General features: G+C 31.4%; 5 protein-coding genes and 1 long non-coding RNA gene across 14 annotated transcripts; 4 read left to right on the top strand and 2 right to left on the bottom strand.

The window, feature by feature from the left end:
• Nucleotides 1-2,596: 2,596 nt before the first annotated feature.
• LOC105799632 (cytokinin riboside 5'-monophosphate phosphoribohydrolase LOG7) lies at nt 2,597-6,426 on the bottom strand. The gene is made up of 7 exons (XM_012630302.2): nt 6,231-6,426; nt 5,127-5,224; nt 4,437-4,467; nt 4,215-4,314; nt 4,015-4,085; nt 3,229-3,372; nt 2,597-3,058 (listed from the first exon to the last, which is right to left on the bottom strand). Exons 1-7 carry the CDS (start codon nt 6,336-6,338, stop codon nt 2,963-2,965), a joined length of 648 nt encoding a protein of 215 aa, XP_012485756.1. The 5' UTR covers nt 6,339-6,426; the 3' UTR covers nt 2,597-2,962.
• Nucleotides 6,427-18,314: 11,888 nt separating this feature from the next.
• On the top strand, nt 18,315-19,973 carry LOC105799631 (probable aspartyl protease At4g16563). Its single transcript, XM_012630301.2, has one exon. It carries the CDS (start codon nt 18,462-18,464, stop codon nt 19,866-19,868), a length of 1,407 nt encoding a protein of 468 aa, XP_012485755.1. The 5' UTR covers nt 18,315-18,461; the 3' UTR covers nt 19,869-19,973.
• A 15,910-nt stretch (nt 19,974-35,883) lies between these two features.
• LOC105799630 (protein TRANSPARENT TESTA 9) lies at nt 35,884-47,105 on the top strand. 9 transcript variants are annotated; one of them, XR_008188700.1, is made up of 22 exons: nt 35,891-36,143; nt 36,405-36,456; nt 36,769-36,845; nt 36,937-37,070; nt 37,296-37,392; nt 37,580-37,637; nt 38,617-38,725; nt 38,862-38,982; nt 39,080-39,269; nt 40,007-40,356; nt 40,933-41,021; nt 41,202-41,257; nt 41,808-41,870; nt 42,041-42,181; nt 42,442-42,547; nt 42,702-42,776; nt 42,922-42,971; nt 43,409-43,559; nt 43,651-43,817; nt 44,626-44,924; nt 45,330-45,489; nt 46,816-47,105. XR_008188700.1 is itself a non-coding variant. In XM_052620759.1 (21 exons), exons 1-20 carry the CDS (start codon nt 36,091-36,093, stop codon nt 44,902-44,904), a joined length of 2,418 nt encoding a protein of 805 aa, XP_052476719.1. In that variant the 5' UTR covers nt 35,891-36,090; the 3' UTR covers nt 44,905-44,924; nt 45,438-45,778. The 9 variants fall into 9 exon arrangements, 5 of the variants coding, with proteins under 5 accessions (XP_052476719.1, XP_052476718.1, XP_052476717.1 ...); XR_008188701.1 differs by having other exon boundaries at nt 45,438-45,489; nt 46,816-47,099; XM_052620759.1 differs by lacking the exon at nt 46,816-47,105 and having other exon boundaries at nt 45,438-45,778.
• Nucleotides 47,106-49,973: 2,868 nt separating this feature from the next.
• LOC105799629 (protein SMAX1-LIKE 3) lies at nt 49,974-53,284 on the top strand. Its single transcript, XM_012630296.2, has 3 exons — nt 49,974-51,500; nt 51,604-51,856; nt 51,976-53,284. The coding sequence occupies exons 1-3, from the start codon at nt 50,308-50,310 to the stop codon at nt 53,110-53,112; spliced, it is 2,583 nt and encodes an 860-aa protein (XP_012485750.2). The 5' UTR covers nt 49,974-50,307; the 3' UTR covers nt 53,113-53,284.
• Nucleotides 53,285-63,362: 10,078 nt separating this feature from the next.
• On the bottom strand, nt 63,363-65,168 carry LOC128032403 (uncharacterized). The gene is made up of 2 exons (XR_008188500.1): nt 64,692-65,168; nt 63,363-63,517 (listed from the first exon to the last, which is right to left on the bottom strand). It is a non-coding gene; the product is annotated as an uncharacterized LOC128032403 (long non-coding RNA).
• Nucleotides 65,169-70,111: 4,943 nt separating this feature from the next.
• LOC105799628 (uncharacterized) lies at nt 70,112-71,189 on the top strand. Its single transcript, XM_012630295.2, has one exon. It carries the CDS (start codon nt 70,404-70,406, stop codon nt 71,073-71,075), a length of 672 nt encoding a protein of 223 aa, XP_012485749.2. The 5' UTR covers nt 70,112-70,403; the 3' UTR covers nt 71,076-71,189.
• The last annotated feature ends 900 nt before the right edge of the window (nt 71,190-72,089 follow it).

Here is a 72,089-nt window from a genome sequence, read left to right as displayed (position 1 = left end):
GTAAAACTTATTCATCATCTTCCCAAAAATACCTCGCAAAGGTCCTCTTTATCGAGAACAACTGTTGACTCCGTGATGATTGACTCATCCACCGGTAAACCGAGTTTTCAAGCTACATCATTGAGTGTGGTTGTACACTTACCGCATGGAAGATGGAAAGTATGTGTCTTGGGCCTCCATCTTTCCACCAACACGTTGATTAATGTAGGATCAAGTTTGTAGCCCCCAGCATACGAGACGCATGCAAGAATTCTGTGTCTTGCAAGTAACAACGAATTTCGATATCTAGGCTCTTTGACATGTTATGTATAAACCCCTCCAAAACACGATCATTCGCATATTTATATTAACAACAAAAATTAATTTAAAATATTTTAAAAAATAAAAAAACTTGAAATTAAAGAAATTTAAAATTTTGTCTTACCATTATCACTTGAGCGGCGGAAATGTACTTGCCATCGAAATGAATTAGGGTGGGTTTGGATAGGCGATTGGGTGTGGTGCGGTGCGTTTAGCTTACTTTTTATCTCACGCTACAGTATCGTTACAGTATCTAATCTCACCGCCACCGCTGTTTTTACACTAACCGTAGGTAAACGCACCGCCCATCCAAACTCACCCTTAGAGAAGTTATCATTTGTGAAAATTTAATTGAAACGAATAATATACGAAATAATTAAATAAAACTATAATATTTTTAAACAAACGTATCGAAAAATTTAAAACAAAAATTGAGTAAAATTGAAAGAAATAAGAATTTAGAAAGAATTGAGTTTGAGCGAAAAGAATAAAAAAAAAGATGTTATACGAAAAAAAATAACCGTTGGGTTCCTAAACGTTTCCAACATTAAAAAGAAAACAGAATAAAAAACCAATTAAATAATAATAATAATAATAATAATAATAATAATAATAAACTACGTATATGCCTTGTTTAACCGCGTTTATTCCTAAATTTAAGTCATAGCGTCGAAAATTATAAAAAAAAAATTGGGAATTGGAAAATTACAGAATAGTGCGATAACAGGTGGGCCCAATTTCACATCTTGCTGTTATGACAGCTACCCAATAAACATACAAACTTTTTATTTATTCCCGAATTATTGAACTGTCCTACCTTTTCATGTACGAGGGAGTCTGGCTTGTATTCCTTCTCACAATAATGGCTCTTCTATTTCAGAATTACGCACACATTCTTCATCAGATACAAATGCCCCCTCCGCATTCATTATGAACTCATCGCAATAATCAATGACACGAAAAGTAAATCATCATTATGTCATCCTTTTTATTTCTCTTTGGTTTTTATTGTGTCAAAATCTACATATTTTATCTGGCTTTTAACTGAAAAAAAAAAAATTAAGTAACCACCATTAATCTCATGGCTTCGACCTGATGTTGTTTGGAGAAGACGTGGGTAGTAGGTGATGATGGGTTTTACCCGGCCGTCGACGACTTGAAAGAAAAGTTTCAACTGGTTGCTTCGCTAATTGGGGACTTGGCAGGACATTCTCGTGCCGTGCTATGAATAAGCAATCGAGGTTACAAGAGAGAGTCTCCTCTCGCACCCATGGAAAAAACAAATCTGACGTGGTTAAGAGCGATCGTTATTTGAACTAGCTATGTCTGTTCCTATTCTGTCGGTTTCGAGCTTAGTACCGCTGGCCTTCACTTGTATAATTAAGTTATTGCCTTGCCTTGTACCATGATATCTGCTGGTATTTTTTTTCTTAGGAAAAGAAATTTACGTCCAAATGAACTTCATCCAAAGATAGAATTTAATTCTAAAATGTACATTAAACTCTGTGAACAAAAACACCCCTGCATGTCTATTTGACACCCATTAAACTGAGATTAGGCTGCTTTCTTTTTGGTAATATTATTATTTCTTCACATATGACAATAAAATTATTTTAATTGATAATTTTTAGTCACTCACATGGCTTATTTTGAAATTTTATTATTTTTACAAGAATTTTTACCAATCTTTCTAATTTCAAGTTTAAATTTATATTGACTATTCTTTATTTTATGTCTAATTATTAAATAACATAATTAGTCGTACCCTCGGCCTCTTAAGCCCTTTCTCTTCCATCTCCACCGTGGGCAGCGGCATGGCAATCAATTCTTTCACTATCTCAGATCAGTAAATCAAGCTTGATATATATAACTTCAACGTGTGTTTTCTAAGGGTGAGTTTGGATGGGCGGTGCGTTTACGTGCGGTTAGTGTAAAAACAGCGGTGGCGGTGAGATTAGATACTGTAGCGATACAATAACGTGAGACAAAAAGTAAGCTAAACGTACCGCACCCAATCGCCCATCCAAACCCACCCTAAATCATCATTAGATCAATCCTTCCATTATTGCCATAACCATGAAAATGTCTGATGATACATTTGGATCCAATCTCATGTTAGCATGTAAATAAATGGGCATGCAGTAAGGGTAAAAGTGATGAAATAGTAGTAGTTTATGGAAAAATAACAGTGTCAATTTGCGAGTCAAGGAATAAATTAAGATTAAATACAAAGAATATTCCACTCATGTTACATCTTAATGACTAATATTATTTAATTTCATATATGGGAGCCAACTTAACCAAATACTACCATTTCTTTACTCATTTGTTTTGTATCGTAACATCCATCCTTTGCTTAGATCGACTAATACTGAGAACCTTAAAAGAATTTATAGCTATGAACAATACTAGAATTAGATAAAGATCTGAATGTGACGACTTCTTCACAAGCTTTCACAACTAGCTAGAGGGAAAGTGACACTACATCTTTTCTCCATGGACCTGCATATCAGACTTTTTTGAGACACTTGAGTTGGCTGGCCAAATTCCAAAAATTCCATCAAAATGTTCAATTACTGTCCTTTGGCTGGACAGTATTCTGACCGTATATACTTAGTAGGTAGAACCCCAAAACGAGAAAAATGTAGCTGATGTCGATGGATCACGTGGCAACTCTGGATCCCGGCACGAAATTAAGTTTATCAACTTCATCCCATACTAGCTTTGATGCTATTTCGTCGCACTCCGGAACATATTCCTGTTTTGTAAAGAAAACTACCACAGTCAAGTTAATTTTCATCAATCATTGCTTGAACAAGGAATGGTTTATGAAAGGGGAATTAAGGTACATATAATTCAAACATCCTATTCATGCTCATAAAACCGTTTGTATTTGCTCTTAATTGAACATATTTAGGCCAGCTTTACCTCTAGTTGTCTGACCAATTGCTTAGCAGTTGGGGCAGACAAGATAATGCGACGGGCAGTTGGCGAAATGAAGCCTTCATCAACGGCCTTATCAATGAAAGACAACAAAGAATTGTAATATCCATCCACATTCAATAGACCCACCTGCAAAAAGGGATAAATCTCTTTTTAAATTATTGGAGTAAAGTATAATATCCAAATGGATTTGTATCAACTTATAATATTAAATTATTGGGTTTCTCAAAGTGACCTAAGACGCAACAACAGATTGACCAACATTTTTGTATTGTTTTTTGTTTCTAGTTTTGAATAGTGGGTAAGAACCCCTTTCTCCCATTGGAAAGGAGATCTTGCAATCAATTCCCAAAATCTTATGCTATCTTTCCATGTGATGAATTCAATTGAAGCGCCACATGCATTGATTCTTAAGTTTTTCTTTCTAATCCATCATAATTTTTATCAGAAAATAAAACTAAATATCACGTCAACTTTTACCAAAAATACCTAACAAAACATTTACTACTCAAGGAACACGACAAATCAAACTCCTAGCATCTTGCTTGCAGACATGATACAAATATAAATGAACGTAAAACCAGTCAATCAAAGCTGAGTTCTACAAAATACAAAAACATGCATGACATCGAGAGAAAATAGGACTGGCTCACACTAATATATCTTAATCAAAGAGTTATCATTATTAGAGATCAAACTCTTATCTGTCTTCCACCAAATCATTAAATTCAATGATTGAGATAACTAAACAAACCGATTTGTATTTCGTACAGGCTTACGATGGATCCCAAGTTGCGCCCATGTAATTACTTCCAGTAGTTCTTCAAGGGTTCCATAGCCACCTGAAATTTAGTTATAGGAAAGATTACATATTTTCATGTAAGCATAAACTGCGGTTCTAATTGCATTTCTAACAAATTATACATATGTATGATGTCGAAATCGATGGATTAACCAATAACAAGTAATACCAGGAAGCGCAATGAAGGCGTCAGCCTGTCGTGCCATTTCGGCTTTTCTTTGGTGCATATCAGATACAGCTCTTACTTCTCCAACAGTCTCACCAATAATCTGCAGCAAACTTGTGTAAATAAATGAATGCTTTCATTGGAAATTGTTAACAGATACTCGGATATAATTGCAAACAACTCGGAACAAGTTGAAGATTAGATCCAAAGGCAAAAAAAACATACCACTGTGGGCATCAAAGTTCTTGGAATAACACTGCAAGCAAAATCCAACAACCATGGATGAGTATCATTCCAGAGACTATAATAGAGTAAATCTTACAACAAAAGTTAAATGTTTTTACAAGCGACACCAAAGTCGATTTTTTAACGTAAGAAATGCATTTTAGTTATGTAAAAGAAGCGGCTTTCCAATCTAGTGACTGCAAATTAAAAAAAGTTACAAAGACTGTAGAGTGTACAACTTTAAAACGAAATATAATTGAAAGTTGGTGTACAATTGTAAGGATCAAAAGAGATTCACTTTTCCCAAACCGCCAAAGCTTATGAAAAAGGCAGCCTTTGTAAGAACTTTAAGTAAAGGAACTTTTAGATTCTAGCAGGATGTACGAGATAGACCATGTTCCTTTCTGCACAAATCCATTTTGGCCACTTAAAACTTTTTTACTTTTTCAATAAAAAAATAGGATAAATCAATTCTTTTCTCTCTGCTCTGGACTGGACCAGCATTTGATCCCATGATGTCTGCCTTCGTTAAGAAACCCACTGCCGTAGAGAATTTAGAGAAAAATTTGCATGGTTCAAGGGGAAAAAGACTCTCTTAAAATATCAACACTGGAACCCCATTTCGAAATCCCAAAAAAACACAAATTTCATTACCAATGATGTTTAGTAAGAGAGATAAAGAAAACAAACCCTAGAACATGGCGCCCACCATCATGAACTGCCTGAGAAACAAGACCCATCAATCCCACGCTTCCACCTCCATATACCAAATCAATCCTTCTCTCCACCTTCATAATCCAAAACAACAACAATTTTCACTTAATAAATTGAAAAACAACCCCCCCATAAACACGTGTCACGATGACATAAACGTTAATTTTTTTTATTTATTTGTCCATACAAGAATTAAGGATGGGAACTAGGAAGCATTAAGACATTGAAAAAACAAATAGAAAAGGTTGAGTGGAAAGAGGGAATGATATATTTTCATGGAACCCCATAAACAAAAATCATGGAGGTTTTCTTGTAGAAATGCCAAAGAGAAGAACACGCTCAAGGAGTCATTATATCAAAGCAAGCACGTTTGTTTCTCTTGGGAAAAGCAGCAAACTATGATTATTTATTATTAATATTATTTTTTTCTTATGCTTATTAATGTTGCTGTACTATTTTCATCTTCATATGGTTCTTAAGAAAGTGAAATGAAAGAGAAGGATCATGCAAGAAGGCTGCTCAACTGACAGGCAGGTTACAGCGAGCAATGCCTATTTCTCTCTCTCTCTCTCTCTCTCTCATGCCAAACATAAACCCTAAACCTCCTCTCCTTGTACAGCTAATCCCCCATCTACAATCATAAGCGCACGTCGAAGGCTTGATTGTTTCAACTACTAACGGTCAAAGAAAGAGAATAGCAAACAATTCATATAAGAAAATTTCATTTTAGGCATCCAAAACGAATATTCTAGCTTAAGATATTTACAGTTTTCCACTAATGAAGAAGAAACCGGTATGTTAAAAGCAAAACTTCCATTGAATCAGATTTTGTAGTAAACAAAGAAATAATTCCATGTTGGAATTAACATCTAAGTTTGAGATGGAAAAATACTGGAATATAGTTTTTAAAAAAATGGTCCCAAATCGAAGTTGTGTTAAATTTTCAGGAAATGCACTTCCTCAGAAGCTGTTGAACTGTAGAAACGAAACTAAAAAAGAAGAAGAAGATAAGATTAAATATCCCAGAGGCAGAAAGAAGAGGAAAGAAAGTAAGAAATTTTTGATAGTTTTATAAATTACCAGTTCCTTGCCTAACTCCACAGCAGCTTCTTGGTAGCTAGCTTTCTTCCCTGAACTGCTTCCACAAAACACACAAATCCTTTTAAACCTGGACTTTGTCTCTTCCATCTTCCCTTCTTTCTCTTAACTCTCTTATTTTTTCTAACAATGAGAAGGATGTCCTTTGAAGAAGGTTGGGAAATGAGAACAAGGTGAGTATTTGTTTATATAGACGAGGGAGGAAAATGGAAATATGTTCCCAAAAATGCCGCATTGAATTCTATATTTTCAGTTTCTTCTAGAAAAATAGTACAAAAAAGTAATCTCAGTCATCACGTATAAACACCCTTTAATCAATTTCTGTTTACTTTAGGGGTTTCTTTTTTATTTCTTTGGAAGGTAGAAAATATTATTTTTATTATGGAGAGCGACAGGGATCATTATTGTATTAATGCAACAAAATAAACTCCAAGTGGGAACTTTATTACAAATTAGACATTACACTGTTACCCACTAGTTCTCAAAGAATGTCTTTTTTGTGGCTTGGTTTGGTTGATCAAACCAACAATATTATATGGAATAATGGATGATTTATATCACATTAACATACAATCATTCATTAGTTCCATAAAAATATGTTTACCTTTTTATTTAATTCTCATTCAAACAATACAATCAAATAAAAATAAATTTGTTGTAAATTAGGAATATAGGTTGAAATTTTGATTATTTAGAAAAATAGATCAATTTTTAGAGATGTAGTAAAAATACGTACTAGGAAAAACGCTTTTCTAAAATCTTAATTTCTCTAGTTAGATAGTTGAGTATTATTGTTTTCATCCTTAAGTCCCGAGTTAGATTACTATCTCAAGTTTTTTTGTTTTCATGTTGTTAGTTTCAAACTTTTTTTATTTTTAATTAATATTTTAATTAATAAATATTTTATTTATAAAATAAAATAATAATTGTGTAATTATATAATAAAATATATATTATATATATCATTATGTTTATAATTTTTTAATTAATAACTCCTTTATTTATATAAATAAATTAATAAATATGTAAGTATATGATATAATATATTTTTATATTTATCATTATGTTAAATATATTTATTTTTAAAAACACCGACTAATTTTTTATATTTTTATTTATATATAATTTTATATGTCAAATATTTATTTTCTCCACCTACATTATGGGTATGGTGATTTTAATATTATAAAATCAAATAATTATTTTTAATATCATTATTTTTCACCTACATTGTGAGTATGATAAATTATAATATTAGAAAATCAATTAATTATTTCAAATATCATTATTTTTAATAAATATATTTTTATTCAATCCATATCATGGGTGGTAAATTTTAGTATTATATATTTCGTATGTGTATTTGAAATAATTATTATTTTTATAATATTAGAATTTACCCACAATGTAGGTGAAAATATAATGATATTTGAAATAATTATTTGAATATTTTACATATAAAAATAATAATATTTGAAATAATTATGTAATTTTATAATATTAGAATTTATCATTCCCACAATGGAAAAATAAATATTTTAAATATAAAATATATATAAATTAGTTGATGTTTTAAAAAATAAAATATATTTAACATAATAATAAATATAAAATATATTTTTATTATATAATTAAAATTTATTAATTTATTTGTATAAATAAAAGAGTTATTAATTAAAAATATTTTTAACATAATAGTATATACATAAAATATATATTTTATTTTATAATTACATGTTTATTATTTTATTTATATAAGTAAAAGAGTTATTAATTAAAAGATGAATTAAAAATAAAATAACTTGAAAACATGCTTATTAGTTAAAAATATTAATTAAATATTGAAAATTAACAAAATAAAAATTGAAACAACATGAAATAAAAAATAGCTTGAGATAGAAATCAAACTTGGGACTTAAGCATGAAAATAATAATATTTGACCATCTAACTAAATGAGTAATATATTAATTGCAAAATGTGTTTTCAAAAAGTGCAAGATGCGTTTTGTTACATCTACTAAAAATCGATCTATTTCTCTAAATAATCAAAATTTTAACTTATATCTCTAATTTTTCTTGAAATCGGCAAATACTCTTAATTTTTCCCTTAATAAGATTTTTCTTTTTTTTAAATATCACTTGAAGTCTTACAAAGAAAATTGCGCTAAATTGAGTTCTCAATGGCTAAAAATAAGTAAAACATTTTATTAATGAAACCGTCATCGATCGTTTCATCATTAATGGAGGATGACGTGGCTGACAAAAGGGATAAAAAGTTACCATGTAAGATTACACATGGATAAGTATGTTAATATGGTATGCCATACCATTGTCTGTTAAAAAGTGCACATTTAGAATCAACTTGGATAAAAATAAAGGTCTGAGTTCATTTGAATGTCAGCATCTATTTGTCTAGATTCATTCTGCGATGTGATTCAAAAATTTATAAAATTTATTAAAAATGTAAAAAGAAAAATCAAAATACTCGATTACACAAAGAGGTATTATGGGATAAATGAAGCCCTATTCCAAAATATTTTTCTAAGCCCAAGCTCAATCTAGACCACCTAAATGACCCATTTCACAATTCAAAAGTAATAAAAATATTTTTATTTAAATTTAATTATAAAATATATAAATATTAATATAATAATTTTTTATCTTTTATTATTTTTAAACAATAAATTAGAAAATATCAAATTAAACTAGCTCGAGATAAAAAAACATAAACTTAAACTCGAATCGAAAATGAATCAGGCCACCAACTTATAAATACCTCTAATTATGCGATAAGATCAAAATATCATTTGTTTTAAGGACTACATATATAGTTTAAACACATATATGTATATTCAAAATTTTGTTGATATTTTGTTTTCTGAACATGCATGTGTGTCTGTAATACACATACATATAGGTTTGTCTTATATTTCATTTTAGCCTTCAATAACATATGATATATCATGATTCTATTATATGCATAATCAACTATTTCATTTTTTTTACATTTTAAATATTTTTATAGTTTTTATGATTTTTATAGTTATTATATTTATTATATTTTTAAAATATTTTATCATTTCAATATCTTTTATATTTTATAAAGTTCTGAACCATATTTTGTAATGATTTTTGGACAAATAGATATCCACTTTCAAATGAATTTTGACCTATGCCCAGATTCATTTTGGAACCTGCATTTCTTAGTAATTTTTACTATTTTTATAATTTTTAAAAAATTAAAAATATATTAATATAGCATGTCATGTGTTAACTTCTCGTTAATTCTGTCAGATATGTTGGCACTCGTTAATGGTCAAATTGGTATACTTTTTCAATTTTTCTTCAAGAGTTCAATTAATCTTTTTTATTCTTTATTAAGATTTTTAAATTCTTTTACCTAACTATGAGGTATAATGTGGTGATTGCTCACCTCATCCGTAATAACGTGGTTAGGGGTTTGATCATTGCTCATGGAAATAGAACAGATTACTTACCTCTTTGAAAAGCGTATTCGACTAAGAGATTAATTACTACTACTGCTGATGATGAATACCTTAATTCAGATATACTAAGGCATGAAATGAGAGCAAATCTCATGATATCATCATACAATCAAAATTAGAATATAAAATAAATAAGTTGCTGAATTATTTTAATGTTTTTGTTTCTAGAATAATGTATGTGTTCTTTAATTACAAAACCATGCAGATCACATGTAAAAAGTTCCGTAATATTTCAACTAATTAAATATCCCACATGAATTTGACAACTGTAATTAAGTTTTAATTCACATGTTAACTAAATATGTGAATAATTAGGTGCAAAGAAGGTGTTATTCATGCCAAGTATGAGTCTGTTGATGGTGTCGTTGAAAAATTATGAAGTCGTTTTGGTGGGCTGTAGCGGTGTTGACGGTCAAAAAATTGATTAAATCTCGTGGGCTGGTAGTATAGTGATATGCAAGCTTCATTTTCTTGCGTCAAAAGTCTTCAAACTCTTTTACTTTTTAAGAATAATTTACTTGGAAGTTGTACACTTGATTTGATGCACACCCTTTGAAAGTCAACCAACTTATCAAATTTTAACTCAATTTTCCTCTCCACCATTATATTTCTCAACTAAAACAATTAAAGATAATTCTTTTAAAAAGGAACCAATGAAATCCTTTAAAATTAAAAGAAGCAGTTTGTTTAATATAATTTCTTTATTAAAATAATAGGTGCCTTAATTAAAGTTTTTAAGGACCCTTGATTAGTGATGCTAATAATATTTTTATCCACACGATTCCCTTGCCTATTCGGGAGGATATGAAAGTTTGGGAGTTGTTGTCTGTGGATGGAAGGATTGCTAGCAGCTTCTGATGCTAACACAGTTTTTAAACTTCCAACTTCGATGCCGGATATATACCTATGTGTGGCATTATAGCTCGAACGTCAGCTTATGTTATTACTCAGTCTTTATATGCTTGTTATAACAACCATCTTGTAGAGGACGTGGAGGGGTATGATTTCCGTCGGGTTCCGCGGGCGTGGAAACATCTCCCACCCTGCGTGTAAGATTTTAACGCCGCCAAAAACGGAAAATAGAGCAAGCTAACTCTGCCGAAGGACCAAAGGTGCAAATGGAAATTGGCCCCCACGAGCCAACTTCAGTGTAGAGTGATTGCTGTCAAATGGACATTATAGATTCCATCCATGTGTTGTTCTCTGATTGATGTTTTTTTCTTTAGAAAAAATCTAATTGTCTTTGAAATTTATAATTTTGAGGAATTTAAAAACTCATTTTACATTAATATTGTTCTTTAATCAATTATTTTAGTATTAAAAGATTAATTAAAGCTCAACTTTTAATTCTTATCATTATAAAGATTTAGGATAAATTATGCTTCTAATCCTTGGACTTTTGTACATTTTAGAGCTTAATCTTTTACTTTTTCACATTTTAAAATTCAAGTTCAACCGTGTTAAACTTATTCTATTATATATATTAGTGTGATACTTTTAAATTAAAAATGACATTGTAATTAACTTAAACTTAACAAAATAATTTTAACTATATTAGCAATTAGACTTGAATTTTGAAATTTGAAAAATAGGAGACAAACCTCCTAGAAATAAAAGTAAATAGATTAAATTTCAAATCTACGAATAATATAGAGACTTGGAGCAAATTTTAACCAAAAATTAATTTGTTGTTGGAGTAACATTAATCTTTAATAAAAATGTTATGTTCTTGACGTAATAAATGAGTGAACTATTTACATTTACCTATTAACTAAGTTCTAATGTTACATGTGATTTTAAACTTCGGTCACATTAAAAATCTTGATACGTACAATCTTTAATAATGGGCTACTAAGTCTAAAAGTCCTCAAATATAAGCAATTAAAAGTTCTAAACAGTTTTAAATTAAATATGCCAACCAAATAAGGCAAATTGCAATGATACTTAAGTTACAATTGACATTCGGTCTAACCTTTGTAATTCACACTAACAAATATAAATTTATATATTATATTTATAATAAATCATGAAATACGATTGGATCATGAACCATAATTTATAAATCATAAGTATAGTAAATAAAATAATTATAATTTTAAAGTATGCCATCTATTGTTTTACTGTTAAGAGATTACATATCTTGCTTTTAATTAGACTTAAATTTATTTAGGAAAAAAGGCAAAACTGATTAAAATGATAAAAAAATAGTAATTTCTTTTCAAAATTTCATATTATGCCCATAATCTTAGATAATCTAAAGAATATGTGATCTTGAAATTACTCCTTATAATCCGATATCTTGATGCTATTTGAGAATGGAAGATTACATAAGGTACTCGAAATGTTTCAAATCCAAGCAAATTAGTCCTAATTCGAATGTGAATTTATAGATGTAATATGAGATAGCGTGAATAAAATGTAAACTCAATGCTTGTTTTTTTTTTTTTCCTTTCTGATTTTAGTTTGAAATAAAAAAAGATATTGATAAAATTGGAGCTTTAAACTTAATATTTTAGAAGTAATGGCACGAAGCAGCTAAACCATACATCAAGTAAGCCTGCGTGTTTATTAATTGATAATTATGACTAGAACCCTAGTATGTTGTTTTACATTTGTTAGTAGAACAATATGTTAAAATATATAGAGTGATAACCTTTAGGCGATTAATGCCGTTCAGAAGAGACTTATAAGAGGATCCAATTTAATCCAATTTTGATTAGAAGAATTCACCATTTATTGACATAATTTGATTATTGGAGTATTTCGTATATTTCTAAAACGGAGAATCAAGAGAGCTGGCACACGAGGGAAACATAATTTGCGAGTTTTTGAAACATTCCTGATCAGGGGGACTGGGCTAGCTTATATAGTCCAAAGCTATCTCTTCTTTCATTTTCACCAAATGTATATATTTTAGTCTTAATTTATTGATATCCCGTCTTAAAAAATATTTACTCTGATACTATATAACACCTGGTTAGTGGGAAACGGGGGATCTCAACTAAATTTAAGGAGGTATGGTGTTTCAAGTTGGAAATGGCAAACGGTTGACCAAATCTTTTTGAGTAGATGCTCAGTCAATCTATTTGCTTTCTGTACATTGTATTGAGGCAGGATTGAGTTCCTCTAAAATTGTGCATGAATATAATTTAATTCTCTCTTCCAAAAGCAGAAATTAAACATGATCTGCACAAAAAAAAGATCTTGTTTGGAGACGATTAGAATATCTTAGGTTTGCTTTAGTATCTTCCCAAAATCATCATCTATTTATTTATTTAAAATTATGGAGTTAAAAAGTTGATGAATATTCCCCAGATTTGGTGTTATCTGGACATGATCTTGAAGAAACTGTCAAAGCTTAAGTTGTGATTAAATTAAAATAGTTTTCTTCCTTAGATTCCTTGATAAATTATTGCAAAGGCAACAGAAGTTCTCATTTTTCCAGGAACATATGTAGGGCCTAGGCCCCAGTAATCTCCGAAGCAAGTGGGCTGTCATTTCTCATTACAACTCAATATTGATCCATTGATGAATATTATTTAGGAATGCCTAAATGATGGTCTTACAATGCTTTCAACATTAAAGGTTTAATTGATTTTGGACCTTAATTTGGCAATGGTTTTTATATTGGGTCTTAACTTCTTCTTTTTTTTATTCAAATTAGTCTTTAAATTTGATCATTGTTCTTACATCAGGTTTTTCCTTTGGGTTGAACTTTCTTTTTGTACAAGTTAGTTCATGAACTTGGCAATTGTTCCTATAGATGATAATATAATATTAAATTAATTAAATTAATTGAAAATATTATTCTTTTAAGTGATAAGTAACTCTTATCTAGTTATCATTTTCTACAGTTTTTGTAGAAAAACTTCATCAGATTAATTTTATTCTGGATTATCAAACATGTGTAAAAAATTAAATCATTCAAAACATTAATTTTTAATTGATTTGTTTTTTTTTAACAATTTATCAAACAATGCCTAACTTGGACCCACAAAAAGTTCAAGTTCCAATGTAGAAGCAATTGCCAAGTTCATGAATTAATTCGGACAATAGAGTTCAAGCCCCGATGTAGAAACATTTGTCTAGTTCAAACCACAAATTAGGGATGAGTAAAACCCGATTCAATTAAAAAATCGAAATTTGCTTTGAATTTCAAATTAATTGAATCGAATTATTCTAGTTATTAGGTTTTTTTTCAAATAACTCGTATAAGTAATTCAAATTTTCAAGTTTAAGTTGAGTTGAATTTGAATAACTCAAATGACAAATTGATGCCAATATCCCTTGGGTCCGTGATAGTTTTGAAAATGTGTAAATTAGTCCCTCTCAAAAAATTACAAAATATTCAAAATGTTTATAAAATATGTTTCCAAAATTTTATATATATATATATATATTATAAATTCTATAAAAATTATTGAAAATACTGAAAATTATATAATAATGCTAAATTATATATATTTTAAATTCCAAAATCATCAACTTGTGTCCTAAGGAAATTATCAAATCAAGGTTAATATTCTAATTTTTTTATCTTATTTTGTTTTTAAAATAGTTCTTAAATATATATATATATATATGATATTTATGTTTTAAAACTTCAAATTTAGTCATATTATCAACAAGATTTCAATATGGCTAATTTAAAAAAGAAATTATTTGACTTGAATAAATTTATTCGACTTAACTCAAATTTCATTTCACTTGATTCCACTAAAAAGATTTCAAATCAAGTTAGGATGACAAAACATAATTCTTCAATTCAACAAACTCAAAAAATTTTCACATGATTCGATCGAATGCTCACCCTACACCAAATAATACATTAACCCAAATAAAACCTATTTGTTTTTATCATTTCCTTGGTTTGAGAAGGAGAAAAAGAAATATTATTCCATGAACTTTTAAGGAAAAATGTCTAAATGACCCCCAAACCATTTAAAAAAAAAACAATTAAGCCCCTCATAACCTTCTACATTCAATTGAGCATTCGAATTGGCGAAATTCATCAAAAAAGCCCTTTGATCGCCATTGGCCGTTTACTCGTTGACGTGGCTGTTAACGACGCTAAGGTAGTAGCAATAGTTGCTGATGTGGAATTGAATAAAAATATTTAATTTTTTACTAGAATGAACTAGGACAAATGGTTGTCCAGCTTCATTTGGACCAAGACAACTATTTGTCCAAGTTCATTTCAAACATTATTTTTTTAAAATAAAAAAAATAAAAAAAACTATAAATTTAAAAAATATTATTAAAAGTTATCAGTTCTAATTATTTCAAAAAAAAAAAGAGTACAAGATTTATTAGTCCAATCCGGGCACCAAGTTAAGCCATTTTCCAGAAAGGCTGTTGGGCAAAAGCCTTCAAAAATGAGCTTCTCACCCGCTTTGGGGCTATTAGATATGTTTAGGGTCCAATAGTTAATTTAAGAACATTTATCTTTGACTTCACTGCCATGAGTTTTGGACATTGGTAGAGATGAAGAAGTTGATGAATCAATCATGATTTATTGAAAAAAGGAAAGAGGACATTTGTTTTGTTACACCGAGACATTTGTAGGCACAATATGACATAAAAGGTTGGGGTTGGGGGTTTCCGCTTTCACACTGACAAAATCATGAGTGTGACACCCCATTCACATGCATTCCCTTTTATCTTCCTATCTTCATCGCCTAGTCTACCCCCACCACCACATGCAACTCATGCCTCTCTATCAATTTTTATGACATTTGGGCGTGAAAAGGTAAAATTGTGTCATGGGTTTGTCGATGATTTTAAGGGTACATGTTTTTCACTGTGGAAATGGAAAATACCTTGAGTTGCCTTAAACTAATGGTTTGCATAACATTTATAAAATCTCAGTTGAGTTGTGGAAATGGATTTGTTGTAAAGAGAAAGGCATGTTTGATTTCGGTGTGAATTCCTACTCTTCAACCTTTGAAATTATCCAGTCCACTCCATGAAAGCTGCTGTGTCAACGCTTTCAACGGCTAATGAATTCTTTTCTTTTTCTTTTTACTTCACCACTAATTTAAATTTTTAATAAATTCATCTTGTTTTACAGTGTTAGCTTGTAGATCCGCAAAATTACGCCCATCATTTTATGTAAGAAAATAAATTTATTTATTTAAATATTTATAATCAAAATTTTATCTATACGTATACATCAAAATTTGATATTTATGTAAAAATGAAAATTAAAAGGGTGATTATTATGAATGGAAAAGGAGAAGTAGTGTTACTTAAGGATATCAAATAGTTTTTTATTTAATAAATGGATTGTCATGTTTGTTGGGGTGCTGCATTTCTTCTTTAATTCAATTTAAGAGACATTTAATTGACTTGTAGGTAGTTGAATTCCTAACCAAATATATATTGATATTCCGAAGCTAAGGCACTCATTAATTTTATTTTTTTCCTAAAAAATGCATTTCCAACTATAATTTTAATTAACTTAATACAGAAAATAGCATACTAAAAATTAGAATCTATTTTAGATTTAAATGATGTGAAATTTAAACCTAAAATAATTAGAAGAGAAACCCAAACAAATAAAAAAATATTGAAACAATTATAAATTTTAGAGAAAACAAATCTCGTCACACTAAAAACAAAAACTTATGATAATTTAGTAGTAATTGATTTCAGCTTTCATTTTATTTTCTCTTTATCAATCTGCTTCTGAAACAAATTAAGCCTGGCCTCCATAAGGTGTCACGTAATTTATTTTCTTTCATATAATAATTTGTATTTTTGGGGCCAAATTACTCTAAAATGGATGAAAAGTTAATATTTTTAACTTTGTTAATGTGACATAATGTGGATTGCTACGTGAAAAACATGTCAACATTTAATTAATTTTAAAAAATTTAAATATATTTTTAATATTTTAAAAATTTTAAAAAATAATTAAATACAATCCATGTGATAATTCATATATGTCACATCAATAAAGCTAATAAATGTTAACTTTTCATTCATTCTGAATTATTTGACAAAAAGCGCAAGTTTAAAATTAAAAGAGATAAAAAATTAAATGAATAGTTCACTTAGAGAGCCAAAGATGGTATGAAACTGTGATTTTACGTCATCATTATCTCTTTTCTAATAGAAGAATGACAAATCATATTTTTCTCCTGATTTTTAATTTTTAGTTGAATTTAAAAATTTTCATGAAAAAAAAGCTAAAATCAAAAGAAAAATTTAATTTACCATTCTCCTATTAAAAATAATAAAAATAATATGTAATCACAATATTATACAATCCTTCTCAAATTCATTATATATATTTTCGTTTTGGGGAAGTAAATGTAGGGCAAAAGGAAAGGAAAGAAAGAGGGAAAGAAGGAGATAGGGAAAGAATGATAGAGAAAAGTTATCCTTTTATATTTTAAATATTATATATGGAAATTTTATTTGATTTTAAATTATATATTTAAAGTAATTAATACGCATGTATACTAAATAACTTCTTCAATTTAAATAATAAGATTAAATTATAAAAAAGTCATTTAAAAAAACACGAAAATAGGTCGATTTTTGAAAATTTATAGGAATAGGCCAATTTTGGTATTTTTAGATAAAACTCATAAAAATGCTTCCTGAAAGTGTTTTTCTCTATATTAGTATTAAAAATAAGACATGTAACAAGATCTCAGTCCAATTTATGAAATAGAAAAATTTCACCACCTATATACTACCCATATTTAAAATTTTTAATCAATATATCCACTTCCAAATTAATTTAAGATGAACCACAATTTGCTAGTGAAAAGTTTATATATATACATATATTATTTTTACAAGATCATTTTAAATCTGTCTAATATCAATACCCAACCAACCCTAAATTATTATCATAAAATTAAATTTTTAATTAAAACTTTAATATATTAATAATGTTATAACAAATTTTAAAATAAACATTTTTATTTAATAAACCCTGTAAGTCTTTTTTTTAATAGTGATAATATAACTTACATTGGGTTAATTTCTGCATTAGCCTTTCTTCTCTGTAAGTTATGGATTTAGTATTTATACTTTAAATTAGTTTATTTTAGCCCATATACTTTTTTTGAATTTTGAAAATTAAGTCTTGACCCAACTATTAGCAATTAAATCAAGTGGTTAAATTATGCCACTAGTCTTGTAATATCGTAAATTTATAGATTTAGTCTATTCTCTCCAATTAAATCATTCTTAATCTTTATATTTTTTCAAATTTCTATCTCGATACAAAAGACAACCATTAAATCTATTAAATTGCCTTTGTGTAAATGGTATGTGAAAATAATAAATTGATATGACGTGACACATGTGGTAATATATATAAAGATCACAAATTACAGGTACAAAAAATGGTTTTGGACTAAATCCGTAACTTGCGCATGATAGATGAAGTGAGATAATGGATAATTCAGTGTTTTACAATGTCAAAATAGCATCACCGTAATCGAACATGATACCTTGGTCCAGTTGTGCTGTTTACCGTTGGTATAGTATTTCTACTCTCTCTCTATAAAGAGACAACGGGACAAACATCATCCCCACCGCTATGCCTATTCCCCCACTCAAATTCATTTCACTTTTAAATACCAATTAATATTACTTACACTTACTTCCCCTTTACAAATAGATAATCCAAAAGCAGAGCAAAAACAGAGATAACCATTCTTTTTCTTTTGTTGTTGTTGTCGTCGTCATGGCTTCTCTTCCTTTCATCTTCTTCTTATCTTTCTTTATAATCTCCACAACATTGACGTCAGCCGGCGCCGCCGCCGCCACCATCAAACTCTCCCTCTCTCCCTTCCCTCACCCTTCTTCCTCCCATCCTTACCAAATTCTCAACAACTTAGTCACTTCTTCTGTTGCAAGAGCCCACCACCTCAAACACCCCAAAGCCAAGGCCGATAATACTACCTCTTCTCTTCTCAGGGCTTCCCTATTTCCTCACAGTTATGGGGGCTACACTATCTCCCTCAAATTTGGAACTCCGCCTCAAACCCTTCCTTTCATTATGGACACTGGGAGCAGCCTCTCCTGGTTCCCTTGCACCTCTCGTTACCTTTGTTCCCAATGCGCTTTCCCCAATGTTGACCCTGCAAAAATCCCCACTTTTGCCCCTAAACGTTCATCTTCCAAGAAGCTCGTAGGTTGCAGAAACCCCAAGTGTAGTTGGCTTTTTGGCCCCGACGTTGCGTCTCGTTGCCAAGACTGTGAACCCACTTCCGAAAACTGCACTCAAACTTGCCCTCCTTACCTAATTCAATACGGTTTAGGTTCCACTGCTGGGCTTCTATTAGTAGAAAACCTTGTTTTCCCCCAGAAAACCTTCCAAGATTTCCTTGTCGGATGCTCCATCCTCTCCAACCGACAGCCCGCTGGAATAGCCGGGTTCGGTCGGAGCGCTGAGTCTTTACCCTCCCAATTAGGCCTCAAGAAATTCTCTTACTGTCTCGTTTCTCGCCGGTTCGATGACACCGGCGTCAGCAGCAACATGTTGTTGGAAACAGGGTCGGGTTCCGGTGATGCCAAGACCCCAGGCCTTAGCTACACACCGTTTTACAGGAACCAAGTGGCTTCAAACCCAAATTTCAAAGAGTTCTACTACGTAACTCTACGTAAAATTCTGGTGGGAGATAAGCACGTCAAAGTTCCGTACAGTTATTTGGTCCCAGGATCAGACGGTAACGGTGGCACCATCGTGGACTCGGGATCAACGTTCACTTTCATGGATAGACCAGTGTTCGAGGTAGTCTCGAAAGAGTTCGAGAAACAAATGGGAAATTATAGAAGAGCGCGTGAAATAGAAAACATATCGGGTTTAGCCCCATGCTTCAACATTTCGGGCTATACTTCAATAAAATTCCCCGAATTGAGTTTCCAGTTCAAAGGAGGAGCCAAAATGGCATTGCCTTTGGTTAATTATTTCTCATTTGTCGGTGATGATAAGGTTGCGTGTTTGATGATCGTTTCAGACAATGTGGTCGGCCAAGGCTCACACGGCGGTCCTGCAATAATACTAGGGAGCTTTCAGCAGCAGAATTATTACATCGAATTTGATATGGCAAACAATAGGTTTGGATGGGCTGAACGAAGGTGTGCGTGAGCTGCACTTTGTTATTTTGTGTTTTGGCCTTGAATATGAAAGTCTATCTTTTTCTTTTGCTTCTATTTTTAATGGAATGGTGACAAAAGGGTTATTAGCTTCTTCTTTTTTCTGTCATTTTTAATCAAAAAGTTTGATGATATTGAAAATTTTAATGCATCAATATACTATTATAACAATAATAGTGGCATCTGAGTTAGCAGCTTCCTAGTGATTTTCTTCCAAAGTAAGTGTTCTTTTCTTTCAAAGGTCTCATCATCTTCCCTTTGGGCATCTTTCCCTTTTTCTCTTTATTTCATAAAATGGGGGCAACAGCACCTTCTTTATTACCTTCCTTTTTGGTGATTTCCTTCATGTTCAACTTTCCCGTGAAATATCATTATTTGGGTAAAGTTGCTTCCCAAAATTTACCCCGATTTTAAAACAAATATCCATTCCCAGCTGAGCTGATTTATAGTTTAATTCATTGAATCCTCTAAAAGTATTTCTAACTGTTTATTAAACCCATTTCTCTTCTTGTATATCTGTTTCACTTTAAAAGTAATTCAGATAATTTTTATTTTTATTTTTGTATTGAACTCTATTTCAACCAAAGATTTGAACGTTACACTATTATTTGAGTTTTACAAGAATATATAGTTGCTAGGGTAAGACGACCATGAAAAATTGCAACACATCTTCCAGATCATCTGAAATTCTTACAAAAAGTTATCTTAACACGTTGATGGGGTTAGCCGGCTGTTTTGTCCACCTATCTACAAAACAAGCGAAGCTGTGGGGTTCAAACTTGGAAGTGATACAAAGAATAGGTAGATTGTCTACAAAATGAAAATTAAATTACATGAAAACCAGCAATAGTAGTAGGACCACTTTGGTTGATAGTCTAGTGTTTCAAATGGGGTGTACAGCCATCCAATTCTCATCTTCTCCACCTATCCAATTTTAGTTTACAACAACACATATTATACCCTTTTTCAAATACTACTGTCTCTATTATAATTGCCTCAACAATCATGAATTCATGAACGACCTTTCTTCGTGTCGTTGATTATCAAGGGAAAAAAATATATATACTCAGCAGATGAACTCTAAATCAATGTTGACAATGACTCTGAGTAGGAATGATATAACTTTTAAGTTATAAAAAAGAAAAAAAAGAAACGAGGTGTGTGAATCACACGGATCATCAAACTTTGAGGTAGTTTGTGGCTTTTTTGGGGCCGCCTTCTAGAAATAATGTATGGTCGGCCTATACATGACTACAATGGGGTTGTTTTGCTAGTGGGGGGGCTTCTTTCATTGGAGACTTGCACATTGCCTAAGTCAATTACGCCTGATGTTTAATAAAGGTGAAATTTCATAAATCTAAATTTGGTTTCCACAATATGACTAAATCTTTAAAATGTTGTACAAAAAAACTAAAATTTTGTTGATTGAACGCGTGTAATGATAAATAAATAAATACATCATTCTCAAATATTTAATTAATCTTAATTTCGAATTTGATGATTATATAACTTCCAACCCTTCTTTTTCAAAAACATATAAATTGAAAGGGTATGCGTTTTGTTTCCCAATTTTAGTCAATTTTACCCTTTCGTAGTCATGGAATTGGAAAAAAAAGAAAGAAAAATTACAGGGTAACCAGTAAAACACTTTAGGACTATGAGCTGATGGAGACGTCTTGAATTATCCCTAAATTCTTTTTGGTAGTAAAAGGCAATACAATTAAATTTGAAAGATACACATATGCCCATGGGGATTTACCATAGGCGATGGGGATTTGTAAAACCATATAAATGCTGAGACTTTATGCCCTGCCTGTAGGTACATTCATCCATTCTGTTTTATATATTAAAAGTATATTTTAAAAATGGATCCTTTTTTGTTAAAAATTTAATTTATTTTTACTACTAAAAGTTGGTATTGTCAACAAAATGACCAAATAATGACATGTGGCGTGTCATGTATATAGACTAATTTTTAATAGAATGATCAGTTTACTTTTTGATCTAATGTACAATGACTACTTAAGCCAATCCAAATCAGTATAAGATTCGATACGAAAAAAAATCTAAATCCAAAAAAATCCAAACTTAATAAAATTTAAATCCTAAAAATTTCGAATATAAAATAATCCGAGTTTTATAAAAGAAATTGAAATTTAAAATAACAGCATCCAAGTCCACGGTGGCTGGATACGTAAAAATAAATTGGATGTAACACTTTTCATTTAAATCCTTCTAGCTTAAAAGTTATATTCCTTGTGGATTTATTTTACTACATTACTTAAAAGTTTTAACTAACTTTCAATTTTAATTGGCATTAAATTGGATTTATTTTAACTTTTTCAAAATTTTAATTACATAAAAGTTGCCCTTCTCATCAGCCTTAATTCAATTAATTAAATATTAATTACATAAAAGGTTGTCCTCTGTTCTAAATTCTCCTTCAAAATTTTAATTACATCTCATGTTATTTTCGAACTCAAGCTATTTTTAAAGAAGATGAACACTCGACTAATCGATCATAACTTGAACCTCAATCCACCTTTTCTTATGATGCAATTTAATTATATTTCATTAATTTACAAATTAAAATTTAATTAAAATCAATGCAATTTGTTTTTAATATTTAAAACAACTATGTTATTAGTATACTAAAACTTCCATCAATTTAAAATACATTTTAAAAAATATAAAACTTATTTAAATATATTATTAAAAATATAGTAATTAAAAATCAAATCAATTAAAGTTTAAATAATTTTATTGTTTATAAAAAGTTATAAAATAATGAGAAACATTATTAAAAATCCTTTGAAGAAATTAAATTAAAGCACAATCAGTTTAATAAATTAAAAACACTTTGCTATACATAATACATATTAAAAAATGGATGGTGATAATGGATTTAATAATTAAATTAGGATGATTTTTACATATATTTATTTAAAATTAAACATATATATTATTATGTTTGAATTTCTTATTTGTAAAATGTTGATTTCTTTAAAATAAAAAATAATTAAAAGTAGTTTAATTAATACATGAAATTAAGAATACAAACAGGTGATTATTTTATAAGGAGAGTTAGTATTATACATGAAATTAAAAGTATGATTTTTATTTTCTATTTTTTTATTCAGAACTTTCTTAAAATTTGCAAAGAGATTTTAAAAGCCCAAGTAGAAATTTAATTCGGTCTAGATATACCCAATAAATTTAATCAAAAGAAAAAAGTGTGACCGTGAATCCTCTTTGTTCAGTTAACCTCACTTTCCCATTTTCTTTTATCATTTAACGTCCCTATAATTGTATTTCTTTATAAACTAAACATAAATGTATTACTATATTTTAACTCTATTTTGAATTTTGTTGTTTTATTTTTATTTTCTTGATTTTTGCGACTAAAGCTAAATTTTTTATTAAAATTTTCTCTTCAATGATTTGAAAATATTAAAATTAAATAAAATGGTCATTTTAAAAATAAAATTATTTTTTCTTTTATGATATATTTAATTTTATATTTCAAACTACTTTATTTCATTGAATAGGAATTCTAATTTAATTTATTATTTTTAATATTAATTATTTAATTTTTTAATTGTTAAAATAAAGTACTTGAAATATTTTTCTTATTAGATTTTATGTTTTAAATCATCAAAACTGATATTGAACAGTAAGATTTAATTAAAAATCAAGATTAGTTGTAAAATTTAATAAAATTCAAAGCTTCGTGGTAAAATTAAATCATATAAGAGTTGAATAGCAAATTTACTCATACTTGCTTATAGTATGATGGCAAATTTGCACTTCAATCTTTTTTTATATAATATAAGAGTTTGGAATGGAGCAATATAGTTCGAACCCGTATCAAATAGACAAAAGTTCTAATCACCACTCTATTCAAATCAACACTAATATAAATGTTAATAAATTATTAAATTAATTGGAATTAATATTGTTCAAAACTTTTGAGATCATAGATTTAAATAAATTTAAGTACGTAAACCTTCTAAACTTAAACTATCCTTGGCCAAGCCAAGCCAATGTTGTCATCACGAACATAGTTTAGCACTTCCTCTGATGGTTGCACAAAGGAATGAACACCCAACGAGTAAATGTAACGACCCTATAGTCAAGGGTGTCGGAAAGTGCATTCTCAGGACTCCGTTCCCATAAATCGGACTCATAAATATTCTTTAATAAATATTTACGAAGCTAATTACGTAGTTAATTAGGTTCCGGTTAGGCGAATTTGCTTGAATTAAGAGTTATTATAGTATAAGGACTAAATCGCATATAGGGTGAAAGTTGAATTATAGATTAAAAATTAATAGAGGGACTAAAGTAATAATTATCCAAATTTTTAATGTGGTAGACGGCATTAATGTTGTATTGTATATATATGTTATATATTATAATTAATTAAATGAAATTGATATGTATATATGTATTATTTAATAATAATAGTTAGTATAATAAAACAAAATGGGAAATAAAAGAAAGAGAACATGCAAATTAAAAAGAAAAGAAAGAAAAGAAAAGAGAAAGAAGAGAGGAGAGGAGAAAGACACACGGTGTCCTTTTAAGTTTTAAACTTCAATTGGTTAGTTGATTTAGTCTCTTTTTGTAATTTTTATATTTTGGAATCACGGTGTTTAGTACTACCCGACCCATATTGAAATTTTAACAATTATTAAGATTTTAAATGTTGTTAATGTTGAATAATTTTAGTATTAGGGATTAAATTGATAGATTTTAAGCTAGAAATGGAAAAGGATTAAATTGTAGAACAAATTGTAAATTTTGTGTAATAGGGACTAAATTGTGAAAATTTAAAAATTTAGGGGTTTAATTGAAAATAGGGAGCTAAATTTAGCTTAAAGTGAAATTAGTATAAAAATATAGGATTAAATGTGAAGAATAAAAATTAGTCTCGGTTTAGAGACTAAATTAGAATTTAAGCAAATATTGAGTAAAAATTGAAATAGTCAATTTAAATTGAATTGTGTTGCATTAATGTATTTTAATTATTTTAATTCTGTAGCTAACGTCGTACCGGAATCCTTGACTAAAAAGAGGAAGGACAAATCGACGTTGAATAGCTCAGAATTCACGATTTGTGTTTCTATAATCCGAACTAAGTTATAAATTATTGCATATGGTAAGCATTGGTGGTGAGAATTAATGTACTTTACAATTAAATTGAATACATAGTTAATTGAATTGGATTGATTTGGCATATGTTATGAATGTATTGAGTAATTGGAAATTTGAAATGAATATATGTGTAATTGTGATAATGTGCAAATATGAGAATTGAATATTGGTTGTATTTGAAAAATGAAATGAAACCTATTAACTGCATTGGACTGAGTCGAATATAAATGGCATGCCATAAGATAGGAAGAATTCAGGGATTTCCTTGACTTCGAGTCGATGAGGCACTGAGTGCCAATTTGCTTCAGTTTAACCAATGAGACACTAGGTATCAATTTATATAGCGCTGGGCGTAATTATTACTTTGGATTTATCTGATGAGGCACTGGGTGCCAACTGGTGTGTTGATTGGATTCGTGTATTCGTCCGAGCCCGAGTTGTGTTAATAGGGGTAAATAAACAATAAAGTTTTATATTTTATATTAAAATGACATAATATGTGGAATGGAAATGAGATAATAGATTGAAAAATGAAATGTGAAATTGTTGTGAACAAAAAAAAAAAAGTTATGTACTCATGAATTGAATATGGAATGAGTTGTGCCATTGTATAAATGTAATGTCGATTGATATATGGAAGCTATTTATATAGCAAGTGATGATAATTGAAATAATTGTTAAAGCCAAATCAAGTATGAAATCATGTGAAAAATTGAATATGATATAGAACGATGCGTTAATATGTATGAATTTGAAAGGATGATATCTTGTAATGGTATGCTTAGTTATAATAATGGTTGAATAATTCGATTTTAGCATTCATATATTATTATGTCTTTAATTGTTCAGATTATAGAAATATCACTGAGTTTTACTCAGCGTACGGTTTTGTTTTCTGTGCGCAGGTTAGGCACTTCTCTTTAATTTCTGATTTAGCATCCAGCAACGATCCCAATCTCAAATGTGGTGATGTATATCTTTTATAATGGCATGTACCTAGGATGTATTTGGGTTTTTAATGAATTTGGTATATGTTATGTAGTTGAGTTTGAGTATAATGTTGGTTTGGTATGTATATAAACATATGTTATGTTTGATGCCGTAATTTGGGTATGTTATTTTGAACCTAAGATTGATAAGTGTTTGTGAATTTACCAATGATGTTTAGGTGGTTATGAACTAGGCAAAATGGAGTGATTTTGATATGTTTGGAACTTTGATTTGAATGATGTATTGATGATATGTTTTGATGATATAAATGTAGTACCAATGAGGGTACATTGGTTAGGCACCTAGGATGATCGCTTTGGCATGTTTTAAGTGTGTTTAATTGTGTTTTGAATAGGTTAAACGAATGGTTTTTAAGTTTCTTAATGCCCAAGCAAGTAGGAAATGATTAACTTGTTGTTTAAGACACATTTTAAGTCCACACGGCCAGACACACGGGCGTGTGACTTGGCCGTGTGAGACACAGGGCTAGCACACGGGCATCTGAGACCATTTCGAGAGTTCATACAGCCTGGCACACGGGCACGAGCACTTGGTTGTGTGACCTAAGTCAGAGAGCTACACGGGCACGAGCACGGGCTGAGACACGACCATGTGTGTAACAACCCATTTATAGTGAAATCAAAACAATAGTTTCGGGAACACAAATTTGAGTTTGAAATAAAATTATTTTAATATTATTTCATGGTCTACATTATGATAGAAATGTCGTATGAAAATTTCATAAAGAAATTTTACTGATTTTATGTCTAATCTGATAAAAAGGATCAAATTGCATAAAATGCAAAAAGTTAAATTCTAGTCGCTAAAGGGATCAAATAGCTATGGAATTCAAAATTAGATGTCCTTATATGATAAATAGACCATTAAGAGGAGTTAGTAGATAAGTATGATGATTCATCCATGAAAATTAAATAAAAAAAGGACTAAATAGGAAAGATGAAATAATAAAATATGATATTTTAATCAAATAAGAAATATCATCATTTTATATAATCTTTCCCAAATAAAAAGATGGAAACCGTAGCCTTGAAAACCTAAGCTCAAGCCAACTTATTTTGCTTAATTAGATTTGGATAGACCAAATACGGAGTTAGAACAAGGAAAAGAGAAGGTATCAGATTAGTAGATTACAAATACACGAACACTTGTCGAGGTAAGTTCGTGTAACTAAATTAAGTTTATTTATATATTTGAATTGAATGTTATATATGTGAGTCGTGAAATTGATATTTCTATGAAATTTATTACATATCCGACAAAGCCCGATAAATGTTAAGTTCCATTTGAATAGATGAAATTTCGATGGATATAAGGTTTTCGAAATGGTTGTGGTTCTGCATATGTTGCTGATACACCATAGCTCGAAAGAGCGTCCCTTTACTAGCCCTCTCGAGCTTTCTATTATATGGTTATTGCGAGCTTTCTGTTAATAGCTCTTCGAAGCATCTCGATCGGTTGTAATCCTGTATGTGTTGTGGACACACCGCAGCTCTTATGAGCGTCCCGATATATGGTTCTTTGTGAGCTTCCTGTTTAAAGACTCTTTGTGAGCTTTCTAATAATGGCTCTCCGGAGCTTCCCGATATTGACTCGCTTCAACTTCCCGATATATGACTATCTAGAACTTATCGATTAATGGCTCTTTAGAGCTACCCGAGTATTGGCTCGCATGAGCTTCCTGATTATGACTCTTATGAGTTTCCCGTTATATAGCCTGGATAAGCTTCCCATTATATGGCTCACATAAGCTTCCTGTTATATAGCTCGAGAGATAGCTTCCTGATTATATGGTCTAATGAGCACTCCCGAATATGAATTGACGAATTACATATTCTTACACTTCGTGTGTACTACCCGTGTATCCATTGATATTTTAAATGATTCAACGAGTAAAGTTTTGACACGAGATATTATGAAATTGAGACAAAATGTTATTAGTATGTACTTGAAATACAAGGATATGAAGTGTTCATGTTTCATGGATATTTGATGTGAAAATTATATGTATATGGAAATTGAATATTGATGAGCTCATAAATGTTTCTTGATATTCCTATGAATTACATGTCTAACATGCTTGATGAGGATATGTGTTAGGGTTTTTAGCCAAAATTGCTTGAGTATGCTTGTATGTTTACCTTTAATGTAAATGAATGGTAAGTTAATTTCCCGTTATACGAACTTACTAAGCATTAAATGCTTACTCTGTTTTATAGTATTTTGGAAGCTCGTTAGATTGGAAGCTTGGTGGAGATATCTCACGCTATCCATCAGCTCGTTTCGGTATAAATAGTAAATTAAATTTTAGGTTATAATGACATGTATAGGCTAAAAGTGGTCAATGATGGTATGTATGTGATTGATTGTGATTAGCCATTGGAATGGCTTATGTTAGACATATTTTGATGATTATATAAGAGACCATATCATGTTTGATATACGTGTGGATGAATGAGTGGAAATGAAATGTAAATTGAATGTGTATATGATCATTTGGTCAATAAGGTAAGTTTATATACTTGGTTGTGTGTGATATAATGTTATGTTTAAGACTTGTAATTGGCTAGATTTATAAGACCTGAATTAGTTTGTGAATGTGTTGAAATGTATTTGTAGGTGTAAGGCAATTTGGGTGAGAAATATGGCTTGAAAATAACCTTATTTTGTCCACACGGGCAGAGACACGGGCGTGTGTCTCAACCGTGTGTGACACACGACCTAGCACATAGGCATGTGTTTTGGCCGTGTGTCCCCTGCATCTTTAAAATGTTGAAAACAAAATACCCAGAATTGATCACATGGCCTGGCACATGGGCGTGTGGCTTGGCCGTGTGACCCCTGCACCTACACACGGCCTAGCACACGGGCGTGTGACCTAAGTCAGAGAGTTACACAAGTATGGATACAGGCTGGGACATGGCCGTATGCCCTATTTCGAATGCCCACACGGCTTGATCACACGGGCGTGTGTCCCTTGCACTTTGGAAAAATTTTGAGATTTTGTGAAAAATTCTTTGAGTACCTGATTTAGTCCCGACTTGTTTCTAATGCATAGTTTGGGCATCGAGGGCTAATTTAAGGGACAATATAATTGTATATGATCTATTTCTGGTATGAATGTTAAATATTATGAAATATCTGTAATTGATCTGTAAATTTTGGTAATGCTCCATAACCTTATTCCGGCGACGGATACGGGTTAGGGGTGTTACAGTGTGTCCCTACTTCAAATGTCCACACAGCCGTGTGACCCCTGTAGTTAAAATTTTCTAACTTTTTCTTAAAATTTTCAAATGTTCCCGATTTAGTCCCGAAACACTTTTAAAGTGATTTTAAGGCCTCGAGGGATTGAATAAGGGACGGTATGCTTGTATAATATTGGTTTATGTTATGTTCATTGAATTTTTTGAAAAGAATGATTATGTTACATTTATTTGGTAATACTCTGTAACCCTATTCCGGCGATGAATACTGGTTAAGGGTGTTACAGTAAAGATGAGCCATAGAAGCTACGCCATCTGTGACTTTGCTCCCTTCTCTATATGGATGCTACACCTTAATGTTTCAAGGCTGTTGTAAAATCATAATAATATCTCGAAGAATCGCTAAGTGATGTCGAACTGCTAACCTATTTCGAATCAACAGAGTCACAATCAAACTGTCTATTTCCAAAATAGTACGATGTAGACCAAGATTCCATGCTAGCTTGAGGCCATCTAACACACCTCATAGTTCTGCTTCCACAACAAAACATCGACCAATATTTCCACAAAAACTCGACAACCAACATCCTTCATGGTCTTGGATTACCTCGCCTGCTTTAGCTACAACATCATCACCTATGTGCGCCATCAGTGTTAACTTTATACCACCCATTTTCCAGTTTTTCCCATGTAGCAACTTGCAAACACCACTCCTCCCACTAGGACTAAGTTGATCCTTCATTTGTTGTATTGAATAATACAAATCTCACATTCTCACACTCCTTACCAATATGCTTTCCCCCATACGTACTTGTTCCTTCGACTCCATAAGTTGGTTCCAAAGAGAAAACTCCAATATGTAGCCTCACATGCAAAGTATGACAGGTTTGAAAGATTAACCCGAATTCACCCCTTTATATCCAACGTCAAGAATTCATGCATCATTCCTACTTTCAGAACTTATTCCCAAATTGCTCTAGCTGGTATTTAATGTCTCAAAATATGGCTAATACTCTATATGGAATCCCTACAAAAATTACAACGTGTACATGCAGCTATATGTCGTTGCACTTGACGCTTATTTGTTAGCAAATTGTTTAACACTACCAACTAGAGGAATACTCAAATCCTATGTAGCCCAAGAAAATGCCAAATCAGTTCCCAAGTCCTGTCTCTCACAACATCAATCGTACCAATAAAAAATGCATAGGCTGACTTAACCGAAAACGCTTCATAGAATCAAAATTCATCCTGAAAAATCCACTATATCATTAAGATCAGAAGGTTTATGAGCCACAATACACAATATTGCACTTGGTGAGATCAAATGCTCAGACTCCAGCCATTTCCACCCTCCCTCCAATGTCACCATAACTATAACCGGGCACATGGCCATTAGTAACTTCTGATAACTAGGTACAACTATCAATCAAAGGTCCACAATCTTGAAGCCAATTAACATGCCAAAAATCCACCTTCGTGCTACTTTCCACATTCCAAAGAATTCCACTCCTAAACTCATCCCTGACTCCACACAACCCTCTCCAAAGACGAGAAGCATTAGAAGGATTGAAAGATGTTAGGATTACTCCTTGGCATTTATATTTTGTCTTCAGCACCCATACCCATAATTGGTCTAATTTACTAAACAAATTAAATCTGATCTTCAAAAGTAAGATATTATTTTGACATTCTATCTTTTTAAAGCCAACACCTCATTAACTCGTATTTTTACACAAATCTTCCCAACTTACAAGCTGTATATCTCCCATCTCCTCAGAATGACCCCATACAAACCTCTATATAATTTTCTCCATCTCATGGAAAATACCCTGAGGAATAATAGTTTATTGCATTGCATGCACCGGAATTGTTGCTAGTACTGCCTTAGTAAGGGTAATACGACTGGCTAGGGAGAGCATTGTAGCACCCCTAACCCGTATCCATCGCCGAATTAGGGTTAGGAGGCATTCCAAACAAACACAACCATTTTTTTTAAAACCAAACTGATCACAAACATGGAATTTAAATCATTTTCGCATGGCTATTTATATTTTACGATCCAAAACTAACCAAAAACATACTCAAACCTATACATGCCATAAGATCGAGTTCAAATTTTTAACAAACTACCAAAAGAAGTCGATAGTGTGATAGACTATGCTGATAATCCCCGAGCTCGTAACGCGTCTCCAAAATCTATAAAACAAATGGACAAAAACAATCAAAGTAAGCTTTTATAGCTTAGTAAGTTTATAGCATATCTAAAATACATATAAACGAACATATGTATAATCATTATATGCTTATAATCAAGTTACATACATAATCATTAATTGCATATACACATTCCAAATATACTTATCATTTGCATTTCATGAATGCATATCTATGATCTTTCAAATACATATGTCAAAAATTTATATTTTTACTTATCAACTACATGAATCAAATGCACATTTATACTTCTAATCCACATGTGCCGATTGCATACATGTATATTCAACAATTTTCATATCAACCAATATATGTGCCTATTCACTAAACACATAGATCCAAACATTTATAAGCTCATCGAATACATATAAATAAATATTCATATACTTATTCATTATATATAACCCAAAATCATTTATATATTTATATATATCACATGCATATAATCACTTAATTTAACATATTCACCGGCACTTAGCCTGCTAGGCTTATAGCCTGATTCAGATCACCGGCACGTAGCCTGCTAGGTTTATAACCTGATTCAGATCACCGGCACATAGCCTGCTAGGTTCATAACCTGGTTCAGATCACCAAGACTTAGCCTCGCTAGACTTAAAGTCCGAATTAATTCACCGGCACTACATCTGCTAGGCATCGAGCCTGAATACCACGGATATGAAATTGGTCTTTCACAAAATTCTTTATAAGAAAATCTAGATATTCTTTATATCTCATATAAATCTTTTCAATAATCGTATCTCAGCAAGAATCAATTATTATTCCAATCTTCGTAGCAAACATACATTTGAATAACATCTCTATAGTTCATATCATTAAATTCACTCATAGAACTCAATTACTGCATTCAATATTATATATATTTTCTTTTATATTATAAGCTTCAACTTATAAAACTCAAAGCAAACATTAACTAACATACATATAATTCATGTGATTAATTTCAACTTATCAATTCAATACATACATTCAGCTAACATATATGTAATCCATTAAATTTCATCCAACTTACAAAATTCAAAGATATATATATTCATTAAATATATATATATATATATATATATAGAATCTATGCAATTTGTTTTAACTTATAAAACTCAAATATACATTAACTAACACATATATATATACAATTCATACATTATATTTTAACTCATATACTTACACTTATACGAAATAACTATATATGTATATTATTACCTATTCGATATTTCCATATATATAAATATACTTAACATTTAAACCTTGAAATATGTTCAGAACTTAGTCGAAAATATACATGTATATTCTTCAATTCACACAGAGACATTCATTCAAAATTATTAAAGTATATACAATATGTACCCTTAATCAAATTCAAAGATTATACTTAATTATACATATACATATTCGAAAATTGTTCTTGCAATTATAGCCCTCATATCATCAAATATTTCCAAATGAAGTTTCAAACATATAGCTATACTATATATAATTATATCCATCTATGCACCATTCTTAACTACATTTAATCCCCAAAGCTTAATTAGACTTATATTCATATAGCCGAATATAAGTGTACACATATAAGCTATCCATATATCAACTTAATTAATCAAAGTATATTATTTTTTTATACCTTAACATAAAAATACAATAGATATTCATACACACAAATATATATATTTATATTGAATTATTAACATTAAATAGCTAGTCGACTTACCTCGGATATTAGCGGACACGATCGACTATTCATTTACTTTCGCTTTCCCCCGATCCAAATCCTTTTTCTTCGTTTTTTGATCTAAACATAATCAAATTTAACCTTTTTATTCATCAAAACATTCAATTAAGTCCAAAAATACATAAATGGGAAAATTACCATTTTGTCCCTAACATTTTGCACTTTTTTCAATTTAGTCCTTTTTGCACAAAATACAAAATACACAAAATTTGCCCACACTAAGCTAGGGCCGAATATTCCTTATCTTCATACAAATCCACACATTTCATTTATTTCACATTTTAATCCCTAAAAAATTCATTTTCACAATTTCGCTCTAATTTCTCAAATTCACTAAAAATTCAAAAACAAAACATGTTAATCTATCACATTTCTTTCATTTTTCATCATCAACTATCACAATGTTCAAGCATTCATCAATGGCACATTTCAAAATCATCAACAATTCACAAAATTAAGACATGGGTTTTGAAGTATTCAAAGCAACGATCTCAAAAACGTAAAAATTATCAAAAACCGAAACCAAAGCATACCTTAATTTTGCTATGAAAGTGCCGAAACTTAAGAAACCATGGATGGTTTCTTCCTTTCCAATATTCAGCTAACAAAGATGAACATATTCATCTTTTTATGACTTATTTTAGTTATAATATTATAATTTACTTAATGACTAAATTAACCTTAATTAAATAAATTATAAATCACATAACTTAAGGGCAATGTTGGCATATACCACCCACTAACTAAATCTTGGTCTAATTACATCTTTAGACCTCCCACTTAAAAAGACAACTACAAATAGGTGCTTTTAAATTTTAACCTCTAACTTTTATTTTACGCAATTAAACCCTTTTTATCAAATTGAACCTTCATACGATTAAATTTCCACACGAATCTTTCACACCTATAACTTAACATATAATAAACACTAAAAATAATATTAAAATATTTTTTGACTCGGATTTGTGGTCCCAAAATAACTATTCCGATTAGGGTCAAAATCGGGTTGTTACAAGCATTTTCACTTTTTAACTAGTTAGTTTTTGTCGCATGTTTTGAGCAATGTACTGGTAGGTAACCTTATTGACCCTTTGATGACGCAAAGGGACACCAATGTACTTTCCTAAATCTTCAACCTGTGAAGACCCAAGGCCATAGCTAATAGCCTCTCACAGATGGGGAGAGACATTCTTAGAGAAAAAAAATTTGTGTTTTTCCACACTCACTGATGTCCTGAACTAGCAAAAAATATATCAAATGCTCTCATCATAATTTTCATTTGCTCAGTTGATGCCTTCGATAATAAGATAAGATCATCTATAAAGAATAAGTGAGAGATACTCAACCCAATCCGCACAAGCTTAATAGGCTTCCAGTACCTATTCTTTAACCTTTTTCAATAATCAATTGAGCAAATCTCTCCATACAAAGAACAAATAGATAAGGAGAGAAAAGATCTCCTTGACGGATACCTCAAGAGGGTGTAAAAACTCTAGATAACTCTCCATTCCAAATAACCTGCATAGTCGAAGAGGTAACATAGTGTGTAATAACATGTATCAACTGAGTGGGAAGCCCAATATCTGATAAAGTGCCTTTAATGAATCCCCAATCGAGCCTCTCTAAATCAATTTTAACAGCCATCCACTCTTATCGGATTTTTTATGCATAGAGTGAATAATTTCTTGTGTTATAATAATATTGTCCGTTATACTCCAACATAGTACGAAACTTGATTGATTAGGGAGATCCCACGTTGGAATTAGTAATTTCCTAATAAATTTATCAAAAAACATAACGATATAAATACCATCAAAATGATACATATTTGTTGCTTTGCAAAAGAAATGAGCTTTTAGTAATTTCCTAATAGAGTTGGAATTTGATTAATAGCTAGCACAAACTTAATTAGCCCTTCAATAAATAGTATAAATTATATTTATTCTTAAAATTATTATAAATTTGTGATGTTTCATAAGAATATTTATTTATTATAAATATAAGAATCTTTATAGTTTGAATTATGATGTGTAGAAGCTCGTGACATGGTTTGAATTTGTGGTGGTTGTGTTCCTTTCCACCACCTTTTATTTTAAATCAAATTTTTTCGATATAATTTCGATTTTCAATCAAGCGTTCATACTTTTTGATTTGTATTTCTTTGAACTTTATTTTCTATGAGTTGCAATTTCATTCTTCTTTTCTTTGTAAAGATTTGAAAATTAATTAGGCCAATGAATCTCTGAAAAAAGAGTATAAATATGATTTTTATCTGTATTTATGAAAGTGAGATAAATCAAAAAATATACATAAATATTTATTTAACATGTAAATTTTAAATTTGTATAATTTTATATATGAAATTTTAATTTGGTTTAATTTTCATAAATTATTAATACAATTATTGATATAAAATTATTTTATATTTTGTATTGCATACACAAATAATTATATTTATTTTATAGAAAAATAATTTAATGCATTTATTACTTTTAAATATATATAATTGAGTAAAACCAAAATTTGAAAAAAAAAATTAAGAAACATTTGTTGTTAATAAAATAATTTCTATTTTTAGAAAAAAAAAATTCCATTTGGTTATAGGTTCGGTACTAAAGTTGACGTGAAATTTAAAAAACGTTGAACGTTAGTTGGCACGGGCAGGACACAGCATTTATACCAAAACCAAAGCAAAAGCCTCACTGCACTTCCCATGCCGCGCGGACCCAACTCAACCGTAAAATCCCTTCTTCCAGTAAGCCAAAATTCGTTCCCCCTCTGCAATTTCTCTTCTTCTCTTCCTCGAGGGTTTCTTCCCTCCCTAGAATAATAATAATAATAATAATAATAATAGAAAAACAAGATCTCTTCCATTTTTCACGATGTGGCGCTCGCTTTGGCGATCCATCGATCGCTTCTCTCTTCAACATTTCAAGTAATTCCTCTCTCCCTCTCAAATCTTTTATTATGCTTACACAAGTTCAAACTCTAATTAAGTGTATTCCATTAAATTACAATGTGGTGCTAATTTTTCTTCTTTTGAATTTTGTTAATGTTTCTCATAATTGTGATTATTTTAATTAGGTTTCAGCAGTTACTTTTTCCTCACATTATCTTATCGATTCGTCATCAATTGTCATTGCGATGATTATTATTTTAACGATTTTTGTAAAAAAATTCTTGTTCGTGGATATAGATCTGTAATTACCGAATTGCGGCAGATCAAAGTTGTCAATGAGCAGAACAGGGTAACTTTTTTTACTTTTAAAGAATTTTATGGTAGTGCTATTTCAGAGTGTTATTCTATGTATATTGTGGCGGTGAAGGTTGAAAACTCCATGAGTAGGTTCATATGTTCTCCACGTATCTGTTTAATTATAAACAAGGACGTCAAATTTCAACTGATTAAGTTCGGATATATAGTTAATTGGGCAAGTGACTATTGAACCCGCTTGTGGAGTTTTTGAATTCTGGTGTCTTGGTGTATTGGATAATATTCATAATGATTAATATATGAACTTCTTCCCAAAATAGCCCTCTTTGTTCTTTCTCTTGTGCAGGATACAGTGGTAGATCTTCTACAAACGATTGTAGAGATAGTGACATATGGTGACAGACAAGATCCATTAATATTTGAGTATGCCTTACTCAGGAAACATCTTCTCTTGTAATGATTATGTCTCTCGGTATATTTGTGAAGAACTCTGAGTTCCATCAATTTGTTGTAGATGTTTCATGGAATACCAAGTTTTAGCAGAGTTTGTACGGGTACTAAAGATCAGTACAAGTTCAACAATTGAGGCTCCATTGCTTCAATATCTAAGCATAATGATCCAAAACATGGATAGTGAACATGCAATTTGTAAGATGCTTAGTGCCATAGATATGTATGTTAAAACATCTTGGTTGTTTTTCTCTTTGTCTTTCTGTTTGCATGTTTCCGGAAATGATATCAAATATAAATGTTGACATTCCTTGTGTAGACAATTGCATTTAACTTTTCTGCCTATTTGTCTTGTCTCTGAAATTATTTCTCTCTTATGCCTGCTCTTGCAACTTTGGTGACGCATACAATTTTTTGATGCAGACTATTGTTTAAGCAATGACTATGTCAACAACATTGTAGCACATCCATATAACTTCAATGCAGGAGATCTTGCTCTTTATTATGTGTCTTTTTTAAGGTTGTGTTATTATTCTTTTTCCTTTATATTTCTGAAGCATAGCAATATAACTTTCATTTATTGAAATAGAATTTTCCACTGATTTCTTTTTCTTGCTGAAAATATCGCCTGACTTGATTATTAAAGATGGAAACAAAATATTATCTTCATGTTTTTCATATCTTATTTTTTTTTTCTGTTAAACCAGAGCAGTGAGTAGCAAAATAAGCAGAGATACACTTTGCCTTCTTGTTAAGGTTCATGGGGTAAGTTAAAGCTTTTCAACTAGAGTTCAATAGCTCATTTCTAAAGGACTTTATTTTAAGTTTTACTATGTCTGTGCTCGGTGGTTGATGTAACTTGGAATATTTTTATAATCTCTTTATCCATATAATTCATGCTTATAGAATGCTCAAACAATTGAATTTTTTGCTTAAACAAGAAACCTTGATGCGTTCAATGCTATATAATGGCATTGTTTAAGTGATGTCTTTAACCTTTATTCCCTTCTCTACCCTCAATTATATATAAGCCTGCTGCCTTTAATAGAGTTGTTGATGTTGACCATTTGCAAAGTGATATATTTTGCTCTTAGACAGAGCAGATGAAGAAAGAGGAATTTCTTCCTGTTGAAGCTTTTGTTAGGTCTATTGAATAGGCTTGTGCATTTTTAGGTTGTTCAATCAGAAAAAAGAAAATATAACTCATGGATTTTGGTTGAGCCTAGAGGCATGGTTGCCTTTCACTGTTTGAGAATCCTAAGTTCATCTTCACACCTACCTGAATTGCCTTTTATCATTAATGTTAAGATAGGGAGATTGTAGAATAGCCCAAAAGAAATACAAAATATGTTTGACAACTTTCGTATACATAGATGATAAAATGCGATCTATTGTGTGTTTTAAGGGTGTATTTCATTTAGGTACCAATACTCTCTGAAGCTTCAGGTTAAAATTATTTAGCAGAATTTCTTTTATATATTTGCTTGTGCTTGTGTCTATTTCCTAACTAGCCAGGATATGTTGTCTTCACCTTCCTTGCATTTGCTTCTGTGAATGGAACACTCTTTCTTCTCTCTTTAATGTCTTCATTTTATTTTTTTTAAAAATATATATATTATTTTCAGTTTTTTAGCTGCTAGGCATTTTTTCCTAAACTTGCATGATTTATCTTCAATTTTCTATATTGGTTGTTAAATTAATTAACTCCTGTTGTTTCACCTTTTTTAACCCTTTGTAATTGCAGGATGTAGTGGTCTCATTTCCCATGTACACTGAAGCTCTTAAATTTGCTCAACATGAGGAAAAGATGATTCAAACAGCTATACGAGCATTAACTCTCAACATATACAATAGTACTAATCATCTGTTGTCTCCTTAAATGATGAAAGAGATTCATAACTTTTTGGTATCTTAAAATGGCTACTTTATTGAATTTCTGGTATCTTAAAAATTAAAATGTTTGCTTTATTGTTATCTTGGTTTATGCAGTCTGTGATGATAATGTCTATCAGTTTATAACAACTCCTCCAGCCTCAATTTACTTCTCAGACTTGGTTTCTAGTTTAAGGAAGCAATGTCTACAACTAGATGCCCTTGTCAATTCCTCAGAGTATGTTCCTTTCAATTTGTTAGAGAATTGTTTCATAATTAATTCTCTTGTTAATTTTTAAAGCCTTAACTTTAAAGGAAAAATCTACAATGGGCAGGGATAAATGCACTCATCAAAGGAACAAGGACATATTTCTGAAAACTGATAAAATTGTAGACGATCTTTTCTACTTCAAGGACATGCTTTCTGTTGGCGAATCTCGTTTAAGTAGAGTTGTCACCCAAAACCTTCTGAGTTTACTTATACTCCCCTTGTTGCTTCCACTACTGAAGTTAGGAGAGAATAAAGTAAGTTTATGATTCTTTTTGTTCTTGGTTTTGTACTTCTAATTCTAAAGAAATTTACAAATGCTTTAAAAGAATAGAGGTATCTGGTGTGTGACAATTAAATTTCTGATAGATCTGCTTCTTGCTTATTTACATGTTGGGGTTTGTATTTTTGGAATAATATCTTGAAAATCTTTCATGATGTCCAAATTCAAGCTGTCTGGTTCTTTTAGTTTCATGCTTTGATTTTCATTATTGGACCAATCGTTACTTTTTACTTTGTCATGTTTTAAACAGTCAGGCAGTGCTCTGCCATTATGAGCAGAATCCAGAGGGAAGGGGATGAGAATATTATTTTCCTTGGATGTTCTTAGATTTGGTCTTGGACTTATCTTCTTTCCTCTTGGTTTTTAAAATTCGTCCACCACCTGCAAATGAGGTAGAATGGTATTCAGGTGACCGTACTGTAGGCTTGGTTTTTGGTCCATACGCCATATTTAGCATTTCATCCTTTCCTCTGAAAGGAAAAAAAGATAGGAATACAAAGAAAACAATGGAAAGGATATGGGACGACACAAATTGGAACAAAGAAATAGAGAGGAAAAATACAGCTTCAAAGTAGAATTTTGTTGGTGGAATAAATAATTGTATCTTTACACCTGTATGTCAGCTGTGTTAACGCTAGTGATATTTGAAATCTGTTATTCTGAGATTTCTTCACATGGAACATTCATTCATCAAATAAATTTCTGTTTCAGGGTAGCTACAACATCTCAGCAGTCACTTCTTTGTACATAGTTTCTCGCCTTCTTCAAGTTGTTGGTGGAAAACACTTGATAAATGGAGTGGCTGGTCTTCTTTTGTATCATTATATGGCATTATGTCAGAGAGATGCTATTGCTACAAATGGGGATACTGCTGGTAGCACAGGTGATGCAAGTCCTCTTCTCCACTCGTTGAATGATATAAACATCAAGGTATCTGGTCATGAGGCTGAAGGAGAAAAAGAAATCAATATAAACTATCTACTTCAACATTTAAATGTGCAAACATCCTCAAATTCTCATTTTGATGGCAGCCCTAGGGATGATAATGTGTGTATAGAGAGGTTGGTATTTTTCTATTCTGATGTCATATTTGATCTTGAGTTCTTGAAAGTGTCAATAAACTATTTTTTTTTTTTTGAAACAAGTCAATAAACTATTTTCAGTCTCATAAAGAAGGGGATATTGATAAATTCTTTCTTATGGTTTTATTTTCTTTCTTAAGAAGTAATGCAGAGATTAATGTGTAAGAAGTAATGCAGAGATTAATGTGTATACTTAGGTCTACTGGCAGTATTTTATTTCACCACTAAAGCTGATTCCAACTAAAAATAAAATTTTATTTGTGTTACAACTTGGGGATGGCTTCACCAGTCTGGAGGGTTAGTTCATTCTCAAAAGAGTTAACCGTTACTTGGTGGCATTAGATATGTTTTTATTCATTTGCTGCCTTAACATTTGACCATTACTTGGGAAATAGAAATCACAGACAACTATTTAGGCACTCTCATAACTGAAAATATATGGAAAGCAACTATATATGTGATGAATATGTAGGTGATGCAAGAGTTCTTTATATGGTTGCAAGATTGCAGTGAATTATAATTTGTATTGATTCTTTGAAATTATTGTTGGTGCAGGTTTGGGATATTTGCGTATTTGTTTTCAGACAATCATAGTATATCATTAGCATCTTTATTTCTATTGCTTACTCTTGCAGAAAACAAAGGTATCTTATATTTTTAATCCTTTCGCTATATATATCACAGTATTCTTCTTTGGATATAAGACATAAATCCTTGCATCAATGTTTATTTTTTATTTCTTTCACTGCACCTTTTTATTTTTTTATTTTTTAATTTTTAATTTTTACAAAAAGGGAATATTGTAATTTTGGCTTATCCTATAGATCTGGAGCATTTTCCAGCATCATTGCTTGGAATCAGTCAAAGTCAGGGCTTGATGGTAAGAATGGATCTCATATATGTCTGAAACTATATACTAGATCAAGCTTGTCTAATAATTATTTGGATGGATGACCACCTGTTCTTCCTTGAGCTATCATGTTATTCCTTTTTTCTTATTCTCATTGGTCTGAAGGGTATAAAAATTACTTTTCCTGATGAGAATTGCTGTTGCAGTACTAGAGGGATTGCATCAAGTTCTTGCTGTTGGGATTTCTATATTTAGTAGTTGTTTTGTAATTCCTATTTCCAAACAAAAAATATATATATTATCAGTAGCTAAGTGCTATGTTAGCAATGTTCAACTCTGGAGTCGTCAAAAATTATACATTTATTGTCTTGGGGTGATTTTTTTTTCTTTTCCTATGCATGTCTCTCTTCCTTTTGGATGATATTTTATTTCTTATTTAACGCATAAATTATTTTGAGAATGGTTACTTTTTCAAGTATAGGGAATAAGAATTGTCTAGTTATGGTTAGTATCTTAAAATATGATGTCACTTAAAAGTTTTCGTCTTGGAAAATGATATTTTGCCGGTTTACTCTCTCAGAACAACTGTGAGTCAGCTTTTCTGAAAGTGGATGGAAGTATTCTTGTGAGACTTATGCCTCAGGTAGTGCATTAATTGGGTACTGTTACTTTTCTTCCACTCCTCACCCTTTTCTCTGCACTTTACATTCATTTGTTGATTGACATTTCCTGGATTTTGGTGCTCTCTTTCATGGTTGTCACCTTTCTATATTATATGACTTCTCTCTATTCTTTCCCTTCTTTTTAAAATAGATTTTGAAGACATTATTGAAGGTTTTAGCATGCCAACCACCGGTTTCCCCACCAATGCAGTGGCATACAGGGTGGTTTTTGAGAAAGCTACTTCAATGTCAAGGAAATAAGCTCACTGATGACAATATCCACCTATTCAATGTAAGCATCCTACTGATTTGCCATGCTTGCCATAAATTAATACTGCCAATGGAAGTATTGCTGCTTGCAACATTTTCATATTAGAACAAATTGGATGAGATTTTCTTGTTTATGCATGGTGAGATGTTGAAACCTTTACTTAGTTGTAGCCTGCTATTATTACAAAGTATAATCCATCTTTAGCAGGTTGGATTTCTCTAAAAATTTGTGATTATGTGAAATTTTTCTAAAGTTTTATATTTTCTAGTTATTGTCGACAGACTTCATATGAGCAGTCCCGTGAATGTCTTCAAAAGGAACTTGATGGATGCTGGTTTGATCATATCCCAGATACCATAGGAAATGAGTGGGGAAGCTGTAAAAAAGGTATCAATTACAGTGATCCAATTCATGTTTGTATTTCATCTTCTTAAACAAAAGGTGAAAATTTTGCAAGATATGGGTTTGGAGGGATGTGGTGAGTATACATCTTCTGCAAAATGGAATTAAAATTGATCTTATCTTTTGTAATTTCATACAGCTCTTGAACTACAATTCCATGTTAAGGATCCCTTATTTACGCTGGAGCTTGAAATCTGCCAGCAAGCAATTGATGGTATTGGGCCTTTCTCCCCTTCTCTTTACTTCTCATTTATTGATGCATGTGCAATTTGTGTGTTAAAGCTTAATAGAAAGTTCTTCTCTCGTGATTCTTCGTAAAATTCTTACGCGTATTGCTTTATATCATTTATACATTGCAGGCAATTTTAACTCTTGCTTTGCTTGGGAGAGGATGGTTGATGCAGTGAAGGTTTTTTATAACTCCATAATTATAGTTTTTGAATTAATTTGTATTTATTTAGTGGCTCATGCATTGTGTTCTCAGCCTTATTAGAGTTCCTAGCTATTGAGTTGGCTTTGTTGTCCACTGTGGACATATGCATACAATGTATCTAAAAAGGAAGTCGAGTTGGTGTTTGTGTTCAAAATGATGCTTACATACAAGAAACATAGAATAAGAATATGGTTTTGTGCTCGTGCAGGATTGAAATAATTATTCCTTTGAGTGTCTACATGACTGAACTAAGAGTTTTTTTTCTAGCAGTTTGACTTTCAATTATACAGTTTTGTGCTTTGAGATATAATTTCTGTTGTTTTATGTATCTGAACATATTCCCTACAAGTTTGCCTTTTTAGCGCTCACTGTTGTTTTCCCATTAAAGATCTCACAGAACTTAATAAATGTAGGTTTTCATTCTCCATCTTCAACTCAAGGCACTTATTTTCATGGGATGTTTACTTGAAAAACCCTCACTAGAGTCACCAAGTGACAGTGATTTGGGTAAAACTTATAGCAGGGATATTTCATCTGCAAGCTTTGGGTCAGAGGTCTCTTTAGGTTGGATATTGAATCATGTTCTGTCTGCTATCCATGATATCTTCTATAACCATATATATCCTCATTCTCCCCTTTTATTTAACTTTTGTAGGATCAGGAATCCCTTGCAGGATTGCTTTCTCGTATGCTGGAGTCAGGGATATTTACCTACTAGCAGTGGCCCGTGGAATTTCTGGAAAATTGATTCTTGCCGAGAAGCATCCATTCCGGAGTCAACGTGGTGTTGTGATTGCCATTGCTCCACTGGCAGGGTTAAGCGTGAGTCAGAATTTTGCTGATTTTCTTTTCCCCTTTTCCAACTAATGTGATTCTAATGAGGACAATTGAAGATTTGTTTCCTATGACCACTTACTTGGGCATGTTCTTTTCTAATCAAAATGACAAACATAATAAACAAATAAACATGTGTTTCTTGGGTAGCTTCTAAGATTTCCTAATACATCTCTTTACTGACTCCTTTCTAAGTTAGTGCTGTCCTGTATTTGATCTATTATTCATCATAAAGTTGGTGCACCTGAAAGGTTATGCTTCTTGCAAAAGAAAGACTAATATTGTTAGTGACCCAGTCAATCCTTATACTTTCATATCGTTACCATATCAGATATATCTCGTCTTAAAATGTCAATTGCTGGAAAATTACGAGTAGAGCTGAAGAGTGTTAACTGTAAAAGTTATCATTTAAATGAAGGAATGAGCTCTGGTGTATAGAGAGTGTCTCGTCATTTAATATGCTTCCTCTTCCTTCTTTTTTTCTCGATACCTTTCTATTAATACAATTTATTTTTTCAAGTAAAACAAAATGCCTAGTAAAAATGAAAAATCATGGTCGAGACAGTTATAGTGCAAAGCCATTTGAATTTTTATGTACTTAGGAAGAATCTGTTTTATTATTAATAGATCATAGTGATTTGTAATGGACAGGTTCTGTGCCTAGTGTACTAATTGTGTTGTTTGAAATATGCAATTGATGAAAAGGCTTTGATTTACTTAGAGACTTGAAGCTTGAATTAATTAATTGATTCTCTGATAAATTAGCAATGTTGTTTCTTTCCCTGTTCACTTGAAGCAGCCAAGGATAGATGAGGACCACCCAACATGGTTACATCTTCGGATAAGAGAATTCGAACCAAATTTCGTTAAAGCTAAAGGCGGCCAATCTAAGGTTTCCACTCCTCCTGCTGATGGGAGATGGACACTTGGTTTTCATAGTGCTAAGGCTTGTGAGACTGCTCGGTTATTGATTCTTGAGGAGACTTGTAAGCAGAGGTCCTCCGTTGAGAGCATGCTTGCTCCACTGCTTCGGGAAGATTATCTAGTAAATGTTTTGGATAGCCAAGGCGATTAAAGCTCCAGCCCTAGTTCTAGGTTTGCTTATTAACTAAAGAGAATGGATTTTCATTTTGCAGTGGTTTGGTTCACCAAAGAATTCTGTACAATTTTGCAAAGGAATAGGTGTTTACTATGGTGTTCTTTTTTTCCCCTTTTAAAATCTAATTCACGTAACTCTGTCAAGGGATCTTATTTTGTTCTTCAGGCATTATTCTGTTGTCAGTGTGTAAAAGAAGAATTTGTAGTTGACATGTTTTATGAAATATGTAGACATAAGTGAAAATGACATTGCGAATTTGAAAATTAGCTGCACCCATTTACTCTTTTGTTGTTTTCCTTGCCCTCTGAACACATACTTCATTATGAAATGAGAAACCCTTTCTTCTATCTTATCTCATGATTTTGATGTACTCAGGGGACGCATATATTCAAATCTTGCAGATTTGGTGTTGTAACTTATTGATTTGCAATCTTCTATTTTTGGTGTGGCTTACTGGCTTGTACGAAGCATCTCATGTAAAAGTCCATTTGCCGTCTTATCATATTCAGGAGTGCAGCTATGGAGCCCCTGCCTTCCTGTCTGAAGTTTTGCATGTGCACGGTGCGTCAACTTCTCTCTCCCCCTCTCTCTTCCCTTATCCTTGCACTGCATTCCAGCTCTGCATGAATAGTCAAAATTGGACTATGTGAAATCTTCTGTTCATATATCTAAATTCATCATTTATGAGAGTCTTAAATTTTGCATGGTTATTTGTATGAAGTTTACTTAAGAAATAAGTTTAAGAACAATCACATATTCTACTTATTTAACCTATGTCTATCTCAATGATGTGTGTAACACGTACACATTTATTTGATTATATGATTGATGTAAGTAATTATTTGGGCAACACACCATGGATGTAGAATATATGCACCGGGAGGGGATGCGGAATGTCATCCTCCATTGTACGAGATTTTCTTTTCATATGTTCATTTCAGGCAAAGACACAAATAAATTCCATATGCACATCAAGAAGCAGCAGGAATTTATTCCATTCATGCTCATTAGTGCAGAGAATAAAAAACTAAATAAAAGGATTAGGGGGGTATTTTGATGGAAATAAATGCAGTTACAAAAGTTAATTATTAATATAATATATATATATATATACCTAATAAGCAGATATGAGTGATTATAAAATAATGGGAACTTTTTAGAAAAGGAGTGTGTGGTACGTAATACCATCACCTTTTACATTAACAAGGCTGTCATGTCAAAATTAGAGTAACTTTTGTTAGCAAGGTTAAAAACATTTAAAAAGTCTGGGCGGCCACCCAAAAAACACTATTTAGGAATTCCCTTTCTCTTTTAGAGGGTTCTGTTCCCTCTCTTGGATATTGCTTTCCTCCACATGGCCACCTATAGACCAAAAGATGCTCATTTGAAGCTTAAAAGCATAAAAATGAGCGTCCCTTTTTAGTAGATAATGCCATATTTTACTTTTAATATTTGCTTTTATGAGAGAGTGCTTTACTTTAAGCAAAAGAAGAAATGAAAATTATGTATATATTTATATATGTAATTAGGAGCTCCAATACAATGTGTTGGTTCCCTTGGGAAAAATTAAAGGATTTGAGAAGGAAAGAATAGAAAAGATAACCTGCCCTCTTAACTTTCACTTTTGAGACCCATATCATCTCTTTTAGTCTTCCAAACAAAGATTAGCATGAAACAGTAGGGGTTTGGCTTTTGTTGTATATTTATGATTAGCTTCTTTAAACAAAACTTTAACGGTTATAGGTAGCTAGCTGGGCCTGGGGTATGGCCTAAGAAACTGCATATATTCCCATCTCTCTTTCTTTCAAACACTCCTTTTCTAGCATTTCAGAATTGCTTTGCATTGCATTCAAATAATTTAGTGCCCCCCTTTGTATGTCTTTTTAGGCCAACAAAGGTACAGACGAAGCTTTTTGACTGCAGAAAAATACTCACTGGGGAAAAGAATAAACAGTTGAGAGTTTTGGATTATTTGTTGTAAGCAATTCCTTGGGTCCTACTTCTCTCCTATTCCTTTCTCTACACCCCTCACATACTATTTGCAATTATGCAATTGCTTCATCAACATTTTTTTTCTTATGTCAACTTTTCATATTCATTTTTATCATAGGGTATCAATACTTCAAAATAAAATGAACAGAAGATAAATATTGTATGTAATGTGACCGTCTCAACAACATCGAGAATATTATGTAGTATTCAATAAGCTCTCTTGATATGTATCAAGATCCTTGAAGAACGGATATTCATGTCAATAAATGGTTACATCACTAAAACCAGATATGATGTTTTGCTTTGGATTTTAACCATTCTCCTACGGTTTCACACACACACACAAAAGAAAAAACAGTTATCTCTATATGGTTTGAAAATATATTTATTTACCCCGAAATTTATTTACTAAGTAATTTTTATTTATAAAAAGATGCTTATATCCTTGTTTTTACTAACCATCTATTTTATACTTATTGTTATTCTTTCTTCATTTTTAATTACGAAATAAAATTACATTGAATTACTATAAAATTAAATTTTAATCTAGTTATATTTTAAGTAAAATTTAAAACTACATTTATTAATTTAATTTTATATATTATTAACTTTGAGATGAATTCATTAAATCATTTTATTCAAAATAATCATTAAAATTTATAAGGTTTGATGGTAAAAAATTATTAAAATAACAATAAAAAACAAAGGAAAAAAATTAAAATATTTCTATTTGAATTTAATTTAATTATTAAAATATCATTTTAATTTTTGAGGATAAAATATTATTTTATATGTTTTTTATCATCAAAACTTTAGAAGTTTTTAATTATTATATTTAAGAATTAAATAGTTTAATGAATTCATATCAGATTTAATATATAATTTAATTAAAGTTTAAATGTTTAATATTTATTTGAATAAAATTCTATTTAAACAAATAAATAAAGAAGAAGAAAAAATACCAACAAGTGGTTAGGTGCAATAGTAAAGACTACCCAAAAAGAAAGAAGAACAAAAATTAAATACAATTAATTACCATCTAGAAATTTTATTAAAAAATACATGAACTGAATTGAAAAGCACATTACATTTAAACATACTAGTATTAGAATATAATATTATAATAATTTAATTTAATAATTATTAAAATAATTTTTGGAAAAAAGTAAACTAATTAAAATAAGAAAAATAAATTAAATAATAGTATTTAATAAGGACGGTTTTATTAAATTCACATTTAAAATATATATTTTTACAACGATACTCAAAATGTGTTTTATCTTTAAACATTAAAGCCTAGTTTTAAAAAATATAAGAATGGTACCCAAAGAAACCACGACAAACCTTGGCAGGTATGTCATCATGTCAAGTCATTTAAAATGCTAAATACCTTCTTGGGCTTTCAATACAAAAGGACATTCTTCTAGTTTTTCTTCTGGGGGTTTTTTATATCGGCAGCTATGAAGTTTCCATTAACATACCATGTGAGCCTAATATCTTTCGTATCAGACTGCAAATATTGAACGGTTTGACAAAGAATGTTTTGCATTTCTGCAAAAAAGGAGAGAGAATGTTGTGCATTAAAAAAAGAAAGAAAGGAGAAGAGTTAGAATTAGAATTAGATGATTGAGGAATGAAAGGGAGATCTCTCGTTTTCTGTGCAACAAAAATATGCTTTGATATTAGTTATATATATGTATATGAGAATTCCAAGATTTACATAGTGGTGTGAGTGTATCTCTTCTTTCTATGTAATGGCACGCTGTCACTCAGGAATATAAGAGCAGTAGTAAATTAAGATGGTCCAAACCAAAAGGCTATATCTCCCACTCACCCACCCTTTTATATCTTGTATTTTGCATGGCTCATAATAATATATATTCACATGTTGTTATAGCAGAATCATATATGAACCCCATTTTCTCTTCTTTAATGGAAGCCATTAATCAAAGGTATATGATTTAGTGGAACATATGTTCCAATTCCATGCAAATTATTAAGTCCGACAGTTTTAAAAAAACACGTTTATTTAATCTTTTTATGTAATATATATTTATCAAAATCTTATAGTAAAATCAATTTTTAAGTACAATCACCACAACTGCCTTGTTTCCAAATGATTTGGTACCATGTAATTGGATATGGTAAAAAGAAACCATACTCGTGAAAAAAGAAAAAAAAATTGCCCTATGGGACTTTGGAACTTCCTCATCATATGATTTTCTTTTTAAATTTTGCTTTTTTAACTTAGATGATTTGTTTATTTTTGAACTAAAGAGAGGGTCCAAAAGCTCCCCTAACTTTACGAAATAATGAAGAGAGAGAGAGTTGTGCTTTGGAGTTGTGTATATTTCTTAATAATCCCAATGAAAAATATGTAATATTTGCATTTTAAGGCTATAAGTCAAGAAATGAAATTACGCAATTTATTAAGGCTAAACCCCATTCTCTTCTGGGTTTTGAGGGATTGAAATTCACTGCAAAAGCTTCCTTTCTTCTCTCTCAGCCTCACTTTAGAGCCACCAATTTGCTTCTCCACAATTCCACATTTGCCCATGCTTTTATATACTTAAATCATTTCATACTGCAAGGCCTCTTTTGTCCTTTTACATTAATTCCTCAAGCATGTAATTACTACATCACATACTTTCACTTGGCTGATTTCACGTGGATAAAAAAGAGTCTGCTTGAGCTATGTTATTAATTAAAAAGGTGGTAAGATTGTGTAGGCTTCAAGGTTACAAAATCAAAATGATTATGTCTAGATTTTGTTGGTGTGCACTGCACTCGAAAGATAAAGGCGTCGTTTGTTGATCATTTTTAGGGTAAATATACCATAATGTTAAGTTACTTACTATATTTATATATTGCATAAAAGAGAGAGACCCACTTCGGTTAGCAGTACCGTATAATATATAATATATGGAAAAATGAGATAGAAAAAGAGAGTAAGCAAAGCTGAGTTGCCTTTGATACTGCTGCATCCGTCCTGCTTGTCAGCACATGCATTCCACTTTCCACTACAAAATCGACTTTGGACCCCAAAATTTAACCTCACCTACAAGAAAAGCATAGCCCACCATCTCATATATTTCACTCTCTCTCACCACCACCCCCCAAAATCTAAATCTCTCATCCTACACACTACACTACCTTACATAACTCCCTTCTCCCACCTTTCACCCACTGCACTACCTCTTGTTTTCTGCTGCCGCCCTAACCCCTATCATCCTATCTCATGATTTCCCTCATCTTTTCCTTCTGTTCAAGCTGCAGCATCCATGAAACTTGAACTTCTCCAACTTTCCTTCATCTAATCATTTGTTCCTAAGCCTCCTTTCACCACATACTTTTGTATAAAAAAAGGGTTTTGGGAGAGACAACAACATGAGAGCTGGGGGTTGCACAGTGCAGCAAGCTCTAACAAATGAGGCTGCTAACGTCGTAAAGCAAGCTGTTAATCTTGCTAGACGACGTGGCCATGCCCAAGTGACTCCCCTCCATGTAGCAAGCACCATGCTGTCAGCTGCTACTGGTTTGCTCCGCACGGCTTGCATTCAATCCCACTCCCATCCCCTTCAGTGTAGAGCCTTAGAGCTTTGTTTCAATGTTGCCCTCAATCGCCTCCCCGCTTCGTCATCCAGTCCCATGTTGGGAGCCCATTCCCAGTATCCTTCAATCTCTAATGCCTTGGTTGCTGCCTTCAAGCGTGCTCAGGCTCACCAAAGACGTGGATCCATTGAAAACCAGCAACAACCACTGTTAGCAGTTAAGATAGAGCTGGAGCAGCTTATAATATCTATATTAGACGATCCTAGCGTAAGTAGAGTGATGAGAGAAGCGGGGTTCTCTAGTACACAAGTCAAAAGCAACGTGGAACAAGCTGTGTCCTTAGAAATCTGTTCCCAAAACGCTCCTTCCACAAACAGTAAATCCAAGGAAAGTAGCAATGGTAATTTAGTCCTGTCTCAATCTCCTACAGCTTCTCAGGTTGGGAATAGTAAAGTGGAGAAACAAAGAGGATCAGATCCCATAATTAGGAACGAAGATGTGATGTTTGTGATAGAGAATTTGATGAAGGAAAAGAGAAGAAGTTTTGTGGTGGTAGGAGAGTGTATTTCAAGCGTACAAGGTGTAGTTAGAGCTGTGATTGACAAAGTTGACAAAGGAGATGCTCCTCAGTCTTTAAGAGATACCAAGTTTGTAAACCTACCCTTCTCATGTTTTGGGCATCTAAACAAAGTGGAGGTTGAGCAAAAACTTGAAGAGTTAAAGAGCCAGGTTAGGAGCTGTTTAGGCACAGGGATTGTTTTGAATTTAGGAGATCTCAAATGGGCTGTGGAGTACAGGACAAGTTCAAGTGAGCAAAGTAGGGGATATTACTGTCCAGTGGAGCATATGATCATGGAGCTTGGGAATTTGTTGGGGGAGAGTGGAAGGAGGTTGAGGCTCATGGGGGTTTCTACCTTCCAAACTTACATGAGGTACAAATCTGGCAATCCATCCCTCGAAACTGTTTGGGGTCTTCATCCTCTAATCCTTCCTGCTGATAGCTTACGCTTGACTCTCATCACTGACTGGTAATTAATTTCATCTTTTCATAAATCAATTACTCAGATTTACTACGGCCTTATTCAATCTTTTATAGATTTTTTTAAAATTAAAAAAAAAAATCTTGTTCAGTGATGCGCAAAGTCAGGTCACAAGCAAGAAAGTAGAAAACGGGTCAAGCTGGAGGATTTCGCTTGACAATGGAGGGGATGAGAATAAGCAACAGCTGACTTGCTGTGGTGATTGCTCCACCAAGTTCGAAAATGAAGTTGGAAGCTTACAAAGCAGCAGTGCATGCAATAGTGAGTCCACCACCACTTCAAGTCTCCCCCCATGGTTTAAACCATACAGGGAAGATAGCAGAGGAGTTGGTGCCAATGATAAGGTTATAATCACATTCCCCAGGATAATCTTCAAACCAAATTATTGTGTCCAAACCACATCCATATACAAAGTTGAAAACTAACTTTTTCCTTTTGTTTTTATTTTTTCTCTACCGCCCAGGACTCTGCCCTAGTCAGACAACTTTGCAAAAAGTGGAATTCGTTTTGCAATTCAGTCCATAAATTACAGCCATATCCCATATCCGAAACAACCCATGCATTCTCTTCTGTTTCTCCTCCTTCCTCTACTTGTTTCTTTTCAAATGACAAGCACCATGACTGGCCTGCGCTTGAACCTAGACAGTCTTGGAGAGACCATCCTTTATGGATTTCTGAAACACTTGAAAAGACTGCTGAACCCACCAGTGCTAGTTTGAGATTATATATTCCAGAACATAATTACAAGGACCCCAAACAACTCTTATCCCCAAACCCTAATTCCACCCCCAACTCAGCTTCTTCCAGTGATGTGATGGAGATGGAATATGTTCACAAGTTCAAGGAGCTAAATGCGGAGAACTCGACCACCCTTTGCACTGCATTGGAAAAGAAGGTGCCATGGCAGAAAGATATAGTTCCTGAGATCGTGAGCACAATCTTAAAATGCAGGTCAGGGATGTTGCGAAGGAAAGGCAAGTTGAGAGATGGTGAGTGTAAAGAAGAAACTTGGTTGTTTTTCCAAGGTGTTGACGTTCAAGCTAAGGAGAAGATAGCCAAAGAGTTGGCAAGGCTTGTTTTTGGTTCACAAAACAACTTCGTCGCCATTGAATTAAGCAGCTTCTCATCCACAAGAGCAGATTCGACTGAAGATAGTCGAAGCAAGAGATCAAGAGATGAACAAAGTTGCAGTTACATGGAGAGATTTGCTGAAGCAGTTTCCAGCAACCCACATCGAGTGTTCTTCATTGAAGATGTTGAGCAATCAGATTATTGCTCTCAAATGGGTTTCAAAAGAGCTATTGAGAGAGGAAGAATAAGCAAAGCAAATGGAGAAGAAGCTGTCCTCAGCGATGCTATCATCATTTTGAGCTGTGAAAGCTTCAGCTCAAGATCAAGAGCTTGCTCCCCTCCTGCCAAGCTAAAATCCGATGAAGAAAAAGTGGGTGCATTGGCATTGGAGGACACGACAAGTCCTTGTGGGTCATTGGACTTGAATATGTCCATTGATGATGATAGTCTCCAAGAGGAATCAATCCATGATATTGGGCTTCTTGAATCTGTAGACAGGAAGATCGTTTTCAAAATTCAGGAATTATAAAAATAAAATAAAAAAATCCTGTAAACCCTTCCAAGTAATTTCCCTTTTTTTTTTTTTCTTTTTTTCTTTTTTGGTGAAAATTCTCTTTGTTCAAATAGTCTTTAGATTCTTAGACATTTCTTAGGGCTGGATTAATACAAGAAAAACCAACTTGCCTGTTTTTGTAAAATTACTTTACGTGCATCACTTAAGCTTCTACTCTATTATTTACATACAAATTAGTTATCAGATAAAAATAAAATATAATAATTTATCATGGATAGAAAAAAGTTGAGTACCCATCCACGTTAATTTATTAACATGTACACCACTAAATATTAATGTAATAAAATGCCATGGCATGGTCAATTCATGAAGTGATGAGATGCCAACTAGGGTTCTTTTCTAATTCAGGGATGTTCTAATTGTGATAGACATTAAACGATTACAATATTTGAAAGGAGATCATTTTGATTGCACAATATCAATATATATATACCTTTGATTACAAGGAAGTTTGATGGAGGGAAACAACTTGGAAATAAGACCACTGGGCAAAGTGCCCTTTTTGAAGAATAATGGTGTCAATTAAATATATTATTCAAACAAGCCATCATCTCTGCATGTATTCTATTTTATTGCTAAATTTAGAGATATTGGTTACTGAAAGTTGTTCCTCAAATAGCCTTCTTCCACAGTTTCAATTTGGACAATCATATGCTTCATAGTCTTATAGACAATCAACCATTGCACCTTTTTTTATTTCTATATCTTCTTTGGGTTTTTAGAAATGGGTCCCTAACTTCGTCTAAAAGGAAAAAAAAAAGGTCCCTAACTCCCTATATCTTTTTTATTAAATGATTCAACCCGAGGACAGCATTTTGGAAATATTTTGGTAACAAAATATTGGATGCTTCCAATTAGTATATATAAAGTGATAAGAATCATTTCTATTTCCTTGCAAAAGCAAATCAGAAAGATTATAGGGTTTGATAAACATTAAAATGAAAATCTTCTCAAATTTAATTTTGCTTAGGTTGTCGATTAAGTTTTAGTTTGATTGGTATCATTATTGTTGTCTGCGTAAGAGAAGGTGAGTTCGAATATGTAAAATGTATTTATCCTCTTATTTAAGAGTTGAAGAGGAATTATAAGTAATTCTAGATATTACTTATTAAATTTAAGATAAATTTTAGTAAATATAAAATTAATTTGAAATATTTAATATAAATATCCAAATCAAATCATCTTCATGACCCGCCTTTATTTAGATATCATGACTTCGTTGTGATTTTTTTCTCTATTATTCCTATATTACCTAAAAATATAAATGTCTGTAACAATATTAATATTTATTAAATTAAATTTTGTGAGCCTTAGTCAATGTCAAGATATCAATATCAATGTAATTACACTTTAATTAATGGCCTAGTCAACTTCCATGGGGAAATTTAAGGGCCTGTGTCTATTAAGTCTCTTCATTACCTTAATCTCTAATATATAAACTCAACCTCCTTTAAGCGACGGTGGTTTTTGAACCTATGTGATGGCATAATAATTAAAGGTGTTTATCGTTCTAAGTGTGATTTAAATTCTAATTATATTTATTGTTCGAGCTTTGCTCTGTTATTATAATTAAAAAAAAAAACAATGATTTTTTTCATGCTTTAGTACTTCTTGTTTTAAATGACACAGATTTGATTCTTACTCATCTCTAACTCTGCTTATCATAAAAGTGGATGAAATATAGCAACATTCAACTGAACCGTCATTATTTGGTAGAGTAGGAAAATGGAAGGAAAGAAAATAAAAATTTAAAAATTCATAATTTTGATCTAATATACAGTTCTTTCTCATTTTCTTTTTCGGTTTTTATACGTTAGAATGGAAAAGGATCATCTCTCCTATTAATTTTCTTTTATATATCCACTCCTCCTCCTGTCCACTTTTAACTTTTAAAACTGATATTTACAAAATGATAGACGAAGAATGTTTTTGACTTTATAATTATAACTAAAAATTAGAATAAATAATGGGGGTATGTTAAGCAGATATGCAATTGGATGGATGAATTAAGATAGTGTATATTACTAAAATGAGAAGAAGAAAAGAATATATGGTGTGTTTAGGCTTAGAAAAGGGAGCTGCTTTAAGATGGAAACTTATTGCTTTTGACTTGAACTGAAAGTGAAGTTGCCCTTCTGTTGTTTGACTCGAGTCCTATCAACACAACCATTTCATTATATTAAATGCAGCCTATTTTCTGACAATAAAAAATTAATGAATAAATCTGTTGCATTTCTTTTAGGATGAATGAATGAATCTTTGATCGGAAGTTTGATTTTCTTTTTGTAGAATTAATGAACAAATCTTGAAAGATGATGTATAATAAGAAAAACTGCAAAACTTGTATATAATGGTTTGGATATATACCAAGAATAGCATATATGTATATAAAAAAATTATGGAATTGAATATTAGTATATTCTGCATAAATACTGGAAGTGGAGGAGTTAGTCGTGTCACACATATGATAGAAAATAATTTATATTAAACACAAATTGGAGTGAAAAACTACTTTCATTCAGCATATATATTATTGGTAAAATATGCTTTAAAGTCCTCTATTTTTTTATTTAATTTTTTTATTTTTAAATTTTAAAATTTTGAAATACTTAACAACCATGTAACAAAAATTGACACTTTAATGAACTTGAATTTAACCGGACTTTTTAATTTAGAAAATAGAGAAATTAAATTGCTGGAAATAAAAGTAGAATAAGGGTATAATCCAAAACGTAAGGGTTGTGCAACTTTTTATTTCTGCTTTAGGCTTTTGGAATTAAAATGGAGAAAAGCAAAATCTTCACTAATATGAAAAGAGAAAAGAGATGAGCACTTCTTTTTATGCTTAATTTCTGATGCGTTTTGTTTTCTAAAAGAATATAACACTTTTTTTTAAAATTATTTTCCCAAACCCCAAACATTCTCTCTTCTTTGGGGGAAAGTTGGGGTATTACCAAATCCAAAGTAACCCTATTTTACTACCATTAAACAAAAGGTGATTTTAAATTTAAATTTAAATTTTAAAATCCACAAATTTGATCCCTTAATTAAAATGTATGAAGTGAAGGAAAGAAATGGTATACTTAGATAAGCATCTCTTTCTACTTTAGAATCACAAAAAGATTATTATCTCATGACACCTTTAATTTGGACATAAGAAGGGAATTTGTCGTTTTTAGCTTTTTAAAAAGATTAGGGTAATAGGAATTAGTGCTATTCAGATTCCATACCTCTCTTTCTTCTTCTTTTAACTAATCCAGCTTAATGCTGATTTTATATTCTAATTAATCAACTCTTTTCTTCCTTTATTATTTTCCCTTTCTAAAAGATACAACCCTCCATTTAACACTGCCTTTCTCTTTATCTTCTTAATTCTTCTTCTCCCCCCTTTTTTTTTTCTTCTTCTTTCAACTTTTCACCTTTTTCTTCCCATTTTTCATTGCTTAATGAGGTGGCAACATTCTCTAACCTCTCATTACTTCTTCCACATTAATGCCTTTTCAATTGCTTCATCTTTAATTTCTACTTTCTTACTCAAAATTTCATTATACCCCCAACACATAATTCTTACCATGTTTATTTCTACTCATAATCTCTCTCAATTCTTCAATTGGATAGAAATCAGATTTATAAGTTCTAAAATTAACATGTTTTAACATTATTTTTAACGCATTTTTAGGTGATTATCCAATGTTAATTACAATTTTTATGCTCTCAATCCTTTAAATTAATGTTTTGATGCTTCATAGAGTACTTGGAAGCAAAAGGAGCAAAAATCGAAGCATCGGCGCAAGCTAAAAAAACCACACAGGCTGAATCATTCCACATGATCATGTGGTAGGTCGTGTCAATTTCACAGGATTGCGCACCAAACTACAAAAAATCGTGATTTTTAGGTTTTTCAAACATTCTAATACGTATATATGACAAAAATAAGAAGATATGAAGGAGCCGTCAGAGAATATCCAAGAAAATAACTCGAAAAACACCATTGAAGTCGACTTGGAAGCAGATTTCCGTCAAGATTGAAGATTCTCAGTTGATTTCTTAGGAAGTTATCATTAGTTTCTTTATTTCTTTTAGTTATACTATGTCTTGGATGTTTTTATTTTCAAGTATGAACTAATTTTCTAAATACGTAGGGGAGATGAACCCTATGATGGATTTTGTCGTTTGATTTTTATTTTACGCAATAAATATTTAGTTTCTTGTTCTCAATTATGTATGCTTAATTCTTACTTTAATATTTCTAGATTATTGATCCATGTTTGATGTGCTTAAATCGGCGGTTGAATAGATCATGTTTAAGATTAGATCTTGCATAATTGAGTGGAGTTGTATGCAATTCTAGAAATAGGACGACATAAATCTACCGGATTAGAGTCAAATCCAGTAAAGGAATCCGTAACACTAGTTAATGCGATAATAGAGTTTTAATTAGAAAAAATTTTCAATTAATCAACCTAGAGTCAGTTGTTCTTATGCTTGAAAAAGATATTTGCATAATTTAGGATTTCTACGGATCAAGATGCTAAGTAAAGAAATTGCGTAATTTAGATTGATAGTGACATATGAAATCTAGGCGGATTCTTTCTTGGTTGTTATTCAATTATTTTCGTGATTTGTTCTTTGTCGTGTTCGTTAATTAATTAATTTAGTTATTTTTAATTTTTAATCAATCACTCGAATTATTCGGTTAAATAATAGAAAACGGTAATTACCAGTACTTGTAGTCCTTGTGGGAGCGATATCTTTACTGACTGTATCTAAACTATTAATTGATAGGTGCATTTGCCTTAGTAAAATTTTTAGTTAGTTCCGTGGGCATTACGGACTTAAATGCACTTGAACTCATATTCTTTTAATTCTTACAATAGCAATAGTGTCGATGTAACTAAAGTTTAATTGGCCAATTCTTTTTTTTTTTTTTGCATAATGACAAATTTAGCTTTTAACAGTTAGATCTTTTGTTAATTTAGCCATTGTTCTTCTTCTTCTTTTTTTTTAGTTAAATTTGACTCTCAAACTTTAAAAAAGAAAATTCAAGGACCCACAAATTTTAGAAAACATTTTCTTATTACAGATTTTCTTTTCTAGCATTAATGAAAGAAGGGTAGTCGGCTCTTTAAACTAAAAACGTGCATATTAATATTTATATTGATTAAATACATTGTAACTGATAATTAGCAGGTTTGATATTTAAATATACATAGTTTGATTTCTTATTTTAGAGTGAAAAATCATATAAAAGAAGAATAATTATCTTATATATTGTTATTGGAGAAAGAATTGTAAGGAATTGTGATTCCATATGATTTCTATCTCTTTCCAATGAAAGAATGACAAATCATATTTTCTACCCTATTTTTAGTTAACAGTGGAGTAAAAAATGATACAAACGAGTTTAAATAATTAAAGAAAGACATTTGGTGTCACTTTAAATGAAGAGTGGGTGAATGTAATGGCGTTTAATATATGTAAAAAATATGTGGGTAAATCATATAATTTAATGATGATCTGAATGATAGATTGTAGAAAAGAGTGTGTTATCTTAATAATTAAGATACAAACCATCCTCAAAAGCAGGAAGGAAAGAAGGAAAATAAAGCTGAGATGGATTTAAGAATAAAGACGATGTACAAAATGTTAATTAAACCTACAGAAAGTGGGTGTCCCTTTAAAAGCAAAAGCTCTTCTCTCTTTTTTTATATGGTTTTATTTTAAACCCTCCCCTGGTTGGAATTGAATACTTCCTTGCAGGGGCAAATCTATTCATCATTTTTTGTACCTTCACCCTTTTTCTTTTTTATTTTTTTCACTCAGCCAGAGGCGTCGCAATTACATTAATGGGAGAAAAAGGTGAACCAATGTGTTTTAGGGTGGGAAAAAGTTGACAGAGATTTGAGAAGTGGACAAATTTCATTGATTTCTTTATATATATTGACGATGATCGTAGATAGTTTAGAAAAATTAAAATATTAAAAATATTTTAATTTAAGTAGTAAAGAAATAATTTTATGTTTATTGAGGGTACAGATTCAAATTTCAATATTTGCAATATTTTTATTGTTTTTGAAATAAAATATATATAAATGTATTCTCGTAATAATATAATTTATTTAAAAGTGTGTAGAATTATTTTAGTAATTTCTGAACACTAACTTAGCTTAGTTACACAAATAATAGACAAAAAAATGTGGGTAAAATAGTTTGTGGCTTTTGAAGTACACCCATACATTATTTATGTTTAAGAAGCTAGTTTATAAAATAATATTAGTGTTTTAATTTTAAAACATATTAAATATAATTATATTTTATTTTATTAATTTCATTTAAATAATTTGAAGTTTTTATTTATGAAATTTTAACTTATTAAATATTTAATTAAGTTAGATAGCATTTATTAGAAATTATTTGTACTGATTTTAATTAAATTATATGGTATTTATTATTAATTATTTATAGTGGTCAAGGATCAACGGATGATAACAATGAATGTATGTTTAATGTTATAAAAGAAATAATCCAAAAATATGAAGGTTAAAGTAATTAAATAAAATTTTGTAGGATGTTTATTTTTTCCTTTTAATTTTAGTTTAATCTTATTGTCGAATATTTTCTTAGACTAAGTTTGATTTTAAGCTTGTATTATTCATAATTTTTAAAATAATTAATACTCCCCTTCCTACTAAATTGATCACACTTTACACTTTTATTAGTAAAATATTTTAACTTTTACCTCTTTTTCTTTAAAATATATTATGGATAAAAATTTTAAAAATTATTATAAAAATCTCAATGAAATGATTTTAAATATATATTTATAGAATTTAATTGCTTAAAATATTAAAATAATTAATGTCAAACTCGTATAGTAATGTGTGATGTAATTGCATTTTGTTAGGCAAACAATATAAGAAATTAAAATTCTTTTTAATTACAAGAAAATGTAATTAATTTGTAATAAAAAATATAATTAATTACACTGTCATCACCCCCAAAAGGGTATAGAGATTATAAATCAAGGCTTGTATAAAATTTATAAAGAACTTTACCAAGTTACCATCTAAAAAAGAAGGAACTTTACCCTGTTTTTCTTCTTTGAGATTAAGTAATAGAATAAGATATGGGAAATATGAAAAGGTATAAGTGGAAGTAGTTTTTTTGTCAGAGAATAGGAATCTAATCAAATTAAAGGAGATCAACTTTATCCTTAACCTAACCTAACTCTTTAACTTTCTTTCCCTTAGCCAATAGCCAATATATATAAAAAAAACAACCATGTTGACGACCAAATGAAATTCAAAGGTTTCGACCAGCCTGGAGAGGGCTGTGGCTGTGGCTACCACGTAAACATCAGTTATGGCTATCCCTGTCCACCCCAATTTCGTAATTAAAGATTGTTTTAGGTGTTGAACTTTTAGATGAATTGATTAAAAAGAAATTGAAGTTTTTCCGCTTGAAGGGCATGACCTACCTTCTGCTTCTCTCAAACCAACGAGTATCCATTCATTTGGATCAAATAAAGCCTGCGAAGTTCAATTTTGCGGATGCTTGGGGTGATGATGTTGCATCATCATTTGGATATCAGCAGGATATTCTGGTTCTTGAATATATACATACAAATATCTCTGTATGAAAATTCATCACATTTATTGTGGGTATCTTATTATTTTTAAGAAAAAGGAAAAGACATAACCCTATCTAAATTTCACTTGAAACGTTTCACCATCAATATGTGAAATATCCAACTGAAGAGCTTTTAAATAGGGAATAAACATGTCTCTTTCTTTTGAAACATAAGTAAAATTATATCAGTTTTATGAGTCCTAAAATTCCCTCACACTGACGAATATAAGGACTAAAATTTGGCCCATCAAAATGGGTGGAGCCCCTTAATTGTCCCTCTCTTCCAAAATGAAAATCCCGTATTTTGTCCCAGAAAAGGGATCAATTTAAGGCTCCTTTTTCTTCTAAATATTAATATACAATACATTATTCATAGTGGAGGGTCTAAAACTTGAGCCAAAAGCCTTACCAGGATAACAGACATACTCATTAAGGCAACAACCCTTCTTTGCTTTTTTGGAAGCCAATTAAGCTTATTCCTTAACCTTAGCTTTTACTTTTCCAGGTGCCCTTGGTTTATTTATCTATCTTTTCCTTTCATTTGGAAACCTTTTTCTAACAACCATTACAATTAATAATTCATAACTAATAACTTTTTGGGGAACTCTCTTTCTTCATTTCATATATAGTTTTTTCTTTCTGCCTTATATTCAAATCATGGTGCTCTTTTATCATAAAGCTTTCATATATATTCTTTTAAGACCCTTGAAGCATATATTGCTTTTACAACTAGCATCAAAGGACAGCTTATTAAATTATTTATTATGAAATAATAATAATTGTGAGAGGGTTGCTGTCCCTGAATTCAGACTGTTTAATCCTCCCACCATAAAACATCATTTTGTGTAAATTAAACACACACATACATACAACTTGGGAACAGAAACCACCTTTTAATTCTGAAACAAAGTAATATTTGGATTGGCTCCAACTTATAACCCTAACATCTCTTACCAAATGAATTCAAAAGCATTTCCCAAGAGACAAGATTGAAACAAAGAGGGGGGGCAATGCAGTAATTTGCATGGATTTCCAGGTTTTATGAACAAACAAAAGAGAAGAGAAGAGAAGAGAAGGGGGAAGGCCCCATCTTTAAAGACCCACCAATGAAGTGTTGGCATCTACAAAAGACAACATAAGCATGGAGACAAAGTTTCCACACACCTTAAACCCCCCCTCTTTTGCAGACTTTAAGAAAAGGGGAGCTAACGTATGGGTCTTTCCATAAGGGTCACTCACTGTCCCCAATTCCCTTCTTTTTTGAAATTATGGTGAGGGGGGAGGGAGAGTCTTGCATTGCATGAAAGTAAGGGAAATCTGGGATCCCTAAAGTCTCATTCATAACAATCCATGCATAGATATTCCCATAATTCCCACCCATACCCAGTTATTTGTATTCATTACTTCTTTTTCCATCTTTTTTAATCTTTTGGGGGTGGGGGGGAGAAGTGTTGCTTTTGTATGGGTGTTATTTTTTATCATTTGAAAGTGATGAGAATTGAGGGATCCAAGGAGTGAGGTGAGGGAGAGAATAAAGAGATGCCATATAGTACTTCATGTGCTGCTGTTTTCTGTTATAGTTTTTTTCCCTTTTGGTCAAAAAGATAGCTCTGGGACAACATAACACGCCTGTATATAAAATCAACAAGAACACCCCCTCTACCATTTTGATGCTGCTTTTCATGATGATTGTTGGGTCGTTTTCTTAATCCATTTTTTGGGACAAGTGAGAGAGGATCTTCATCATACACATCAACACTATTAATCTTCTTCTGGCCTCGAATGTTTCATACAGTCCATTATATTGGTAAAAGAATTGCTATGTTAAGCCCATCTCCACAAAACCAGCTGGCATCATTGGGCCTGTTCTACACTTTGGGAAGCTTGCTTAGACCATCACCATACCTTCCAAATTTACCAACCCATATGATTTCTTTTCATTTCCTTGGGAATATAATGGTGTTTTTTATTATTGGATGAACTCTTAAAAATGAAGCTAAAGTTAAAAAATCTTGCTTAAAATATATACTTTTCAAATATTTGAAATTTAATCCCTATACTCTTTTTTCTAAAAATTTTGTAACACCTCAAAACCCGGTCCAGAAGTTTTGACCGGATTCAGGAGGTCACATTGGCTATTGAAGTGGCCCAAAAACAAATTACTAATCGAAATTCTAAATTTCTTTTCAAAAACCATTTTCTTCCTATGTTTAACGAATCCGATAAAACTTAACTTATGTTTTGCAAACAGTGGTTTAATTGTCGCTAAAATTTAAAAAAAAAACCAAGTTAAAATTCCTTGATCGATTTGGAAACACTTCAAAATTTGCTAACCGTTAATCGATATTACAAAATCAATGTAGCAGTGGAAAACACATTATTTTACTATTACTCAAAATTCGTAAAAATGTTACTTTCATATTTGATCGTTTATTAAATCATCACAGTCTCAAAAATCCATGTTTCTATATTTATAATAATCATGCATGGAAACACCCGTTTAGTTCCAATACGAAAACCCATAGCTTTCAAAGTCCAAGTTTAATTCAGACCAAACATCAACTTACAAGTCCAAATGAAACTTACACCACAGCCCATAAAATTTATTTAAAGTCTGTATGAAAACAATTTATCAAAGCTTACAAAAAACTTTATTAAAAACCAAACCGAATTGAAAAAAAATTCTGAGACCTCCGATATGCCGAGTCCAACACCTAAATACGAGGGTTACCTGAAAAGGAGAAATTAAGGGAGTGAGCTACGAAAGCTTAATGTGAATCTTAAGCAAACGTAATTACACAGAGTCGAACAGTTCACTAAGTATTACAAAATAACTAAATCGAATCGTTAACAGAAATCTTATCAGATTGGCATATCGCATTTTTGTAACACCTAGCAGATAAGCAAAAACGTATACACATAGAACTGATCGAACTCGCAATGACCGAGATCAATACAATTTCAAATATCACATCGAATTTAATGCATTATTTCACATTATCCTTAGACAAACATGCAAATTGCATTCAAATGCAAAATGTCACAAAACCCCCACCTATATAGTCTCTACACATCATCTCCAATCAACCGTCACACACTAAAAATAGGGTCTTTTTTAAACCCTTCCATCCTCTACACACCACTATCGGGTTATGGCGGACCCATCCAACCAATCCACACCATGGAGTGGTAGTATGCCACTTTTAGTAATGCGGAAATACTACTAAAAATATAAAGATGTAGCGAAACTGCTAATACAAACTTCCTTCACTTCAAAACCATGTCCCAATCACAAATGCAAATGCAAATGGTATTATACATACAGATATATAGAATTGAACATTCTCATATTCAGTTACCAACGGCTCTCAAACATATTTATAACCAACATCAATTAGTCAGATGATCGACATACGTAAATTTTGTTTAACACTTTCAATCAATTTCATATTACAAAATTATTATAACAAGTCATCAAGGAAGAAAACATAAATGAATTCATGAAAAGTAGTTTTGAGTGTGACACTAAAGACAATTAGTCCACATAAAATACAAAGATAACTTATAAATGAAAATGAGGAACGAGCATTACTAATAACTAAACAACCTAATGCAGGATCTAAAGCGGTCAAGAATTGGATGCATGAAAAATCCTTGTCTTGATAATAATAAATGGGTATTTTGTAATATAAGAAATGATAAAAAGAAAAGAAAATTAAAATTAGCTAATATAGTGGGAAACCATAAGAAATGAATAACTCCAAGAACATAGAATAGTTCGTTTGTGGTTCGCACACCATAAAGTGGATGAGTGCTAATGGGTAGGTCTTAAGTCTATCAAAATAATTATGCAAGTCGTAAGTCAAGTTTTTAAAAAAAGCAAGAAAGGTGAAACAGAAAATTACAAACTGTAAAAAGTTGAAAAATCTGCAAACATAGGACCACACCAACCCTTGCTACAAAACACGAAATTAAACCACAATATCCATCCGCAATTACGACTATTAACGTCCTCCCAAACGCCAACAAACGATCGATTTGCCACCACAATACTAATTCCATAAAACTTTGATGTCAACAGTGAAAAAAAAAGGAAAACGAATGAACTCCAATGAAACGACAATCAGCAATTATATTGAAACAAATAAAATGGGTAAACTAAAGAAATGGTGAATCAAAGAAAGGAATAAAAATAGAAACGATGGCAAAAGGAGAACAGGTAACCAAAAATAAATGTCTGAAAAATTGGGAGAAAGAAAAAAAATTAACCTCCTCTAACTCCCACAAAGACTCAAACACGAGACTTAAGGGTAAACTAATAAGCATCTTATTACTAAACCAGCAAGCTCACTCTGTCTCTAAAACACGAAAACAAATTTAAAAGTCCCATCACACCCAATGACTCATCCTACAAACTCTGATTCTTCTAACCCGGTCCCTCTATTTTTCAAATTTCATACCCAATTATTAACAATCTTAAACTTTTTGTTTTTAAATTTATTTGTGTGACATTTTGAAAAAAAAATACTCACTTGATAGTCATGTAATTAAAAAAAATTATTGCAATAAACTTGAATTTAACAAAAAAAATACAAAAATTAAATTCTAAAGTACAAATACTTATAACATATTTAACCAATATTTTTTATTATGTAAAGGTATAATATGGGAGGGCAAGCACTATTAAACTTATTTTGTGATTCATGATAGAGTTCCTTGTTGTATGGACAAGAAGTGACCACATTAATACAAATGGCCCACCCCAACCGCAAGTTCTATTTGTAAAAAGTATATAAGCATTCACGGGAACTAGCCCGGTTCATGTGCCCATTTCACCAACTTCACTTATATTTTATACGATATATATAAAAGAATATTTATGAAAATTTTAAGTTTAGGGATAGTGTTTTGAAAATACTTTTTTAGTTATATTTAAAGTGTATCTCATTTTTAATATTAAGTTTTAAATGTGGCTTTCTTGCCATTAATAATAAACTTTAAATAATAAATAATTTTAAACATAATGCATTAAATTATAACCAGATTAGAATTTAAAACTAGAATTTCAACACAAATTACAAAATAATATAATTGCATCGAATTATCATATAGATCATACATCAAATCATATATATAGGCTTATATGTTAAATAAGTCCTTAAGAAAATGCAAAAAATTAAATTAAAATAATTAAGCCCCTGTATTAAATTTGCACTCAATTAAATCCTTGTTTTTAACTAAAATAATCAATTAAGCCCCTCTGTTAACCATTTTTGTCGTTGACCACATTGACCTTTAAAATAAATTGATGGACCAATCAGATGGTGACATGTGGAATCTTCGGGTTCAATACAATATTTTTCCATAAAAAAGATTAAAAAATCAGAAAAAATATAAAAAATATAAAAATATATATAATTCTAATAAATTATTATAAAATTAATAAAACATATTTTAAATTTTATAAAAACATATTAAAATTCTTTAAAAGTTATCAAATGTATTAAATAAAATTTATATAAATTTATAAAAAATATTATTAAAGAAAATCATAAAAACTTGAATTAGACCGAATCAATCGGTTAGAACCGAATCTAATTTTTTTTAATGTTTTATTTAATTGAACTAGACAGGTTAGTTACATTGACAAACTGGTGGCTTGACCAATTCGACCACCAGTCCGATTTTGAAAACTTCGGTTAGAATATTTCATCCTAGCATATGCTAATAGTTAGATAATGAAATTTTGATTTGCTAAAAATATTTTTAAAAAAAAACCAGTTCAATTGCTTGATTTTTAAGTCAACCAGCCTAATGGCTTTCCCAAGACCAATACCCTTACCGGTACCTTTGGAGGTTGAAAATGAGCGAAAACGGCACCAAAGTAGAGGATATCACAATATAAAAACCTTGGAATCGCGATACCTCCAATAGACTTAAAGATTGGAGACCACCCTTCACTGGTATCGCGATATCCACCCTCCAAGAAGACCCCCAAGTTCAAAACTGACTAGGGTATCACAACCAACGCGCCAATCACTCAAGGCTCGTGTAAGGGTAATTTTGGCAACAAAAATTCATTAGCCATCAACCTAAAATAACCAATTTTAGCCGAGGAGAAAGGGGATACACACATTAGTTTAGTTTTAGCCTTAGTTTCTTTAGGTTTTCTGTTAGTTTTTCTGCAACTTTTTCTAAGGTTTATATTTTCTCTTCTCCTTTCTTAGTTTTAAAGTTTATTTTACTGCGCTTTCTTCTTGTTCTTGGTGTTCTTATAGTTAGTTAAGTTAGTTATCACTGTAGCCTAGGTTTATATACACTTTCAATCTCTATACTTTGGTTGTAATGACATTTCTAACTTTAGTTAGTTAAATTTGTTATCACTGTAGCCTAGATTTATATACACTTTCAGTCTCTGTACTTTGGTTGTAATGACATTTCTAACTTTAGTTCAATGTATTTCAATTTCTTTTACTTTAAATCTATTAAAGTTTGCTCATTTTATATTTATTGCTTTAGATTTTCTTGTTGAATGCTTTTTGTTTCGTGTTTTTTAAGTTTTCTTGTATAATAATCTCAACTTTTATATTGTTTTTAAGCTTTACTTTAATGGCTTCTTTGCTTTTCATTTTTATGGTTGTTAGTTGTATTTCCAGCATGAATAGCTAAACCTTTAAGGGTAGCTGGTTGATGGAGATGTTGTGAGCTGATTTTTGGATAAATGACCAAATCATAATAAATTGGATTAATTAGAATTAACCTAAAAGCTTAGGATTGATGCCCCTAAGGGAACATCTAGACAAGTGAGACCGAGAGGTAATCTTGTTGTGCACCAATTCATTAGTCTCGGGTTACCTGGTGAGATCAAGAGATAAACTGAACTAAATTGTCTAATTTGGTAAAATTGAGACTGAGAGATAAAATTGAGTCACCTTAGTAATTTAAGCAATTTAAGTCTCTCATTCGAAGATTAGTGAACCACATCAAAGTCAACCGATCACCGTTAGTCATTTATTGGTTAATTTTGTAGTTTTATACTCTTTATAGTTTAGTCCGTATAGTAGCATATTTAATTTCTTTGCAATATTTTCTTGTTATGATTGTTGTACTATAAAATCATACCAGTAGCTGCTTAGACTCTATAGTGCACGCTATTTATTACTCAATCATCATCTCCTTTTGGTTCAATCCCTTGTAACACTCTGTGTTCCATCGGAAATATAAATATTACAACTGACACTATATGCTTACAATTAAAGCCACTCTTCAAATCATGCACAAATAATTGCAATGCATTAGGCAAACCGATAGTGTGTTTGGCTAAGGTTGTTGACCTAACATATTGAGAAGATATGTGATTTGTCTCTACAGGAAAAGATACCAACAATCTTAAATGAAGATAATGCATATTGTATAGCTCAATTGAAGGATGATTACATCAAATGTGGCAAAACGAAATATATTTCACCAAAATTATTCTTCACTCATGATCTTGAGAAAAAAAAAAGTAATATAGAAGTTTAACAATTTTGTTTTAGTGGTAATTTGATTGATTTTTTTACCAAGACATTGCCAACCATAAAGACTAGCATACAAGATTGGAATACGTTTTCTCAAAGATGTAATGTGATGTTGTCATTACGGGGAGTCTAAAACACATTGTACTCTTTTCCTTTAACCAATGTTTTGTCTTACCAAGTTTTCCTAGTAAATATTTTTAATGAGGTAATTTATAATAGGAGACTATGTACTTTTTTTCCTTCATTATGTTTCTATCCCACAGGGTTTCCCTAATAAGATATTAACAATGCACATTTTTCGTTAATGGACATCCAAGAGGAAATGTTGCAAATCTAAATGAATGTCCATACAACTCTTAACCCCTCACCCCCTTAAAGAATTTATAGGATACCATAATTATCTTTATTATATGTTTGTAACCTATGGTGATTGATGCCCTATAAATAGAGGGCATGTAAAAGCTTTTCGATATCCAAGTGACAATTGAATCATCCTTTCATTTTTCTATTATTCTCTCTTGTTTATTCTATATTTCTTTTAGTTTATAACATTTCTGTTATTTTCTCTTACTGTTCTCAATTCTTCTCATATTTTACATAATTTGTGATGGAGAAATTCATATATTTAAGAATTAATATAGGAATAAATATTAAAATCACACATGAACTTTGATTTTAATTTAGTTACATAATTTATATTTTAATCTAAAAGTTTTTAAATTTGGTTTTGGGTTTTGGTCGGATCAATATTTATTTCACAAATTATAATTGTACGTATGTATAATTTTGGCATAATTGCAAAAAAAAAAAAACCCTCAACGTTTGAGGGCTTTTGGGTTTAAGCCATTAACCTTTTTTTTTTCTTAACGTTACGATTTTTTTTCAAAAATCAGTCTAATTTCACAAACGACCCTAAACTCCTTCCATCCCCATTTGTTTTACAAAGGCTCAAATCCATCAACTTGTACTCTTACAGATCCCAACAACCCTTTACTTCCACCACCACCATTGCCGAAATCCCAGATTCTGACGCCGATTTCCATCTCTTTTCAACAACAAATCAGTGAAACTGAAATCACACCTGAACTAGTCCCAACCCATATTGATAGATCTCCTTCTATTTTGTAAAGGCTTAAGGCTATAGACCTCCTTGGCTCACAGATAACCATGAGCATTTCAAGCAGAATTGATATTTTGTGGGGGTATTTAGATCTGAGTATCTTAGGATATTCATTTTTTTTATATTTTGTTAATCATCTAGAAAGTAAATTTACCTTCTTCTTTTTTTCATTGTTGTTATTGGTGATAGAAACAGATCCATCAGAGTAACTCAAAAGAGTGTTAGATGTGAACTGTCTATCGTTGGTGGCGGTGGCTAATGAAGCTGAGGAAAAGGCGACTGTGTCGATGGATTTTGGGATTAAAAATGTAAGCAGAAGAGGCAAAATGGAAAGAAAGTGAAAAAAAAATAATTTTGTTAAATAGATGATGTCATCTATGATGTCGTGTGCTTATGTGGCATGCCACATAGGCTACTATGTTAACTTGCAATTTGATTAACGGTCAACATACATTGACCGTTAAAATTGGATTAATTTTTAAAAAAATCGTAACGTTGAGGGTGTCAATAAAAGAAAAGTTAAGGGCTCAAACCCAAAAACCCCCAAACATTGAAGGTTCTTTTTTGCAATTATATAATTTTATGTTCCAAGACTATTTAAGCATAACTTAAATTATTTAAAAATAATTATTAAATACAATCAAACCCATTTCATGATTAAAAAAACTAATTCTAAAACATATGATACACAATAGCGTTTGAACATTAAGTAGAAGAATGTAACTTCCAATGGCCTAGCCAATTCGAAAAGTCTTTTAAAGTTACAATCCCAAAAGGAAAAGGCCACGTCACTAGCTTCTCTACTTCCACGTCATCACTCACCTCTTACTTTTTCCATCCTTCTTCCCCGTACATTTTCCCAGAAAAAACCTACATCATTTTCATCCCTAAGAAAATAATAAAAAGTTATCATTTTTCCTTCTCCCACCTCAGTTGACTCTTTTTCATTAAACATACTGCTAAAACTGTGAGTCGCCATGAATGCTCCGAGCAAGCTTGGAATAGCCCTTATCGTTATCTTCGCTACATGTCTTTTAGCTCTTTTCCTAGAACTGGTTTACGTCCTTTGGAGTAAACGAAGGTTTCGTCAACGCATCATCGTCAGCGGCGGCGCACGTTCCATTGACTCCGAGTTTTCGGATTCACCTTTTTACTCTGCTGCTCCCTCTAAGGAACTTCTTTACTTCTTTTGCTGGAAAAACCAACCAGCTCGTGTGGAACCTTCCTCTGGGGTGGTGTCTCCATCGCCGACGGAGGCTGCCACGGCGCCTGATTCAGAGGCAGCCGGTACAGATGATGACGACGAGCTAGCGAAGTGGCAGGCGTTGTACGGGCAGTCGAGGGTGTTGTATACGATAACAGAAGAGGAAAGAGAAGGAAACGACAGCGTCGAGAACTCCGCTGATCAGAGTGAAGCGAAAACCCAGAAGCGGGCTTGTTTCTCGGGCGGGACAGAATCAGCTGGTGACGTGGAGACTCCATTTTCGACGCCGTGCGCATCGCCTCCTTACTTCACACCCTCGCCTTCTCCTGATCGTGATTTTGGGGTTGTGATATTTTCACCGGGAATTGACGAAGTAAGCTCGCCGGAAAATGACGTGTTGGCAGATGGAAAACTTGGGTTTGTGAGTTTAAGAATTGAAGGGTAGTGAGGTAAAGTCAGCCATATTTAGTGTTATAAAATATAATATATTCTAATTGACTCGTAATTTTCTACTTGTAAGATTGAACAAGTATTGTGAATCTATCATTTTACTAATACACACCATCAATGCTTCCCGTTATTAAAGGCAAAACCAAAAGTAGGTGAAGGAACTAAAATAGGAGAGGTGAACATTAAAAGTGGGTACGTTTTGATTTTAAGACACTGCGAGGGCACATCGGTAAGGTAACCGTTGCTTGTGGGCCTCCGTCTACGTATCAGAGTTTCTAAAAACCACCACCCTCTTTATTTTATATTTAAAATCTCTTTCACACTTTTTAACATCTTTCTCCCACAATAATAATACAATTACATTTATTCAATTTTTGTTTTTGGGTAAATACTGTATTTTTTTAAAACACAAGTTACTTAATTGTTTCTGTTATATTATTTTATCGATATCATAAAATTGTAATTAGTTCGTGAATTATGCACTTCCGCTAAGACTATATGAGGACCACATGAAAGTCCAGAGTAATTGATTTAAATCAGACTTTTATGTCAATTATCTTAAGATACGTAACTAAGTTAAAAAAGTCGTGCATATAGCTCACGTGGTGATCTTATTAGTCTCTCATTGAATCTCTAAATTATTTCTATGAAATCACAGTTTCCTCCAACTTTCATACTCCTTTCTTCATCAAACCATCAATTTTTCCCCTTAGTTTCTATTTTTTTTTCTTTGAATTGAACCCCACAAATTTATTTGAATTTAAGAAAGCGGAAAATCTATATTTTCTTTGGGCTACCCATTTTTATATATATTTGGGTCATCCAAAGCGAATTTTCCAGCATGCATATTCCTGTGAGATTAATCCTATATAAATATAATTAGCTGAGCAATTATTACATTTTGTACATGTCGAAACCGTTTTTTGAAAAACAAAAATTTAGTTGTCGACTTCAAAAATAAAACTGGAGTTGCCACCGATCCTTTATTAAGGTGTGATCGGCTCACCAT

Source organism: Gossypium raimondii, chromosome 9, assembly GCF_025698545.1.
Source record: "Gossypium raimondii isolate GPD5lz chromosome 9, ASM2569854v1, whole genome shotgun sequence".
NCBI classification, from domain to species: Eukaryota; Viridiplantae; Streptophyta; class Magnoliopsida; order Malvales; family Malvaceae; genus Gossypium; species Gossypium raimondii.
Note: the sequence above shows the minus strand (reverse complement) of the source record. Positions and strands in the feature narration are given on the sequence as shown.

Excerpts from the sequence above, each read along its gene's own strand:
- LOC105799632 (XM_012630302.2), bottom strand. The coding sequence starts at position 6,338 with ATGGAAGAGACAAAGTCCAGGTTTAAAAGGATTTGTGTGTTTTGTGGA. Across the intron at positions 4,315-4,436 it reads GAACTTTGATGCCCACAGTG|ATTATTGGTGAGACTGTTGG; the intron begins GTATGTTTTTTT and ends AGTTTGCTGCAG. Across the intron at positions 3,059-3,228 it reads AATTGGTCAGACAACTAGAG|GAATATGTTCCGGAGTGCGA; the intron begins GTAAAGCTGGCC and ends TTTACAAAACAG.
- LOC105799631 (XM_012630301.2), top strand. The coding sequence starts at position 18,462 with ATGGCTTCTCTTCCTTTCATCTTCTTCTTATCTTTCTTTATAATCTCC.
- LOC105799630 (XM_052620759.1), top strand. The coding sequence starts at position 36,091 with ATGTGGCGCTCGCTTTGGCGATCCATCGATCGCTTCTCTCTTCAACAT. Across the intron at positions 38,983-39,079 it reads GCCCTTGTCAATTCCTCAGA|GGATAAATGCACTCATCAAA; the intron begins GTATGTTCCTTT and ends TACAATGGGCAG. Across the intron at positions 43,560-43,650 it reads TGGGTCAGAGGTCTCTTTAG|GATCAGGAATCCCTTGCAGG; the intron begins GTTGGATATTGA and ends TAACTTTTGTAG.
- LOC105799629 (XM_012630296.2), top strand. The coding sequence starts at position 50,308 with ATGAGAGCTGGGGGTTGCACAGTGCAGCAAGCTCTAACAAATGAGGCT. Across the intron at positions 51,501-51,603 it reads TTGACTCTCATCACTGACTG|TGATGCGCAAAGTCAGGTCA; the intron begins GTAATTAATTTC and ends AATCTTGTTCAG. Across the intron at positions 51,857-51,975 it reads GAGTTGGTGCCAATGATAAG|GACTCTGCCCTAGTCAGACA; the intron begins GTTATAATCACA and ends TCTACCGCCCAG.
- LOC105799628 (XM_012630295.2), top strand. The coding sequence starts at position 70,404 with ATGAATGCTCCGAGCAAGCTTGGAATAGCCCTTATCGTTATCTTCGCT.